Below are 60,948 nucleotides of genomic sequence, written 5' to 3'. Positions count from 1 at the left end.
ACACTGACCCTCCAACAGTGCGACACTCCCTCAGCATTGACCCTACAACAGTGCGACACTCCCTCAGCATTGACCCTACGACAGTGCAGCTCTCCCTCAGTACTGACCCTCCGACAGTGCAACACTCCCTCAGCATTGACCCTACGACAGTGCGGCATTCCCTCAGCACTGACTGTACGACAGCACCCACTCCCTCAGTACTCACTGTCCGAGAGTGCAGCACTCTCTCAGCATCGACCCTACGACAGCACAGTGTAGCATTCCCCCAGAACGGACCATCTGCCAGTGTGGCACACCCACAGTTCTGACCCTCTAACAGTGCAGCACACCCTCTCTGCTGTACTACAGGCTATATATGTATAAAATGTACAATGCACCAAAGCCCTGGTCGAAAAGTTGAAGGTGGAAGCTCCTGTCTGATAGGCAGCCTGAACTGGACCAGTTCCTCCCCTTGCTGCTCATTGGCTGGCTGCTGAGTGATGAGACTGGGAGGTGCTCAGTACTAATAAAGACAACAGGCAGGCAGAGTAACAGTCTCATTTCCTTCTTGCAGAAGCAGAGAAAGCATTTTGTGTGAGAGGTAGGTGCTGCTTGGAAAATAAGGTGTGGTAGGAGTGAAGGCTTGTCTTTGCTCAGAGGGTGTCTAATGGGCTCTCAGTTTTGAATGCTGGGACATTGGTTGGTTGGATGGGGGGGTCTGTAATTTGTGTTGGGGTTTGTTCTTGTGGGAAAAAAAAGGAAGTTCCAGAAGTTGTAGTGAGGTCTGTTTCAAGTTAGTGAGCTATGTCTCTTCCTGTATTGTGTTAGTGCTTTTTTTAAAAATTCCTCTGTCTTGTGTCTATGTCAATGGGCATCTCCCCTTTTTTTTGTCTCTTTCAGTCACCTCCTGCAGATTCTAAACCATGGCCGAAGATGATGTTGCAGCTCTGGTGGTCGACAATGGGTCTGGAATGTGTAAGGCTGGCTTTGCAGGTGATGATGCTCCCAGGGCTGTGTTTCCCTCCATTGTGGGACGCCCCCGTCACCAGGTGAGCTCTCTGTGGATGGTCTTTCAGTGTCCCTATCCTTTATGGCTGGGTTTTTCTTTCCCCTTTGGGTGTGGTTTCTTGTAACTGTAAACTTGTTACAGCTTCCTCTTTTGCTGCACTGTTTGTGGCCTACATTCTCTTTCCTTTGGAGACTGGGGTTTGACTTTAACCCTTGCTAGCTCCTACTCTTGCAGTTTGGGTGTGGCCGTCAATGTGGGGTTGTTCCTGAATGGGGTTGTATCTCACCCCTTTACTGAGTTCCTGTTTCTGGCAAATCCTGATGGCCTTATCTGGTGTCAGTGGGGAAACTGCCAATGGCTGAAAGCTAGACTTCTTTGGGCCTTGAATTGTGGCCAGGACAGGGTTAAGCCAGGCATGGGATGATCTAGCTTATACCTAGGCATTCCTTTCCCAGTCTCTCCTCTTGGTGCAGTGTTTCAGGCAATGTTTGCTCCTCCTTAGGATTCTTCATTCTGTATAGTTTTAATCTCCCTGGTGTGCTTTAACCTTGTCAGCAAATGGTTCGATGTGCCTGAGAAGCAGTGAGAGGAAGTTACTCAGTTCCTTGAACCACTTCTCTGATTCAAATTAGGCTGTGGTTTTTGGTTATCTGAAACCTTGCTTTATATGGGTTGATATGCTTGTGTACTGATGTTGATTGGCCTGTTTGAAATTGTGAAGTGCTTCCTCCGTTACCACTTGTATCTACACTTTATTTGGTTTTGTGTTGAGTTTCTCCTGTTAGAAATTCTTCCTGATATAACCTCTGGCCTGGCTCTGTATAATGTCATTGTCCTCTGCTCTGGCCTTCTCAAGGTTTAACTTGATCTGCTACTGTCCTGCCTACCCGATCAAGCATAGAATCCCTACAGCATGGAAACAACCTTCTGAAGAGTAACCTGAGACCCATTCCCCCTACTCTATTACTCTATTTACCCCTGACTGGTGCACCTAACCTACACTTCCTTCAACACTATGGGCAACTTTAGCATTGCCAATTCACCTAACCTTCACATCTTTAGATTGTGGGAGGAAACCCACGCAGACACTGGGACAATGTACAAACTCCATGCAGGCAGTCACTTGAGGTTGGAATTGAACCTGGGACTCTGCTGTGAGGCAGTAGTGCTAGCAACTGAGCCACAAAGCAGTCTAATCTTTGTCAGCCCAAGAGTACATTCATTACTAGGAATATAAAGGTATACATAAGAATGTTGGGTAGGGGAGATGTATTAATTTGCAGATAAACACTGAGGTATAAAGGTATACCTTTATACCCTAGTGTTTATCTGCAAATTAATACATCTCCCCTACCCAACATTCTTATGTTCTTTTAAATGTATCTCAAACAATGATCAACCCTGTGGTATACCACACAGCCAATTGTGGATCCATCTTGCCAAGTTGCCCTGGTGATCCCAGAGGCATTAACGGCCTTTCAGTTTTCCATGTGGGTCCTTATCAAAACTAGTGGTATTGTACAAACATAACTGCACCATCTGCACCTACACACCTGAACACCACCGGGAAAATTCCAAAATTTGCTGGGTGTGATACCTCTGACAAAGGATTTTGACCATACTTAAACTGAAATATTTGCATTTGAATGCTACAGAGAAGGCCTTTGGGGGAAATTGAATATTTTTGAGAAAACAGATCAAGGGGTTGAATACCTCCTGTTCAATTCTACTGGACAAGGTTAGAGAAACAGACCAGTGGCTGGGATCTTTGAAGTTTCCAGGTGGAGAGTGGGGGATGATTGTGAAGTTCGGCAATAGACTGCCTAATGATTGAGAAGTTTAACAGGAAGAATGAAAGGGCAGTAGGGCAGAGCTCTTCCAGTGGAAGGAGAGTCTATATCAACAAAGCAACAGTAGTCTGTTTTGTGGACATGATTTTGTTTGATCTCCACTTTGGAGCTGGGTTGGGGAAATGTTATGGAGGATTAGTTTCCTTTTACAGTGTGGAAACAGGCCCTCCGGCCCAACTAGTCCACACCAACCCTCCAAAGAGTAACCCACCCAGAACCATTTCCCTCCTAACACTAATGGGCAATTTAGCATGGCCAATTCACCTGCCCTGCCACATCTTTGGACTGTGGGAGGAAACTCACGCAGACATGGAGAATGTGTGCAAACTCCACACAGTCACCCGAGGCTGGAACCAAACCTGGTGCTGTGAGGCAGCAGTGCTTACCACTGAGCTAATGTGCTGTCCTGTCTTGCTAAGGAACCTCCTTTTTTTTTTCTTTTTACTTGCCTGTGAAATGTGGTTGCTTGAAGGAAGTAGTGTTTCAGCTCTTCCCATGTCTGTATTGGATTATTGCAACAACCTTCCCAACCTGTTGAATAGGGTGTTTTTTTTTCATTGCAACATATTTCCTGCATAACTGAATGATTTGAAATTCACACTAATGCTACTTGCAGACTCCTGTTCATTATGTACAGCTCAGATGGTCTTCCCTCAAACCTGGTCAATCATGATACAAATTTTAAAATCAACCTATTAGTCTCCTCCTAGACAGTGGTTTAACCCTGTCCCTTTTTTTTCCCCCCTCTAATTTTAGTAACTTAGAAAGTAGGAGCCAGGAGTGGTCATCTAGCCCTTCAAGCCTGTTCCTGAGATTGTGGCTAGTTCTCAAACTTGTACCCTGTTACAACTTTCTCTCCCATACCCTTTTTTTGGTCCCTTTTTTAGACCTAAGAAATATATCTAATTCTTGGAAATATTCAACGTTTAGCCTCCACTGCTTTCTATGGCAGCGAGTTCCACAGGTTGACTATTCTTTGGGTGAAGACCTTTCTCCCCATTTCTATTGTAAATAGTCATCTGACACCTATAAACTGTGACCCCTGGTTCTGGACTCCCTTGACAACAAGGAAAACTCTTCCTGATGTTTATTCTGTCTAGTACTGTAGAGTTTAAGATGCTGTCCCTCTTGCTCCCACCTCTACTGCAACCATTCTTCTAAACTCAGTCAATATATACAGAACATAGAAATGTACGGCACAGAACAGGCCCTCAGGCCCATGATGTTGTGCTGAGATTTAATCCTAATGTAAAATATAGTAACTTAACCTACACACCCCTCAACTCACTGCTATCCATGTGCATGTCCAGCAGTCGCTTAAATGTCCCCAATGACTCTGCTTCCACCACCACCACTGGCAACACATTCCATGCATTCACAACTCTCTGCGTAAAGAACCTACCTCTGACATCTCCTTTATAGCTTCTTCCTAATATCTTCAAACTATGACTCCTTGTACCAGTCAATCCTGCCCTGGGGAAAAGTCTCTGGCTATTGACTCATTATTTTGTACACCTCGATCAGGTCTCCTCTCTTCCCTCCCTCTCTCCAGAGAAAAGTCTGAGCTTATTCAACCTTTCTTCATAAGGCAAGCCCTCCAGTCCAGGCAGCATCCTGGTAAACCTTCTTTGCACCCTCTCCAAAGCCTCTATCTTTCCAATAATAGGGCAACCAGAACTGGACACAATATTCCAAGTGTGGTCTCACCAGGGACTCGTAGAGCTGCAGCAAAACCTCGCGGCTCTTAAACTCGATTCCCCCCAATTAATGAAAGCCAAAACACCATATGCTTTCTTAACAACCCTATCCACTTGGGTGGCAACTTTTGAGGAATCTATGTACTTGCACACCCAGATCCTTCTGTTCCTCCACACTGCCAAGGATCCTGTCGTTAATCCTATATTCAGCATTTGAGTTTGACCTTCCAAAATGCATCACTTCGCATTTATCTAGGTTGAACTCCATCTGCCATTTCTCAGCCCAGCTCTGCATCCTGTCTGTTGCTTTTTACAAACTGATCTGACCTCCCCTTGTCAGTCTGAAACAAAACTTATCCAAATCACACTGAAGCATTTCTGCTTGTCTCTCCTCACTATCCTATGTGCTTTGTCATCTGCAACCTGGAGGTATTACCTTTAGTTCCCTTATCCAAATCATTAATACATAGTGCTTGGGCCCCATAGAGTCAATGATTCTTGTGGTATTACACTAGGCACTGCCTGCCACTCAGAAAACAGATACTTTTTAATTGATATTTTGTTTTCTGTCTTCCAACCAGTTCTTTGCCAAGGAAAAAGACCCTGTACAGGCCTCCTATCAGTAGGATGAGAGGCAGAAAATAAAGCAGGAGATAAAAAAGGCATGTCAGAAAGACTTAACAATAACTATCCTGGGGGACTTCAATATGTAGTTGGACTGGGGAAGCCCAAGTTAATACTAGGTCCCAACAAAGAGTTTGTGGAATGTCTACAGGATGTGCTTTTGGAATAGCTTGTGGTACAGCCCACTAGGAAATGGCCAATTCTGGATTTAGTGATGCTTAACTCACTAATAAAGTCTGCCTTATGAAGAAACCCACATCCAATGAATGAATAAACTCCTGAGGAGCAGTGACCACAATATGATAGAATTAACCCTGTAGCTTGAGAGGGAGAAGCTGGAAGCAGATGTAACAGGATTACAATGGAGTAAAGGTAAATACAGAAATGTGAGGGACAAATTGATTGATTGGAAGGAACATCTTGTAGGAAAGATGATGGAGCAGCAATGTTAGAAGGTTCTTGGGATAATTTGGGAGGCTCAGCAAAAATTTGTGTCCCAAAGAAGAAACCACCTCCTGGGAGGATGAGGCAATTGTGGCTGAGGGAAGTCAGGGACAACTTAAAAGCAAAAGAGAAAGTATACAACATGGTTAAGATTTCTCTCAAACCAGGGGATTTGGAGCCCTTTTTAAAAAACCAGCAGAGGGCAACTTTGTAAGTGATGGGGGGGGGGGGGGGGGGGGGGGGGTGAGATGAAGTACGGTACATGAGTGAATAAAACAAAAGAATCGAAGTTATTTTGAGACTATATGTAAAGGGAAATAGGAAGAGTGGTTGTAAGACTTCTGGAAAATGTGTGGTGAAGTTGTAATAAGCAAACAAAATAGTGGAGGAACTGAATAGGTACTTTGCATCAGTTTTCATGGTAGAAAACACTGTAGTTTTAGCAGATCTTTGGGTGGTTGGGAACAGTGGGGAGTGTGGTGGCTATTGCTAAGGAGAACATGCTGAGAAGCTGAAAGACCAGACTGGATGGACTCATCCCCCTTTTTGAAGGAGATAACTGAGGAGGTTGTGTGGAGGCATTGATGTTGATCTTCCAGGAAGTATGGAAGTCTAGGAGGATCCCAGCAGACTGGAAAATGGCTAATACACCCCCACTGCTCCCCCAAACAGTTTTAAGGGAGGGAGGCAGAAGACCAGAAACGATAAACTGATTAGTCTGACCTCTATTCTTGGTAAGATGTTCAGGGTCCATTATCAAGAATGAGATTGTGAAGTAATTGGAAGTGCATGGTAAAATAGGGCTGGGTCAGCATGGCCAGCAAATGTATTGGAACTGAGGTAATGAGCAAGTTAGAGGAAAGTTGGTGGACGTGATCTGTTTCTATCTCCAGAAGGCTTTTGACATGGTTCTACAGGAGCTGCTAAATAAGAGTCCATGGTGTCAGAGCCAAGCTACTGGCATGATAATGGATTGGCTGACTTGCAGAAAGCAGAGGTGGGGTAAGGGGTCTTTTCTGGATGGCAGCTGGTGACTAGTTGAGTTCTGCAGGGGTCTGAATTGGGACCACAACTATTCACATTACAGTATAATGATCTGAAAGATGGAACTGAGGGCTTTGTGGCTAAATTTGCAGATACTACATGTGTAGGGACAGTGTTGAGATGGGGAGGTTGCTAGGAGAATGTGTGCCATCTGCCACTTTTCCTATGTAGGAAAGTGAGGTTATGTACTTGACAGGAATAAGAGGTAGAGTCTATTTTCCAAATGGGAAGGGCTTCAGAAATCTGAAGCACAAAGGGATGGAGTCCTAGCTCAAGTTTAAGGATAACTTGCAGCATCATATAGTCCGAAGGAAAATGCAATTCATCTGAAAAGCTAGAATACAAGAGCAGCTCAGTTCTAAGGGTTACTACTGCTGAGGCTATGAGGCTCTGATCAGACTGCATTTGAAATAGTCAGCAGATTGGGGAGGGATGTGCTGGCCTTGGAGGGGTCCAGAGGAGATTCTCTAGAATGAACTTGGGATTAAGGCCTTGACTTATGGGGAGCAGCAAAGACGTAAGGATCTGTACTCATAGAATTTAGATGGATGATTGATCTCCTGAAATTCTCAGAAAATTGAGGACTGCATAGAGTGGGTGTGGAGAACATCTCTCCATTATAGGAGAGATGAGGACCTGGGGGCACAGGCTCCAAATGAGCAACCCTTTAGGACTGAGGAGTTCCTTCTACCCAAGGTGGTGAGTCAGTGAAACTCACTGCTGCAGAAGACTGTGGAGGCTGTCATTGAATGTCTTTTAAGACAGGTGGAGCCTCTCCTTAGTTAGGGGATCAAGGTTTATGGGGAGAAGGCACCAGAATAGAGTTGAGAAACAATCAGCTATGATTGAATATCATCTGCCATTCCGTAGGTCAAATGGCCCAAACCTACCACAACTTAATGATTAGGTTAGATTACCTATAGTGTGGAAACAGGCCCTTCGGTCCAAACAGCCCACACTGACCCTTTGTAGAGTTACCCACCCAGACCCACTTCCCTCTGACTAATCCACCTAACACCTACGGGCAATTTAGCGTGGCCAATTCACCTGACCTGCACATCTTTGGACTGTGGGAGGAAACCCACGCAGACACAGGGAGAATGTGCAAACTCCACACAGTCACCTGAGGCTGGAATCAACCCTAGTGCTGAGGCAGCAGTTCTAACCACTGAACCACCGTGCTGCCCCGGTATCTTAAGGTATCTCCAAATCTGTGCTTATCAGCAGGTTGGGCAGCATCTGCAGAGAAAGTTGTTTCTAATCCAGTATGATACATGGAACTGAAGGGACATGCCATACTCAACATTAAGTATACTATCTCTTTTGTTTTCTTAGACCAGCATCTGTTAGCATTGTGCCTTATTCCAGTTCTCAGTCAATGACTCCCAATCCCATACCCTTAACTTTCCAAGCTAATGTATGACCTTACCGAAAGCCTTCTGAAAGTCCAAGTAAACAACACTGGCTCCCTTTTGTTAACTCTACTCAACATCCTCAAATTCTAGTAGATTTGTCAAGCAGTCATCTCTTTTGCAAATGCTGACTGTCTGGTCCTGTCTTATAGTGACACTACCAGTGTCGGACGATCCCAGTCCATCACAAACCAAGTAGTTCTGCTTTCAAATGAATCAACTCCATCACCACTGTTTGGATAAACATGGAATGGATATTCAAACTCTTCAATGTCAACTACTTACCAGCTTTGATTTGCCTGCTCTTTTGCTGTTGTCACTATCTCTCTATTGCTGAATCCTCATTTTGTGAAATGAAGTAAAGGTTATCACCAAAATATAATTGTAAAAGGCAGCTGTAGAAATAAATTTCTGATCTCAGTCCCAAAATGCATTGCAATCTCTTTTTTTTTAAACCGAGATGTGCAGTTACTAGATGTTAAAATAAAAATTCACTGTCCTTAAAGGTGATAAGCAACTTTTGAGAAATCTCTCTAAACAATGTCCAACCTTATCTGAGAAAATTCAATTGTTGGCACAATATCTGGATGCTGGGTCCCTGATGGCTAGCAGTTCAACCTTATTTGAATTCATTGTGAACTCATCCTCTGTGTTTGTTTCTTGTTCTAGGGGGTGATGGTTGGAATGGGTCAGAAAGACAGTTATGTTGGAGATGAAGCCCAGAGCAAGAGGGGCATTCTGACCCTGAAGTACCCGATTGAACATGGTATTGTGACCAACTGGGATGACATGGAGAAGATCTGGCACCACACCTTCTACAACGAATTGCGAGTGGCCCCAGAGGAGCATCCTGTTCTCCTCACAGAGGCACCCCTCAACCCCAAAGCCAACAGGGAGAAGATGACCCAGATCATGTTTGAGACCTTCAACACACCAGCCATGTACGTTGCCATTCAAGCCGTGCTGTCCTTGTACGCCTCCGGGCGTACGACTGGCATTGTGCTAGATTCTGGTGACGGTGTGTCCCACACCGTGCCCATCTACGAAGGGTACGCCTTGCCTCATGCCATCCTGAGATTGGATTTGGCTGGTCGGGATCTCACTGATTACATGATGAAGATCCTGACCGAACGTGGGTATTCCTTCACGACCACAGCCGAGAGGGAGATTGTGCGTGACATCAAGGAGAAACTTGCTTACGTGGCCCTGGACTTTGAAGCTGAGATGCAGACAGCCGGCACCTCCTCAGCCTTGGAGAAAAGTTACGAGCTGCCTGATGGTCAGGTCATCACCATCGGCAACGAGCGCTTCAGGTGCCCAGAAACCTTGTTCCAGCCCTCCTTCATTGGTATGGAGTCAGCTGGCATCCATGAGACCACTTATAATAGTATAATGAAATGTGATGTAGATATCAGGAAGGATCTGTATGCTAACATTGTCCTGTCTGGTGGAACCACCATGTTCCCAGGTATTGCTGATCGGATGCAGAAGGAAATCACAGCCTTAGCTCCGAGCACAATGAAGATTAAGATCATCTCTCCCCCAGAGAGGAAGTATTCAGTATGGATCGGAGGTTCCATCTTGGCTTCTCTCTCCACCTTCCAGCAAATGTGGATCAGTAAGCAGGAGTATGATGAGTCTGGGCCGTCCATTGTCCATCGCAAGTGCTTCTAACTTGCTTCTAGGGCTCTAGCTGTTGTCCAGAGCTTAGTCACTTTCAATGTGACTTTAAGTCTCTGCTGTTTCACAGGTTGTCAACTCTATATTTGCCCACCATGACACATTGCATACATCCTGCCTTTCCTCGTGCCTTTTTCACATCCTTCCCTCTAAATTCTGTTCAAAGCTAGGAGAACTGCTGTTTAATATTCCAATGGATAATGGAGACCAATCTGAGATATGAAATGGTGTAATAGTTCCAGAGTTTGCTTCAAGGAATACCAATATTTCAGAGGGAGCAGGCAGGATTATGCAAATATCAAGGCTTCAGTGCTACAGTTGATAAATCTGCTTTTGTATTGTGCCTGTATTTTATCTTTGACATTCTGAAATAAAAAATCTTGAATTGATTTCCTGTTCTCTTCCTCCTTTTTTTTTAAGAATTTAAACTCGTTTCTAGGTTTAAGTAACCAGCAGCAGGGATGGGGATGTTGACTTTGCAATGAATAAGGCTATACTGATGAAATATGGACCTCCTGAAGACTACAGCTATGTTGTGATTCTTCATTATAACCATTTGGTCAATCTGCCATGTAAGTTAGCAAGTCAGTTTTATCATAAACAGCAGCATGTGATGGCCTTAGACATGGAGGTAAAGGTCAAATATGCAGGCTCAGACCTCTGGTCTATTTAGTTCTGATCCTTTAGTTTATTGTATTAAGTGTAGATTTCCGTTTACATACAAACAGGCATAAAATTGATAACCAACTGGTTACCTTATTCAAAATGGCTAGGAAAAGCCATTTTTGACCACTCCAATAATAGTCCATGAAAATTTCAAATGCAGAATGGAAGTAATGATTCCAGTGGAAATACTGAAGATTAGAAGTCATAACTGCTAATCTTACCCTTTTCATTTAAGGGCTTTTATGTAAATGAAAGGGATAATTAGCTCAGTTGAAAGTGTGATGCATACTGGGTTGACTAGCTTATTTGGTTTAGGTGATCCTTAACCTATATCATTCCTTCAGAGTCTAGATTAGTGGCGCAGAAAAAGCGCAGCAAGTCAGGCAGCATCTGTGGAGCAGGAAAATCGATGTTTTGGGCAAAAGCCCTTCATCGTGAATGAAGGGCTTTTGCCCAAAATGCTGTGGGGTTTTTCCCTGTTCTGTGGATGCTGCCTGACTTGCTGTGCTTTTCCTGCACCACTCCAATCCAGACTCTGATCTCCAGCATCTGCAGTCCTCACTTTTTTGTCTATATCCTTCCTTCACTCCATAGGAAGGAGGAAGAGGGAGATACCTAACTCATGATGATAAATAGTCTAGGCTAGCTGCAGCAAAGAATAAAAATACAAGAGCACTAGTTATTCACTACAGCTGCCAAGTTTACCCAGACCCTCTGGATTCTCCCTGCCTCGGGGTCATGTAAAAGCATCTTTTGAGAATGGACACACCAGCAAACACCTGGCATCACTAATGAAATCATATGACCTGTTGAAACAGTCCTATGAAATGAATTTAGTTGGTACCTTCAGTGTTTGTTTAGCTTCATTTTTAACAGTACTTCAGCTGTTTCTAATCTGTAACCTTTGAATGGGTTTCACTAATCATGCCATCTGCATGATAGTCTATTATCTAGAAATGCCTTGTCAGCCATACACTTAGGCTAAGAAGAAGTAAATTTTAATAACTCTAGGAGGTTAATGAGGATATAAGGGCACTCTGGAGCACTGAGCTAATGGTCTTGGAACAGGAGTTTAAAATCTCATTCTAGAAGTGGGGTATGTTAGAACAAATTTGGAATAACCATTTACTGAAAAAGGTAAATATCTTTTGAATTGCTCTAGCAAGCTATTCAGTGGTTTTAAAAGATTTGACAAACCACTTGATACTGACTCCATAAAGACACACAGCATAGGCAACCTTGTTGCATTCCCTTAGTTTGTAGCTGGGGATGTCAGGAGAGACAGTGGGACAAGCTACAGCTTGAAACTAACAACAGAAGTGATCAACGAATCTTAGCAACGTCTGTGGAGGGAGAGAGAAACTGAATCATGGCTTCAATTCCTGTGAACATTTTTCACAAGTCTCCCTCTCTCTCTCCCCAGATGCTTTCAGACCACCTGAGTTTCTCCAGATGTTACTTTTTTTGTTTCAGGTTTCCAGCAGCTGCAGTTCATTGTTCTAAGTTTGTGCCTGACAGACAATTTCCCAGGATCCTTCAGTATTGCCTTTGGTTGGTCCTGTCTCAATGTCACCTCTATTCAGTAGTACAATAACACACAGGAGAAACTGATCCTGACAGTTAACTCCAGTCTCCATGATGTCTCTTGGCACAGATTAAATGTGGGTGAGGAAACCTCCCAATGATTACTTCCTGCTCCCTTCATCCTACTGATGAACCTTCCTTGAGCATCACAAAGAGACTGGGGAGGGGAATTCAGTCACTATCACCATATGTCTGTTACACACTATTAACCCCTGACTAATACACCTAACCTACACATTCCTGAACACTATGGACAATTTAGCATAGCCAATTCACCTAACCTCCAGGAAACTGGAGAACCCGGAGGGAACCCTCACAGACATGGGGAGAATGTGCAAGCTCTACATAGACAATTGCCCAAGGCTGGAATCGAACCCAGGACCCTGTGAGGCAGCAGTGCTAACCGCTGAGCCACCATGCCACCCCAGAACTGTTAGACTGGTTGTTCCATCACCTGTACAGACCCAATGTAACAGAGGAAGAAAGAAACCTACTTGGCCTCATCCTCACCAGACTAACTGAGAAAGATGCATTTCTCATGACCGTATTTGTAGGAGTGACCACCATACAGTTGTTGTGGAGACTATTGCAAGATTACAGAGAGGACATCCTTTGATCAATAATTTGCCCTCCACTTCATAAGCTTCAATTTTAGTTAACTGCCTATGATCAGGGTCTTCATCAAATGACTTTTTGAACTCTCAGCGTTCCTATCATTGATGGTCAGCAGGTCAATACAAAAGTGAAGTGAGAAATGCTAAATGAATTATCAGTCTCAGACCCCTACTGAAATCCCCGCCTCCATGTTATCCTGCTGTCATCTTTTTCTCTCATTTCATATGAAGTCACAACGAGAGTTGGTCACCTCTGTATGCATCTCCTCCTGTCATTCCCTATTCAACCCCTCAATATACTAGTCTCTTACCACCTCACCTTTCCACTGGGTCTCAGGCTGTTGTCTTCCCCTTCTTCCTGACAGTTCCATCTCAAACATTCATACACACACACCCTTTTCCTCTTTCTCATCTCAATAGATAGCCAGACCAATCCAATCTCTTCTACTTTCTTTGTCCACACAATTCTCACTGACCCTCTGCTGGTTCATTATTTTAAGTGTTGCTGTTCTCCACACAAAGTAAGAGCAGAAGTAAGCGGCACGGTGGCTCAGTGGTTAGCACTGCTGCCTCACAGTGCCAGGGACCCGGGTTCAATTCCCGCCTCAGGCGACTGTCTGTGTGGAGTTTGCACATTTTCCCCGTGTCTGCGTGGGTTTCCTCTGGGTGCTCCGGTTTCCTCCCACAGTCCAAAGATGTGCAGGTTAGGTGAATTGGCCATGCTAAATTGCCCGTAGTGTTAGGTAAGGGGTAAATGTAGGGGTATGGGTGGGTTGTGCTTTGGCAGGTCGGTGTGGACTTGTTGGGCTGAAGGGCCTGTTTCCACACTGTAAGTAATCTGTAAATCTGTAAGCCATTTGATTCCTCAAGCCTACCCTGCCTTTCAGTAAGATCATTGCCGATCTGTTTGTGTTTGAATTCCACATTCTCATCTACTGCAATAACCCCAATTGCCTTACCTCCACTTTAAAGATATTAAATGATCCAACCTCCATCGTCTTCGGATGCAGAGAGTTCCAAAGTTGCACAATCCACTGAGTGAAAGTATTTCTCATCTTTGTCCGGAAAGAGTGACCCTTAATTTTAAACAGTGTTATGAGTTCTGAACTGACTCACAAGAAGAAAAGTCCTTTCCACTTCCATCTTATCAAAGACCATTCAGGATCTTATACACTTTAATCAAATCATCCCTTGCATTAATAAACTCCAATGAAAATAAGCCCAATCTCATTCGACCTATCCCCAAAAGACAACCTAATAATCCCAGATACTAATCTAGAAAATCTCCATTGAACTGTCTCTTATGCACTTACACTCTTCCTTAAATGCAGAGACCAAAATGGCGCACATCCATCTCAGCACCCACTTCTAATTAGTATCTCGTTGTTCTTCTTGATATTACCCAGCTTTCTGGATGATAATAACAAGATTGTTCCAACAATTGACTTGGATTTCTTCTTCTGAGTTTCAGTGAAAGATCTCTTTGCATAGAACAATGTTCAGTCAATTCAATCCATTTTATGAGGTATCAAGAAATGGCTGAAGGCACTGGATACAGCTATGTTTATGCACATATTAACATTCTAGATGAAAATGTGTTCAAGAGCTAGCTCCATCTCATCTTAGCTTTTCCAGTACAGTTCCAACATTGTAGCTACTCAATAATGTTAAAAAATTGTCCAAATACTTTCCACAAACAGCAGGAAAATCCAGTCCAGTCAATTATCTCCCCATCCTGAAACAGCGAAGGAAGGTGTCATCAACAGGGCTACTAAGCTGCATTTGCTTATCACCAAACTGCCCACTGGTGTTCTCTTTGGGTTGTCAAGGAAATTTGAGTCAGGCAGTTCAGGAGAGATATTATGAAGCACTTCTGCACACAAAGGATTGTAAAGATTTTGAACTCTCTTCCACAAATTATAGTTGATATTAGGTAAGTTGTTCGTTTTAAACCTGAGATAATTCTTTTTTAAGCAAAAGTATTAAGGGATATAGGCCAAAGAAAAGTATATGAAGTTAGGCCACAGATCAACCATGACCTCATTGAATGTTGGAATAGGCTTGAGGGGCTGAATGGTCTACCTCCATTCCCATGCTGTTACCTCCTCAAAACATTCTAGTCAATTTCTCAGAAATGACTTTTACTTCATGAAGTCACTCTGACTGCTTAATCATATAATGCATTTCTAAATGTTCTGTTACTATATCGTTTAACATTAATTCTAACATTTTCCCAATATCAGACATTGGGATTACTGGCCGATAGAGTGACCTCTTTTTTTTGTCTCCTTCCTGTTTTAAGTAAAGTTGTTACATTGGCAGTTGCTCTGGGTAATATGAACTGGACAGATTGGAAGAGATAAAGAGAGAGTGATATAGTTTAGAGTGATCAACAATGGAAGCTAACACTGTATTTTGTGATGATGTGATGGGGAAACAGCACAAAACTGAGAAACAGCAGGGAGCTAAGTATAGATATGTGGGGGGCTACTGATATAAATGTGCTGTGGCAGTGGAGGGAAACCATTGCAGTAGAATCTCTGGTTATGGCTGGACAAATAGAAGCAAAATTAACACTTTCTGAATGGAGGAAGGCAATGGAGGAGAATAGGAACGTGGGAGCGGAGTAGGCCATTTGGTCCCAGAAAGCTGCCCTGTCATTTGAAACCATGGATGATCATCTACCTGAATGGCATTTCCTCACACTGTGTTCAACTATGTAAACTATAGGAACTGGTCAACAAGCAAGGAGGAATAGTTTACTCTGGTCACAGTTATAAAGCATGTCACAAAGCCATGGACTCATTGTGACACAGAAAAGGGCATCTGCCCCAAGGAGTCTATGCTGCCTCTCTATACAGCAATCCAATTCGGCCCAATCGCCAGCTCCATTCCTGTTGTTCTGCATGCTCTCAAGTGCCCATCCCACTTCCTTTTGAAATCATTAATTGGCATCACTGCATCACCCTTGTGGGCATTGGTTTCTAAGTTGTTACCACTCGCTGAGATGAAATGTTCTTCCTCACATACCCCTCAATATCTCCAGACTATAACCGCAAATGTGTGTCCCCTAGTCCATCGATCATCAACTAATGGGAACAGCTTTCCTTTGTCCATCTTATCTCAAACCGCCATAATTTTGTTCATTCTCTCCTTGATCCCCTTTCCTCCAAAGAGAACAACCCCAGTTTCTCCAAATCTTGTAACTAAAATCCCTTATCCCTGAAACAATTATGGTAAATCACTTCTGTACCTTCTCAATGTAAGGCGAAGAACCTTGGCGAAGAATCTTGGTTTTTAGGTAGTCATAATGGGTGGGAGGATTCCATAATATCGCTTCACCTGGCGCCATGTAATTTGAGGAGACCATGGTGGCTTCCATTTGATTTAGTCAGAGAGCTCAGAGGCTCACCACCACATTTCCCTCTGTCTTCATGCCAGTCTTACCAACCACAACTAGACCCTGCCCCCCATCCCCAACCTTCTGGGATTTCTATTACTAGGAATGTCTGTGGATAGATATGACTTTGAATATAAATACAACAATAGCATCAACATCAAACTTGATGTATATTGTGACGTTGACATAGTAAGGTTTTGCAAGATGCATCATCAGAAAAAAAATAACAACAAGGCATTAGGAGAAGTGACTCAAAGTTTGGTCCAAGAGTTAGGTTTCAAGAAGCACCTTAAATATTTATTAGGGAGAGAATTCCAGACCTTGCATCCCAAACTCTGAATCCATGGTTACTAATGGTAAATTGATGAAAATTGTGACTGTTTAAGAGACCAGAATTAAGGAAGTATGGAGATGTCAGTCAGCTATGGGTCTAGAGGAGATTACAGAGAAAGGGAACACAGGGGTTAGAATACATTACATGGATAGGAATGATGTTGTTGTAATTTGATCAAGGGATGTGACCCTCATTGGCTAGACCAGCATTTGTTGCCAGCTCCAATTTGAACAGAGTAGCTTGCTAGGTCATTTCAGAGGGCAGTTAAGATTCAACCACGTTGCTGTGGGTCTGGAGTTACACATGGCCAGACCAGGTAAGGATGGCAGATTTCCTTAAAGGGCATTTATGAACCAGATGGGTTTTCACAAAATTAAATAATGGCTTTGTGGTTCGCATTAGGCTAGCTTTTAATTTCAGTTTTGTTTTAATTGAGTTCAAATTTCAAAATCTGCTAAAGGTGGGATTTAAACCCATATACCCAGATCATTACCCTGGAGTTCTGGTAACTAGCTAAATTACATTGCTACTACACAACAGCCTCCCATAATGAAGAAGGACTGAATGAGCTTGCAGAGTTAGGATGGTTGAGGGGACTGGAGATAGTCAAGAGATAGGGAGGGATGCAAGGATGTGGGGAGATTGTGGAGATAAGAGTACAGTTGTAAGAATTGGAGGAGATAAGAGAGATTGCGTCCATCTTTATATGCTGCTCATATGACAAGCCCTTCATTCCCAAGATCATTCTTGTGAACCTCATCTGGACCCTCTCAAAGCCAGCACATCCTTCCTTAGATACACGGCCCAAGTTTCTCACAATGTTCCGCACAGACCACTTATTTGGAATATTGCAAGCAGTTTTGGGCCCCGTATCAAACAAAGAGTGTTTTAGCCTCGGAGGGGGTCCAGACAAGGTTTACAGGGACAGCATTGCTGCCTCACAGCACCAGGGATCTGAGCAACTGTCTATGTGAAGGTTTTACATTCTCCCCGTGTCAGCGTGGGTTGCCTCCAGTTGGTCCTGTTTCCTCCCACAGTCCAAAGACGTGCAGGTTAGGAGGATTGGCTATGCTAAATTGCCCATCACGTCTCGGCATGTATAGGCTTAGTGGGTTAACCATGGGAAATAGAGTTACAGGGTTAGAGAAGGGGGGTGGGTCTGAATGGGATATTCTTCGGAGGGTTGGTGTGGACTCGATGGGCCAAATGGCCTGCTTCTACACTGTATGGATTCTATGATGTTTCCAAGATTTGTATGAGGATTTTTGGTCTGTACTCAATGTTTAGAACAATGAAATTTACAGAACACTGACAGGCCTGGATAGAGTGGGCATGGAGAAGATGGCTTCACTGACAAGGGAGACTAGTACCTCAAATTCAAAGGATGACCCTTTAGAAACGAGATGAGGAATCTGTGGAACCCATTGCTGCAGAGGCTGTGGCGGCTAAATCATTGTATTTGAGACAGAGATAGATAGGATCTTGGTTAGTAAGGGGATCAAGGGTTATGGGGAGAAGGCAGGAGAATACAGTTGAAGAATGTATCAGCTACGATTAAATAGCAGAACAGACTCTTTGGGTTTAATGGCCTGCTCATGTATGTTATGATCTTAAAGAGATCGGGGTGGAGTTGCATAGATAAAGGAATGATGTAGGAGCTGGAGGAGATTTTAGAGGCATGTAGCACTGTAGGAGTTTGGAGGAGTTTACAAAGATAAGGATGGTTGAAGGAGCTGAATATGGAGTGGGAATTATGTGGAGTTGGAGGAACATGAAGAGTTAAGGAAGGCTGTAGTAACCAAAGTTCTGCACAGCTCCAACATGATCTCCCTGCTCGTATAATCCATTTCTGATAAAGGCAAGTGTCCCGTATGCCTTCTTAATTACCCTATTAACCTGTTGTGCAACACTTACCCCAAGATCCCACAATTCCTCAGAGCTTCCTAATGTCTTGCCATTCATTGAGTACTTCATTGTTTAGTTCCTTCTGTGTCCCTTCTCATTTATCAGAGTTAAATTCCATCTGCCATTAATCTGCCCATCTGATCAATCCATTTATATCCTCCTGTAATTTAACACCTTCCTTCTCACTATCAACAACCCAGCCAATCTTTGTGTCATCCTCAAACTTATTATCCTCTCCACATTGTCATCTATAATCATTTATGAATACCACAAACAATAAGAGATCCAGCACTGATCCCTGTCATACATCACCACACACTATGCAACAGTCACAGAGACAGCCTTCCATCGCCACCCTCTATCTCCTGTCACTCGGCCAATTTTGCATCCAACTTGCCAAGTTACCCTGGATCCCATTAGCTTTTAGTGTTGAGAGTGTGGTGCTGGAAAAGCACAGCCTGTCAGGCAGCATCCGAGGACAGGAGAATTGACATTATGGGCATAAACCCTTCATCAGGAATAAGCCCTTTATTCTTGATGAAGGGTTTATGCCAGAAATGTTGAGTCTCCTGCTCCTCGGATGCTGCCTGACCTGCTGCACTTTTCCAACACCACACTCTTGACTCTGATCCCAGCATCTGCAGTCCTCACTTTCTACTCCCATGAGCTTTTACCTTCTTTATCAATTTCCTATGTGGGGCCTTGTCAAAGGCCTTGCTTAAACCCATATACACCATAGCAACTGCCCTACCCTCATCCAAACACTTGGTCACCTCTTTGAAAACTTCCACCAGATTTGTGAGGCATGGTCTCTCTCTGACAAAGCTGTGCTGACTATTGGTGATCAAACTTTGCCTCTCTAAATGGAGATTAACTTTCTCCTTCTGTGTTTTCTCCAATAGTTCCCCTACCACTGAGGTGAGTCTGACTTATCTATAGTTCTCTGGTCTATCTTTACCACCCTTCTTGTAAAGTGTAACCACTTTAACTGTCCTCCAGTCCTCTGGCACCTCTCCTATGGCCAGAGATGATTTCAAACTTTGTTTAACTTCCTCCCTCATCTCCCACAGCACTCTGGGATACAGCTCATCCAGACTTGGGGATTTATCCCCTTTTAAATCTACCAAAACCTCCATTACCTCTTTGCTTCTTCTATCAATCTGCTCAAAAACTTCACAGTCCATCTTCTTGAATTCTGTACTTACACCCTTCGTGTCCTGATTAAAGACAGATGTGAAATACTCATTTAACTCTCTACCAATACCCTCCAGCCTCAAGTATAGATTGCTTCCTTGGTTCTGATTAGACACTTCTCTTTTCCTGGTTATTCTCTTCCCCTTAATATACTTGTAGAATATTTTGGGAGTCTCCCTAAACTTGTCCGTCAGTGTTATTTCAAGCCTCTCTTTGCTCTCCCATTTGCTTTTTAAGTCCCTCCCGCATTTCCCATACTCCTCCTGGGCCTCAATTGTTCTGCTCCCATTGTACCTATTTCCAGCTCTCTTTTCCTTTCTGTCCAGTCCTCAGTATCCAACCTTCTCTGGGCTGATTGCTTCTGCATTTCACCCAAAAGGGAACATGTTGGGCCAGTACTCCCCCCAGACCTTTTTAATGCCTCCAACTGTTTTGCTGTAGGTTTACCCTCAAATGGCTATTCCCACTTGTTTTGGCCAGATACTGCCTTAATTTAATTAAATCTGCCTTACTCCAATCCAAAACTCTCTTTTGCAGATCCCCTTTCTCCTTCTCCATTACAAATCTAAAGAATACAATATGGGGTTTCTCTATCACTAACATGCTCCCCACTGTCACCTCAAACATCTGTCTGGCTTCATCCCTAGAATTAGCTCCAACACCATACTGTCCCTTGTTGGACCTTCTACATGTTAAGATAAAAAGCTCACCTGAGTACATTACAAGGATTCTGCCCCCTCTAACCTCTTTATACTCTGATTATCCCAATTATCAGGGAAGTTAAAATCCCTAATATTTCCCTATTATTATTTTTATATGCCTTAGTGAAGTGTCTACATACCTGCTCCTCAATTGCCCACTGAGTGTTTGGGGACCTATAGTACATTCCTAACAGTGTGGCTGCTCCCTTCTTATTCCTAAACTCTACCAACAGAACCTTACTTGATGACCCTTCCAATGTATTGTCTGGCCTTATTGCAGTAACTAACTCCCTAACTAATAATGTAACACCACCTCCACCTTTACACTCTCCCCTGTCCAACCTGGAGGTCCTTCATCCCAGAATATTAAGTTGTCAGTCTTGTCCCTCCCTCAACAACGTCTCTCCAATGACAACATTGCAGTCCTACGTGTCAGTCCATACCTTTAACTCATCTTACCTCTAATGCTCCTGGCATTAAAGTAGAGGCCATCCAGACTTGCCTTTGAGGCACCACATGGCTGAACTTGTCTCCTTTTCTAAGTTATGCTGTGTCAATTTAAACTAATGCACTGTGGCTCCTACCCCTGCTAAACTAGTTTAAAATGCTCCGAACAGCACTAGTAAACATTCCCACAAAGATGTTGATTCCATTCTTGTTCAAGTTCAGACCGTCTCATTTGTAGCAGTCCTACATTTTCCAGAAACAGTCCCAGGAATCTTAAACACTCCCTGTTGCACCAACTCTTGACGCATGCATCCATCTGCTTTACTCCCTTATTTCTTTACTGGAAATAATCTTGACATTACAACCTTCAAGGTCCTGTTTCTTACTCTACTGCTTATCTTCCTGAACACTTCATGTCATTGGTACAATGTTTTCCTTATCATCCTTTTTCTTCAGGATGCCCTGCAGCTTCTCAGTGACATCTCCAAACCTGGCACCAGATAGCCCTCCCAAAACAAAACATAAAATTACTTACTTGTCTAATCATTTATGGATCAGTGGATAAATCTGGGGATTGAATGGCCTAATACTTCGACAAAAAAGACAATTTGTCACGTCTTAAATTTTGAGGAGCTGGTATTGGACTGGGGTGTACAAAGTTAAAAATCACACAACATCAGGTTATAGTCCAGCAGGTTTATCTGGAATTACTAGCTTTCAGAGCGCTGCTTCTTCATCAGATCCTGAAGCAGGTCCTGCTCCATAACCTGTCTGCAGTTATTGATTTTACCCTGCTCCATAACCATCTGATGAAGAAGCAGCGCTCTGAAAGCTAGTGCTTCCAGATAAACCTGCTGGACTATAACCTGGTGTTGTGTGATTTTTAACTTCCGTCTTAGAAGCATAGCAGGAGGACCAGGAGTAAGCCATTCAACCCTTGGAGCCTGTTGTGCCATTCAGTATGCTCATGGCTGATTGTTCAACTCAGTACCATGTCTCTATTTGTTCCTCACCACCTTTGATACCTTAAGCTCTAAGTACGACGTCTAATTCAATGCTTTGACCTCAACCACGGTCCATGGCAGTAAATTCCACAGGCTCACCACTGTCTGGATGAAGCATTTCTCCACTTCTTTGTTCTGGCCTGTCCTATATCCTTACACTTTTGATCCCTTCTCTAGATTCCCCGATCATTGGGGACATCCTTCCTGTGTCTACCCGTGTCCAGTCTTGCAGAATTTTATAGATGTCTATGAAACCACCCATTATTCTTTGAAACCCTAGTGAAGATATTCCCAACTGATCCAGTCTCTTGACATCCCAGATATCAGTCTTGCACTTATCAGGACAATTTATAAGAATATAAATTCAAAGAGAAATCCAACATTTATACTGCATGTAAAGAGAGTGCTGATTGGTTGGTAAGTGAATCTATAATGGTAGAGGTATCATGGAGAATGCACCCTGAAATAACTCCACAGATGCCAGTATCCCATTACCAGTCACCCTTTACTTATAGGAGACACTGATCTTGACACTACCTTGACACTGATCCAGCCCCCTCAAAGCCAGCTCTCAGAGTGAACAGTATGTCTGACACTCCTGTTTATATCTGTCAGCCAGGACTCCCTGATTGGACCAGATTACAGCCCCAATCAGGGAACTCAGATTCCATGAGGTTCAACTGGCCGACCTCATTACGATCACTGCAGCCCTCTCCCTCCGAGTCCGAGGACATAGGCCTATTCTTTTCTTTTTGTAGTCCCTCCTGGGGCGGTTTCGCACCAGGTCAGGTACCTCCAACTCTCTCTCTGGTACTGGTGGTGTGTAATGCACAGTAAATTACCTCTTACACCGGAGTATCTCAGAAGAAATTCAGATGTCACACAACATCAGGTTATAGTCCAACGGGTTTATTTGAAATCACAGCTTTCAGAGCGCTGCTTATTTGTCAGATGAAGTGGAGGGAAGAACACAGGCACAGAATTTATAGGCAGAGATATAATTGCAAAAACTTCATTCCCTTCTTCAGGTGGTAAAGGCATTGAGGCAATGATACCTGCCATATCCATCTCGGATTCTGAAATATTTTAAATGCTTGACAGAGAGGGAGAACCTCTCTGGGCGGCACGGTGGCACAGTGGTCAGCATTGCTGCCTCACAGCGCCAGAGACCCGGGTTCAATTCCCGCCTCAGGTGACTGTCTGTAAGGAGTTTGCTCGTTCTCCCCGTGTCTGCGTGGGTTTCCTCCGGGTGCTCCGGTTTCCTCCCACAATCCAAAAATGTGCAGGTCAGGTGAATTGGCCATGCTAAATTGCCCGTAGTGTTAGGTGTAGGGGTAAATGTAGGGGAATGGGTCTGGGTGGGTATGCTTCGGCGGGTCAGTGTGGACTTGTTGGGCCGAAGGGCCTGTTTTCACACTGTAAGTAAACTAAAAAAAAACCCTCGGGTTTCTGAATAGTCTGAAAGGCAGTCAAGGAGCTGGACACATTTTCCTCTCACAATGTTTGTGAGTTTGCAGTTTTCATATAGTCCATATGTTGTCTCTCCCGCTTAGCATAGTCTTGAGTCTGACCTTTGCATTCCCGATGCCATTTTACCCTCACCCCCCCAAGTCCAGGAAGATTAGATTTAACCTGGTGCAGAGTCTTCTTCTCATTAGCAACTCTGCTGGAGCTATGCCTATAGTTCTATATGGGATGGTCCTATAATCAAACAGGAACCAGGACAGTTTGGTATTTAGGAAAACTTTAGGCTGTTTTTCAAGCCTGCTAAAGTTCAGATTCCTTTTCCTGCCAGACCATTGGATGACAGATGGTATGGAGCTGTCCCTATATGCTGAATAACATTAGACTTTAGGAAATACTCCAATTACTTGTTGGTAAACGAAGCCCTATTGTCTGTGACCAATACTTCCAAGATTCCGTGAATTGCAAAAGATGCGCGCAGTTTTTTATTGTCATCCCTATGTTTGACGAGTGAACTCTATGAAGGACCAGTCACTTTGAGTGGGCCTCCATAATGACTAAGAACATGTAGCCTAAAAGATTCTGCATAGTCAATGTGTCACCAAGTTCAGGGTTTAGCTGGCTGTTCCCACAAAAGTGACAGAGTGCTGGCAATTTTTGTCCTTGTTGGCACTCTGGGCACTGCCCCACCAACACAGCTATGTCTGCATCCAATCCTGTCCATCAGACATAATGTCTCGCCAACATCTTCATTTTGGAAACCCCTGGATGACACTTGTGGAGTTTAACCAGTATCTGGCGATGACCTTTGACCGGGATAATCACTCTTGCTCCCCATAATATGCCATCCTCTCCTGTGATTGGGTTTCTCTGGGTCTAAAGAAGTTTCAGTTCTGGTTGTTATGGCCCTTTGATTTCCTGCATCACCAGCAGCTGTTTCAGTTATGCCAGGACTGGATTTTTCTGTGTCCAAATCCTGATATTGGCAGCTTTGACTGGAAATGTGCTCAGAAAATTTAAAACCATTCCAGACCCTTTCAGTTGTGGTATCAGGAGGTGGCTCAATGCAATTGCATTTGCGACTGGTGTTCCAACTTACAACTCTACACCAATTAGAATTGGGGCTCAGCACTGAATTCGGCCTGAAACTATGGGCAGCACTGCCTTTCCTCTTTAAGTAGACCAGCAGGGGTTTGTCGTCTGTTATTATTACAAATGTATGTCCTTAAAGGTATTCCTGACTCCAAATATGACCATTGAATCTTCCTGCTCTATCTGGACTATTTATGCTCTGCATTAGCCAAAGTCCTGAATGCATTCGTAATTGGGTGTTCCTCTCCCTCGGGCCATCTAGGAGCTGGTGGTACCCCAATGCTGTACAAGGAGGCATCACATGTCAATAAAAGATCTTACTTGGGGTCATAATGTTCCAACACCTTACTGGATGATAGCTGTTTCTTCACTTCCCTGAAAGCTATAGCTTGGCTATGTGACCATTTCCAAGGCTGACCCTTCTTTAAGAGTTGGTGCAACAATATCAGGATGAAGGCCAGGTTATGTAGGAACTTTTCATAATAATTTTCATTAGCCCAAGGAAAGACCTAAGCTCCATAAGACCATAAGAGTGGAAGTAAGGCCATTCGGCCTATTGAGTCCACTCCGCCATTCAATCATGGCTGATGAGCATTTCAACTCCACTTACCCGCACTCTACCCATAGCCATTAATTCCTTGCGAGATTCAGAATTTATCAATCTCTGTCTGAAGACATTTAACATCCTGGCCTCTACTGTGGTCCATGGTTTTGCGAGATTCAGAATTCCACAGGCTCACCACTCTCTGGCTGAAGAAATGTCTCCTCACTTCCATTCTAAATTGACCCCTTCTAATTCTAAGGTTGTGCTCACGGGTCCTTGTCTCCTCGTATAACAAACAACTTCCCAGCCTCCACCCTTTCTACGCCATGCATTATCTTGTAAGTTTCTATTAGATCTCCCCTCAACCTTCTAAATTCTAATGAATACAATCCCAGGATCGTCAGCCATTCATCATATGTTAGGCCTACCATTCCAGGGATCATCAGGGATCCAGTATAGATGTGGGAGTCAGGACACCTTTGATTGCCCTCACTTGATCTTCCAATGGGCGTAACTCAGTCTTGTCGACTCTGCAACCAACTGGGTCATTTAATGTGGTAACCTCTTCCTGGAGAAAAGGCCTGAACTGTCCCCATTCACCAGCACCCTCCTACACCTGGCTGAGCTCATCCTAGCAACAGGAGAATCGACGTTTCGGGCATAAGCCCTTCTTCAGGAATCTCCCTGAGCTCATCCTACTCTAAATAACTTCTATTTTAACTCCTCTAATTTTCTTCAGGTCAGAAGGGTACCTGCATGGGAGAAAGTGAGGACTGCAGATGCTGGAGATCAGAGCTGAAAATGTGTTGCTGGAAAAGCACAGCAGGTCAGGCAGCATCCAAGGAGCAGGAGAATCGACGTTTCGGGCATGAGCCCTTCTTCAGGAATTCTTCAGGGCCCCAGTTCTGCCTGTCTCTTTGTGCGGTACATGGAACATTTTCTGTTCCATCCTATTTTGGCTGCCACCCACAACCCACTTTCTCCAGGATATCAATGATATCATCCATGCTGCTCCCTCTCTCACCTGACATTGTAAATGTTTATCAATTTTACTTTCTGTTTCCACCCCACTCTCGGGCCAAATCTGACTCCTCCCTTCCCTTCCTCAACATCTGTGTGCCCCTTTCTGGGGATAGGCTGGCTAGCAATGTTCACTACAAGCCAATCAACTCCCATAGTTACCTGAAGGACACATCCTCACACCCTGCTTCCTGTAACACTCTATTCAATTCTCCCAGTTCCTCTGTCTCTGTCATGTCTGTTCTGATGATGCCAACTTTGACAAGGGGCTTCCAAAATTTCCATCTTGTTCCTAAATTGAGGATTCCTCAGCATGGTACTTGGCAGCACCCTCAACTAGGTCTGATCCATCTTCTGCATTTTACCCTCACCCCCTCTCTTTCCTTCCACAACAGCGATAGAGTCCCCCTTGTCCTCCATCCCACCAGCATCCACATCCACATCCAGAGGATCATTGGTCGCCATTTCCATCACCTCCAGGGGGTGCCACCTCCCCTCCCCTGTCAGCCTTCTGTAAGGCCATTCCCTCCGAGACACCTGGTCCAATCCACCTTCAATCCCAATATTACTCCCACAGCATATTTCCCGGCAACCGTAGAAGGGGTACCACCTGCCTATTTACTTTGTCTCTCCTCAGTATTCAATCAGTAGCCAACAGTCCAAACACATCTTCCAGGTGAAGCAGTGCTTTACCTGCACTTCTCTTAATCTAGACTACTGCATTTGCTACTTCTAATTTGGTCTCCTCTACACTGGGGAAACAAAGCGTAGACTGCGTGACCACTTCACAGAGCACCTACGCTCTGTCTGCAAAAAAGACCCTGAGCTTCCAGTTGCCTGCCACTTTAACAAACCATCATGTTCCCTGGTCAACATCCCTGTCTCGGGCTTGCTGCAGTGAGCAGAAGCTGGAAGAACAGTACCTCATTTTCCACTTGGGAATTGTAGTGATTGGAATCAGGCGGAACTTGTTGACTATGATTGGGGTTGTAACCTAGGCCAATCAGGAAGCCCTGGCCAACCAATATGCCAAATTGCAAACTTCTGGAAAACAGCTTGGCAACAATGCTGCAGAAACTTATCAGTCCTGTTTATCGAGATGGATCTGAAGCCTCAAGAAATAAGGTCACCATTGTAGGTGTGGGCCAGGCTGGGATGGTGTGTGCTGTTAGCATTCTTTTAAGGGAACTAACCAATGAGGTGGCCTTTGTTGATGTTCTGGAAGACAAACTGATGGGTGAAATGATGGATCTTCTTCATGGCAGCCTGTTTCTCAAAACTCCAAAGATTATGGCTGATAAAGATTATATGTTAACCACTAATTCTTGAGTTGTGGTTGTTACTGGAACTTGTCAACAAGAGGGTGAGAGCCGACTGAATCTGGTCCAGAGAAATGTCAACATCTTTAACTTCATCATACCCAGATTGTAAAGTACAACCTCAACTGCACACTCATTGTGGTATCCAATCCAGTTGATATTCTGACGTACATACGGTGGAAGATGAGCAGATTTCCAAAGAACCATGTGATTGGTAGCAGCTGTAATTTGGATTCTACTCGATTCCATTACCTGGTGGTTGAGAAACGTGGGCTCCATCCATCCAGTTGCCATGGTTGTGTGCTCGGTGAACACGGAGATTCTACAGTTTCCGTTTGGAGTGTTGTAAATGTAGCAGGAGTTGGTCTGCAGCAGCTGAGCCCTGATATAGGAACTGCTCAGGACAAGGAGAACTGGAAAGACATCCACAAAATGGTGGCAGATAGTGCTTATGAAGTGATTAAACTGAAAGGATATAGTAATTGGGCCATTGGCCTCAGTGTTGCTGAACTGACTGAATCCATTGGGAAGAATTTGAAACAGATTTGCCTAGTATCCAGCATGGTAAAGGGTATGTATGGCATAGAGGATGAAGTCTTCCTCAGTAGGTACTCAGTGCAGACGATCTAACTGATGTCATAAATCAAACTCTGAAAGATGATGAAGTAGCCCAGCTGAGAAAGAGTGCTGAGACATTGTGGAAAGTTCAGAGGGAACAGAAGGATCTGTAATTTTGAGACTGACTGCAGTGCTCCTTTCACTGAGGCTGCAAAGGAACCAATTGCAGCAAGATACGTGTATCCTGTAAACTCTGATTCCATGATTGTAATGGGTGTATTCTCAAATATTAACTGGCCCAAATTAAATGGTTATCACTTTAAAAAATAAAATAAAACAAGTAAATACAAAACAAAATTAACAGGAGATTTAGAATCTCCTCAGTTTGGGGACTGACTCTGAGCTGGCTGATCACAGCCCAGTGTACTGAGCATAAGTAACTAAAGGGTGACTTGGTGACAGGATACCGGCCTCTATGCAGATATTTCAGTGGCGACAGGGGTAAACAGGATGTACTTCAAGAACATTCGCTTGGAACAGTCATCTGGAGTTGGGGTAAGCATTTCTGGCATTGTGCCTTTATTCAGAAAGCTTGACTCATAGAGTCATAGAGATGTACAACAAGGAAACAGACCCTTCAGTCCAACTGGTTTGATCCTGTTGTCGAAGACTGGGCCCAGTATGTGGAAAGAATGCAATATCTTTTCCAGGCAGATGAAAAGCAACGAATAATCCTTCTTACTGCTTGTGGACCCACATCATTCTTTGGTTACAAGGATCTTAACTTTCCCAGAAGCACCAGACACTAAAATCTTCCTGGAATAATATAACCCCAAACCTCCTCTAATCAAAAGACACTATCGGTTTTATTTGGCTGTTGAGAACCAGGGGAATCCATATTGGGATTTTCAATGAGGTTAAGAAGACTGGCAAAGGCATGTGATTTTCGATTAACTCTGAACAAGATGGGGAGACACTGTTTGGTATGTGGGATTAATAATGTAACCATGCAGAAGTGCCTACTAGCTGAAGCCCAACTGGACTTCAAGCAGGCACTGCAGCTGGCCTTGTCATAAGAAAATGTGACAAGTGGAGCATGGGAGCTGCAGGGCATCCCAATGGAAGTAGTCCCCCTCACCTGTCCAGCTGAGCTTGGGGAACACCACTTGAGTGAAGAGCTTCACGCACGACATATCCTGAGCAGAGGGACCCTAGGCCAACCCACAGCAGAACCTCACAACAAAGCCAGGCTCAGCCAAGTGATTAAAAGGTTCTTCAGGATCTGGGCTGGCAAACCATTGTAGTTGCTGCCAGTATGTGGACTCAAGACAGCAAAGGAGTCGTACACGGTCTGTCTTGAGGAAGACAACTCACAGGCTGGTACCCAGGAGAGTGCACACCTTGGAAAATATGTGGGTTGGAACAATTAAATGGCTTAGCAACATCCAAATTGGAACCGATTAAAATTAATGTTTGGTTAAATGGTCACCCAGTTCCCATGGAGGTTGATACTGGTCCAGCTTTATGTGGTTGCAGAATCTGTCTTTAACAAGATTCATTTGGGACTCCAACCCTTCAGTTTGCACAAAGCCTCAGCCAGACTGAGCACATACACAGGGGAACCGTTGCAAGTAAAGGCTATGACTTTGGTTCTGGTCTCCTATGAGAAGCAGTTGGCACAGTTACCACTGATGGTAGTAAAAAGCTCAAGCCCAAGCCTACTGGAACAATTGGTTGAGAAGGATTCACCATGATTGGCTCAACATTTTTTGAATACAAAATGGCTGCCTCAGTGAAGTCCTAGTGAAATATCCAGGAGCTTTTCAGGAAGGGCTTGGAACTATCAAAGGGGCCAAAGCCACTTTACATGTTGACCAAGTAGCATTTCTGCAGTTTTGCAAGGCCTGCCTGGTACCATTAGCCTTACGGGTAAAAGTAGAGGTGGAACACAGGAGGCTGGAGAGCAAAGAAATCATCAAACCAGTGCAAATTGCAGAATGGGCAGCACCAGTTGTACCGATTGTGAAGCCTGACAGCTCAGTTAGTCTTAGAATCATAGAGATGTACAGCTCAAAGTTTGGGAGATGATTTGTAGCTCGGGTGCTCGTTGTTGTGGTTCTGTTCGCTGAGCTGGGAATTTGTCTTGCAAACGTTTCGTCCCCTGTCTAGGTGACATCCTCAGTGCTTGGGAGCCTCCTGTGAAGCGCTTCTGTGCTGTTTCCTCCGGCATTTATAGTGGCCTGTCTCTGCCGCTTCCGGTTGTCAGTTTGAGCTGTCCGCTGTAGTGGCCGGTATATTGGGTCCAGGTCGATGTGCTTGTTGATAGAGTCTGTGGATGAGTGCCATGCCTCTAGGAATTCCCTGGCTGTTCTCTGTTTGGCTTGCCCTATAATGGTAGTGTTGTCCCAGTCGAATTCATGTTGCTTGTCATCTGTGTGTGTGGCTACTAAAGATAGCTGGTCGTGTCGTTTCGTGGCTAGTTGGTGTTCATGAACCACACACACAGATGACAAGCAACATGAATTCGACTGGGACAACACTACTATTATAGGGCAAGCCAAACAGAGAACAGCCAGGGAATTCCTAGAGGCATGGCACTCATCCACAGACTCTATCAACAAGCACATCGACCTGGACCCAATATACCGGCCACTACAGCGGACAGCTCGAACTGACAACCGGAAGCGGCAGAGACAGGCCACTATAAATGCCGGAGGAAACAGCACAGAAGCGCTTCACAGGAGGCTCCCAAGCACTGAGGATGTCACCTAGACCAGTAACTTCTTCTGCGTGAAAATATTGCCCCTTAGGTCTCTTTTATATCTTTCCCCACTCACCCGAAACCTATGCCCTCTAGTTCTGGACTCCCCCACCCCAGGGAAAAGAAACCCATAAATCCCCAGGACCTTATCAGGTGTACCCTAGAACTCTGTAGGAAGCTAGAGAAGTGATTGCTGGGCCTCTTGCTGAGATATTTGTATTGTCCATAGTCACAGGTGAGGTACCGGAAGACTGGAGGTTGGCTAACATGGTGCCACTGTTTAAGAAAGGTGGTAAGGACAAGCCAGGAAACTATAGACTTGTAAGCCTGACCTCGGTGGTGGGCAAGTTGTTGGAGGGAATCCTGAGGCACAGAATGTACATGTATTTGGAAAGGCAAGGACTGATTAAGGATAGTCTGCATGGCTTTGTGCATGAGAAATCATGTCTCTCAAATTTGATTGAGTTTTTTGAAGAAGTAACAAAGAGGATTGATGAGGGCAGAGTGGTAGATGTGATCTATATGGATTTCAGTCAGGCGTTCGACAAGGTTCCCCATGGGAGTCTGGTTCGCAATGTTAGGTCTCATAGAATACAGGGAGAACTAGCTATTTCAATATAAAACTGGTATGCCACAGGGATCCGTGCTGAGTCCACTACTTTTCAAAATTTGCATAAATGATTTGGATATGAACATAGGAGGTATAGTTAGTACGTTTGCAAATGACGCCAAAATTGGAGGTGTAGTGGACATTGAAGAAGGTTACCTCAGATTACAACAGGATCTTGTTCAGTTGGGCCAATGGGCTGAGGAGTGGCAGCTGGAGTTTAATTTAGATAAATTAAACCCTTGTCCCTTGTTCAAGAAGGGGAGTAGAGACAACCCTGGTAATTATAGACCAATGAGCCTTACTTTGGTTGTGGTAAAGTCAAAGAGTCATAGAGATGTACAGCATGGAAACAGACTCTTCGGTCCAACCTGTCCATGATGACCAGATAACCCAACCCAATCTAGTCCCACCTGCCAGCACCCGGCCCATATCCAAGATATAGGACTTATAATCATCTAGAGGGGAATAAGTTGATTAGAGATAGTCAACATGGTTTTGTGAAGGGTAGGTCTGGCCTCACAAACCTTATTGAGTTCTTTGAGATGGTGACCAAATAGATGGATGAGGGAAATGCAGTTGATGTGGTGTATATGAATTTCAGTACTTGTCTATCAGTCTCTGCTTGGCCACTGGCGTTGTTGCCTATCCCAAAGTCCACCTTAGAGGATGGCCACCCGAATGTCCCAGACCACTGAAGTGTTCTCCGACTGGGAGGGAACACTCCTGTCCATTGATTGTTGTGCGGTGTCCATTCATCCATTGTTGCAGCCTCTGCTTGGTCTCCCAATGTACCAAGCCTCAGGGCATTCTTGGCAGAAGTGGGTTCTGCAAATGCTGGAGATTAGAGTCAAGATTAGAGTGGTGCTGGAAAAGCACAGCAGGTCAGGCAGCATCCAAGGAGCAGGAAAATCGACGTTTTGGGCAAAAACACTCTAATCTTGATTCAGGGCATCCTTGCTTGCAGTGTATGAGATAGACAACATTGGCTGAGTTGCATGAGTACCTGCCAAATATATGGTGAGAGGTGTCCCCGTTTTTAATGGTGGTATCGACATTCTGACATGTCTTGCAGCATCTACCGTGACAAGGTACCATCTACCTCTGACCTTCAGGTGACCATCCTCCAAGGTGGACTTTGGGACAGGCAACAACGAGAAGTGGCCAAGATGAGGCTGATAACCAAGTTCAGTACCCATGGGAATGGCCTCAACCGGGACCTTGGATTCATGTCACACTACAGGTGACCCTATCACACTACACACACACACACACACACACACACACACTCACTCACACACACACACACACACACCCTCTCACAGACATATACCCCTCTAATCTCAAACACACACACCCTCTTACACTACACACGCACACACACACACTCACACTCCCACACACACCCTCTCACAGACATATACCCCTCTAATCTCAAACACACACACCCTCTTACACTACACACACACACACACACACACCCTCTCACAGACTTATATCCCTCTAACCTCTCACATACACACTCTCTCTCTCTCTCTCTTACAGCCACTCATCACACACACACACACACCCCACATGCACACATACGCATATAAGTTTGTGGGGTGAATTTGTACTTGCAGAATTACACTTTACTTTGCTCAAAAACTGCATGAATCCATGTAAGATTCTGTAAATCCGTATTTTAGATGAGAATCAGTCTGAACATTGTGGCACAGACAGCCTTACACAGGGCAGCTTACACCTTCAGTGCATTATCTGGGCTGATGTGACACCAATTGTTAAAGTTCACTTGAGAATGTAACTTTTTAAAAAATGTTTTGCTATTTAAAAGTGAAAGAACTGAAACCAACATGGTCATTCTAAAAGATGAGAGACTTAACAAACAATCCAGGTCTTTTTCAATATTTAACTTCATTTATATCACACTGTGAACATTTGCTTTGTATTCTGTGTCTTACAATCTCATTCTCCATAACCACCTGATGAAGGAGCAGAACTCCTAAAGCTAGTGCTTCCAAATAAACCTGTTGGACTATAACCCGGTGTTGTGTGATTTATAAATAGACAAAGTCTTTTCTCTGGGATGGGGGAGTTCAGAACTAGAGGGCATAGGTTTAGGTTGAGAGGGGAAAGATATAAAAGGGACCTAGGGGGTAACTTTTTCACGCAGACGGTGGGGAGTGTATGAAATGAGCTGCCAGAGGAAGTGGTGGAGGCTGGTACAATTACAACATTTAAAAGGCATTTGGATGGGTATATGAATAGGAAGGGTATAGAGGGATATGGGCCAGGTGCTGGCAAATAGGACTACATTAGGTTGGGATATCTGGTTGGCATGGATAAGTTGGACCGAAGGGTCTGTTTCTGTGCTGTGCAATATAATTGCCTGAAAAAAAAATAATGCATCCTTTCTACATACTAGGCCCAATCTTTGACAGCAGAATCAAACATGTCAAGCTTCACAATTAACAATATGATGCCAGAAATGCTTATCCCAATCCAAAGATGACTGTTGGAAGCAAATTTCTTCAAGAGCGTACTTTCTCTCATTCCCACTGAAATAAGTGCACAGCGGCTGGTCCCTTCACCAAGTCCCTTTTTTATTTACAGGTGGAGAGTCCTTGACACTGACCCAGCTCTCTCAGAGCCAGCTCGCAGAGCAAGTAGGATGTCTTACACTCTTGTTCTGATTTGTCAGCCAGGCCTCCCTAATTGGACCAGGTTAACATTCTGGATCAGGGAGCTCACCTGGCTGACCTCGTTATAATCAGTAACACTCATTAGTGCGAACTTCGGGAGAAATGCTGATTCAGTATATGTGAGCGCAGTCCACTGCGAACCAGACTGACAATTTAAACAACTGGTTGTCAATGTATTTCTTCACACGCTCAGGATTTCAGCACATGTTCACCAATTACAGAATCACACCGAATGTTGGATATGATTATGATTTTTACAAGTGCAGTCTGATTGCATACAGTCAGTGCCTTGCTTACTGCAAACAGCAAAAAAAGACATGCTGTTTGATGGAATCTATCAGTCATTGAGATCTATAGCCTAAATATCTAGCATCGCACTGGAACTGAATTTCAAATACCACATTACTCATTTGTGTGATAGACAGGACGTCTCTTTGGCAGCATCCTGTTCGTGGTGAGCACCGCAAGAACTGCTGCTGCAGAATAGCAGCATGAAACAGCTCACTTCAACTATTGCTGAAAGTTTTGAGATCCATTCTCTTTCCAAGTGAACCAACAGGTGAAGCTAGCTGTTACTATGCAGTAGCAACAAGGGTGGTTCATTTCTCAGATCAATGCCCTGAGAAGTTTGTCAAACTGCCGGGTTCTACATTTAAACAGAGCTTGGCAGTTAACTGTGAATCAGCATTAATGGATGCATTCTCCACGGCAACACCTCAACCAATCAGAATGCAATTGCCAATAACCTGCAATATGAGCATATCACTATTTTGTCTTTACTCAGCAAAGTCTTCTCCTGATGGCCACTCTGCCATAAAGATGTGAATGCTACTCACTGAGCCAGAGCTGGCAATGTTCAACTCTGGCTTCTGGCTGACTGGTAGTGCCAGCAATGTGGAATGACGAGTATTCACATGCTTTGAGTTTGGATATTAACAAAAAGATCATAGTTGTTGTGTATGCAGACACTGACCTGGATGTGGTTTGGAAGCAGTATTGTTGTTTTGACACCAAATAGATCTCTTTGATCTAATGGTTGATCAGAAGACCTGCAGCATTGATGGAGTAGAAATGTGCTCATTACTGCGAATGGTAACTTGCCACTTATCAATGCAAGGCTGGAGAGGTCCCAGGTCTTGTTGCATATGCGCACAGACTACTTCAGAAATCCATGCCAGGGCCTTGATAAAATGAGACTAACAAATGCCGGAGCAATTTGAACACAAAGTCCAGGCAATATCAAATGGAAACAACGAAAGAAAGGAATCACAGGAGCGAAAAAAGATCAAGCTTGATCGAGATTTGGAGATGGACTGGGGTGTACAAAGTTACAGTCCCACAGGTTTAATTGGAAGCAGAGGCTGATAGTCAAGTTTGGTACCCATAGGGAGGGCCTCAACCGGGACCTTGGGTTCATGTCACATTACAGGTGACCCCATCGCACTATATACACCATACAGACACTCCTACACACACACACACACACAGAGGCACTCTTACCTACACACACACACAGACACTCCTATACTCAGACACACACACTCCCTCACTCACACATGCATCCTCTCACAGACTTAGAGCCTCTTACACTCACACACATGCATATACACTCTCTCTCACAGACACTCACAACCCCCACCCTCCACACACACACACAAACCCACATGCACATATATGTTTGTGGGTGAATTTGTACTTGCAGAATTACATTGTACTTTGCTCAAAAGCTGCATGAATCCATGTAAGATTCTGTTAATTCTTTTTTAGATTACAATCGGTCTAAACATTATGGCACAGACAGGGAACACAGGGGGCTAACACCTTCAACACATCTGGGCTGATACCAATTGCTACAGTTAACCTGAGAATGTAAGTTTTAAAAAAACTTTTGTGATTTACATATGAAAATAAGGGAAACTAACATGGTCACTCTAACAGATGAGAGACTTAACAATCAAGGTCTTTTTCAATATATAATTTCAGTTACATCACACTGTAAACTTTTGCTATAAATTCTGTGTCTTACAATCGTGTCCTCCACAACCACCAGATGAAGGAGCGTCGCTCCGAAAGCTAGTGCTTCCAATTAAACCCATTGGACTATAACCTGGTGTTGTGTGATTTTTAAGCTTGATCTAATCCACCATAGTTTGGATTAGTGGTGCTGGAAGAGCACAGCAGTTCAGGCAGCATCCGAGAAGCAGTAAAATCGACGTTTCGGGCAAAAGCCCTTCATCAGGAATAAAAGCAGAGAACCTGAAGCGTGGAGAGAAAAGCTAGAGGAGGGTGGGGGTGGGGAGAAAGTAGCATAGAGTACAATGGGTGAGTGGGGGAGGGGATGAAGGTGATAGGTCAAGGAGGAGAGGGTGGAGTGGATAGGTGGAAAAGGAGATAGGCAGGTAGGACAAGTCCGGGCAAGTCAAGGTGACAGTTACTGAGCTGGAAGTTTAGATCTAGGGTGAGGTGGGGGAAGGGGAAATGAGGAAACTGTTGAAGTCCACATTGATGCCTTGGGGTTGAAGTGTTCCGAGGCGGAAGATGAGGCGTTCTTCCTCCAGGTGTCTGGTGGTGAGGGAGCGGCGGTGAAGGAGGCCCAGGACCTCCATGTCCTCGGCAGAGTGGGAGGGGGAGTTGAAATGTTGGGCCACGGGGCGGTTTGGTTGATTGGTGCGGGTGTCTCGGAGATGTTCCCTAAAGCGCTCTGCTAGGAGGCACCCAGTCTCCCCAATGTAGAGGAGACCGCATCGGGAGCAACGGATACAATAAATGATATTAGTGGATGTGCAGGTAAAACTTTGATGGATGTGGAAGGCTCCTTTAGGGCCTTGGATAGAGGTGAGGGAGGAGGTGTGGGCGCAGGTTTTACAGTTCCTGCGGTGGCAGGAGAAGGTGCCAGGATGGGAGGGTGGGTTGTAGGGGGCGTGAACCTGACCAGGTAGTCGCGGAGGGAACGGTCTTTGAGGAAGGCGGAAAGGGGTGGGGAGGGAAATATATCCCTGGTGGTGGGGTCTGCTTGGAGGTGGCGGAAATGTCGGCGGATGATTTGGTTTATGCGAAGGTTGGTAGGGTGGAAGGTGAGCACCAGGGGGGTTCTGTCCTTGTTATGGTTGGAGGGGTGGAGTCTGAGGGCGGAGGTGCGGGATGTGGACGAGATGCATTGGAGGGCATCTTTAACCACGTGGGAAGGGAAATTGCGGTCTCTAAAAAAGGAGGCCATCTGGTGTGTTCTGTGGTGGAACTGGTCCTCCTGGGAGCAGATACGGCGGAGGCGGAGGAATTGGGAATACGGGATGGCATTTTTGCAAGAGATAGGGTGGGAAGAGGTGTAATCCAGGTAGCTGTGGGAGTCGGTGGGTTTGTAAAAAATGTCAGTGTCAAGTCGGTCATCATTAATGGAGATGGAGAGGTCCAGGAAGGGGAGGGAGGTGACAGAGATGGTCCAGGTAAATTTAAGGTCAGGGTGGAATGTGTTGGTGAAGTTGATGAATTGCTCAACGTCCTTGCGGGAGCATGAGGTGGCACCAATGCAGTCATCAATGTAGCGGAGGAAGAGGTGGGAAGTGTTATTACGGAAGATCAACTGTTCTACATAGCCAACAAAGAGACAGGCATAGCTGGGGCCAACCTAATTCACCATACATTGTTCTGTTAATCACGTGATACAACAATAATGTAACTAATGCATATCAATCTCAATAACCTTCACACAGGCAGGAAGGAGAGATCCTATCCACAGTGAGACACAGCCCAAATGAGTTTATAATTTGGTGAATTTGAAGGCAATCTGGGAATTCAGTGCAAAGGGGAAGAGGAGCTCTCTGCCTTTTTTTTGGCTCACAGTTTGGTAGTTTTTCTTTAACAGGATAAATTGAAGCCCAGGATCAGGTGCCCACCACAAAGAATTGACATGATAGTTGAACCATAAATTCATCAACTACTAATTTGACTACCTTTTATGATACTTTCAGATTAAAAGTAAATAAGGTAAATATTTGCAGGCTGTAAATTACAAGACCAGCAAAAAAATGTTTTCATATCATATTAAGAACAAACTAATTAAAATAGAGTTGTAAGCCAGATGATGTGTTGTCCCTGCATGATATGGAAGATGGGGGTGGACCCTATTATGGTTCAGTAACTACATCTGTAGCAAATGCTGGTTGCTTGAGGAACTCTGGCTCAGGGTTGATGAGCTGGAGTTTGAGCTTCAAACACTGCAACACATCAGGGAAGGGGTTACCTGGGTGCAGTGTTTCAGGAGGCAGTCACACCCCTCAGATTCACTAACTTGAATCCAGTCAGTGGTCGGGGACAGAAGAGGCAGGTGGAAGGATCCAAGAGGTAGTGCTGAAGGAGCCTCAGCCTTTGAGCTTGTCTATTGCTTCCTGTGGGGATGAAAATGGTGGCTGTAGGGAGGATGAGCAAAGTGACCATAGCACCATAGTACAGCGAGCCATTCAAGGAAGAGAGAAAAGACAAATGTAATTGTAATCGGGGATAGCATAGTCAGGGAATAGACACTGTTTTCTGTGACCAAAGACTATCCACAAGATTAAAGAGATAAATGGGTAGCTCCAGATTTGGTTCGGAGAAATGGGTTTAAATTCATGGGAAATTGGCAGCAGTGCTGGGGAAAGAAGGAGCTCTTCCAGTGGGACAGGCTCACCTGAGCCATGCTGGGACTAATCGCATAACCAGGGCTGTGGATAGCACTTTAAACCGAATACTGAGTTTGGGGGGGAGGGGGAGTGTGTTCAGTTGCTTGAAATATTATGGTGAAATTTAAAGGGGGTGTGGGGGTGTGGGATGCTCAGCAAAGGTTATTAAAGTTTCCAGAACAAATAACAAGACATGGACTATGGAAAGGGTCAGGTATCTAACTTCAAGCACAGCCAATAAGGGGACAACTATGAGAAGGGGGATGCAGATTGAAATTGGCAGGTGTGATACTGTGGATATCACAGAGATGTGGCAGCAAGACCCAGAGGGGTGGCAAATGGGTAATGTAACACCCCTGTTTAAGAAGGGAGGGAGCCAGAAGGCAAAAGACTATCAATACAATGCAATGCAATGTTTGCATTAATTTCAAGAGGGTTAGAATACAACAGCTGAGATGAACTGCTGAGGTTGTTACAAGGCTCTGATCAGAGCCTATATTTGGAATAGAATAGAATCCCTACGGTGTGAAAGGAGGCCATTTGGCCCATTGCGTATACACCAACCCTCCAAACAGGCTCTATTCCTGATGAAGGGCTTTTGTCCGAAACGTCGATTTTCCTGCTCCTCGGACGCTGCCTGACCTGCTGTGCTTTTCCAGCACCACTCTAGTCTAGAATCTGGTTTCCAGCATCTGCAGCCCTTGTTTTTAACTAGAATCCTACCCTGACCACATCTCCTACCCTATCTCTGTAGCCCTACGTTTCCCATGGCTAATCCACATAGCCTGCACAGCCCTGGACACTAGGGGCAATTTAGCATGACCAATCCACTCTAATCTGCACACCTTTGGACTGTGGAATGAAACTGGAGCACCCAGAGAAAACCCACATAAGAAACACAAGGAGAATGTGCAAGCTCCCACACTGACAGTCACTCAGACAGTGGAATTGAAGCCAGGTCCCTGACACAGTGAGGCGGCAGGGATAACCACTGAGACACCATGCTGCCTATATTTTGGAATATGGTGAGTTCTGTGCCCCGTATCTAAGGAAGGTCATGCTAACGTTAGAGGGGTCCAGAGGAGGCTCACAAGAATGATCCCGGGGATGAAGGGTTCATCCTATGAGGAGCAATTGAGGACTCTATGTCTGTAGTCAATGGAATTTTGAAGGATTTGGAATACTGTGAACAATTCTGGTCTCCCTCCCATAGGAAGGATGTTGTAAAACTTGAAAGGGTTCAGAAAAGATTTACAAGGATGTTGCCAGGGTTGGAGGGTTTGGGCCATAGGGAGAGGCTGAACAGGCTGGGGCTGTTTTCCCTGGAGTGTCGGAGGCTGAGCGGTGAGGTTTATAAAATCATGAGGGGCATGGATAGGGTAAATAGACAAGGTTTTTTCCCTTTATTGAGGGAGTCCAGAACTGGAGGGCATAGGTTGAGGGTGAACGGGGAAAGATTTAAAAAGGACCTAAGGGGCAAATTTTTCACACAAGGTGAGCTATGGTGGAGGCGAAGGAATTGGGAATACAGGATGGCATTTTTACAGGGGGGGCAGGGTGGGAGGAGGTGTAATCTAGGTAGCTGTGGGAGTTGGTCAGTTTGTAGTAAATGTGTGTTGCCCGAGATAGAAATGGAGAGGTCTAGGAAGGGGAGGGAGGAGTCTGAGACGGTCCAGGTAAATTTGAGGTCGGGGTGGAAGGTGTTAGTAAAGTAGATGAACTGTTCAACCTCCTTGTATTGTATTGTATTGGCGGAACGCAGCTACACTGGCACCACTCCCCACCTTTTCCTCCGCTACATCGATGATTGTATTGGCGTAAGCTCCAACCCCAACCTCACCGTCAAACCGGCAGACAAAGGAGGCGCGGTGGTAGTTTGGCGCACCGATCTTTACACCGCTGAGGCTAAACGCCAGCTCGTGGACACCTCCTCCTACTGCCTCCTTGACCACGGCCCCACCTCCCACCACCAAACCATCATCTCCCAGACCATCCATAACCTCATCATCTCCGGGGATCTCCCATCCACCGCCTCCAACCTCATAATCCCACAACCCCGCACCGCCCGTTTCTACCTCTTGTCCAAAATCCACAAACCCGACTGCCCCGGCCGACCCATTGCCTCAGCCTGCTCCTGCTCCACCGAACTCATCTCTGCATACCTCGACATTGTCCTGTCTCCCTTAGTCCAAGAACTCCCCACCTACGTTCGGGACACCACCCACACCCTCCACCTCCTCTATGATTTTCGCACCCCGGCCCCCTGCGCCTTATCTTCATGATGGACATCCAGTCCCTATACACTTCCATCCCCTATCACGAAGGCATCCAAGCCCTCTGCTTCTTCCTCTCCCACCGACCCAACCAGTACCCTTCCACTGACACCCTCCTCCGACTGACTGAACTGGTCCTCACCCTGAACAACTTCTCCTTCCAATCCTCCCACTTCCTCCAAACCAAAGGAGTAGCCATGGGCACCCGCATGGGCCCCAGCTATGCCTGCCTCTTCGTAGGTTATGTGGAACAGTCCATCTTCCGCAGCTCCACTGGCACCACCCCCCACCTTTTCCTCCGCTACATCGATGATTGTATTGGCGCTACCTCGTGCTCCCACGAGGAGGTTGAACAGTTCATCCACTTTACTAACACCTTCCACCCAGACCTCAAATTTACCTGGACCGTCTCAGACTCCTCCCTCCCCTTCCTAGACCTCTCCATTTCTATCTCGGGCAACCGACTCAACACAGACATTTACTACAAACTGACCGACTCCCACAGCGACCTAGATTACACCTCCTCCCTGCCCTCTGTAAAAACGCCATCCCGTATTCCCAATTCCTTCGTCTCCGCGCATCTACTCCCAGGTGGACCAATTCTAACACCGAACAGCCCAAATGGCCTCCTTCTTCAAAGACCGCAATTTCCCCTCCAACATGGTCGACAATGCTCTCCACTGCATCTCCTCCACTTCCCGCTCCTCTGCCCTTGAACCCCGCCCCTCCAATCGCCACCAGGACAGAACCCCACTGGTCCTCACCTTCCACCCCACCAACCTCCGGATACATCATATCATCCTCCGTCATTTCCGCCACCTCCAAACAGACCCCACCACCAGGAATATATTTCCCTCCCCACCCCTATCAGCGTTCAGGAGAGATCACTCCCTCCGCGACTCCGTCAGGTCCACATCCCCCACCAACCCGACCTCCACTCCCGGCACCTTCCCCTGCAACCGCAAGAAATGCAAAACTTGCTCCCACACCTCCCCCCTCACCTCCCTCCAAGGCCCCAATGGATCCTTCCATATCTGTCGCAAATTTACCTGCATCTCCACACACATCATTTACTGTATCTGCTGCACCCAATGTGGTCTCCTCTACACTGGGGAGACAGGCTGCCTACTTGCGGAACGTTTCAGGGAACACCTCTGGAACACCCGGACCAACCAACCCAACCGCCCCGTGGCTGAACACTTTAACTCCCCCTCCCACTCCACCAAGGACATGCAGGTCCTTGCCTCCTCCATCGCCAGATCCTGACCACACAACGCCTGGAGGAAGAGCGCCTCATCTTCCGCTTAGGAACCCTCCAACCACACGGGATGAATGTAGAATTCTCCAGCTTCCTCATTTCCCCTTCCCCGACCTCATCTCAATCCCAAGCCCCAGATTCAGCACCGCCCTCTTGACCTGCAATTTTCTTCCTGACCTCTCCGCCCCCACCCCCTCTCTGGCCTATCACCCTCACCTCCACCTCGTTCCACATATCGTATTCCCAGCGCCCCTCCCCCAAATTCCCTCCCCCCTATCTTTTATCTCAGCCCGCTTGGCACACCAGCCTCATTCCTGAAGAAGGGCTTATGCCCAAAACGTCGATTCTCCTGCTCCTCAGATGCTGCCTGGCCTGCTGAGTTTTTCCAGCACCACATTTTTGAAATATATCAGCCAGGATCAAATGGCAGAACAAAATAAATGGACCAAATGATCTAACTCTGCTGCTACATATTATGGTCTTAAGGTTAATCTGAGTCACGGCAGACCCAGACTGAAATGATCTCGGCGTACTGAAATGCTGCTGAGAACAGTCCTGGACATCGATGGGAGTCTAGGCACCATCTCCAAATGACTGATCTCTTGCTCTCTCTGTGTGGGGGTGGATGGGAGGCAGGTTTGGACAGGGTTGAGGGGGGTGAGGGTGGGGTGGGGGCAGGAGCTCGCACGCGATGGGCAGCTGCCTAGTCTCCTGAACTGGGAGCGGACTTAGCAAGTGCTCGCTATGTCAATCCTGTTGATGGGGGTGGGGGTGGGGAGGGAGGCAGGAGGCTTCTGCAGTGTTGCAGGCCCCTTGCACACAAGTGTGTGTCTGCTCAGAAACAAGCCCTGAGTCAGAGAGAGGGAGCAAAACAAAATCTTTACTCAGTGAGTAGTAAGGGGATGGAAGGCTTTGCCTGCAACGGTAGTAGATTCGCCAAGTTTAAGTGCATTTAAGTCGTCATTGGACAGGCATATGGACGTACGTGGAATAGTGTAGGTGGGATGGGCTTCAGATTGGTATGACAGGATGGCGCAACATCAAGGGCCGAAGGGCCTGTACTGCCTTGTAATGTTCTATGTTCTTTGAGGTGCTTGAGAGATTTGGGAACCTGAGAACCAAAGTCACCTGCTCACTTGGTGTAACCTCCAATCACAACAAATCATGAATAACACATTACTTTCAAATCATACAAGTGTCAGACAATGCCTTTCTCCAACAAGAGTAAATATCACATCTCTCCTAGGCATTGAGTGGCAAAACCAATACTGAACCCCCCCACTATCAACATCCTGGGGGATCACAAAGACCAGGTACTGGACTGCACCAGCCATATAAATACAACAGTTTAAAAAGCAGGTCAGAGACTAGGAAACCTGTAGCAATTCACTCTCCAAAACCTGTCCGACATTTACAAGACCCAATTCAAGAGGTTGATAACACTCAAGAAGTTGACACCATTCAAGACAATGCAGCCATTGATTGGCACCACATCCACAAGCTTCAACATTTGCTCTTTCTACTATCACCACACAGTTACACCAATATTAAATACATGATTCACTGTAGCGTCTCACATGGCTCTTTCAAACGCACCTTCCATGCCAATGGCCACTACCATCGAGAAGGACAAGACCAGTAGATACATCAGAGTGGACAACTTTAAGGGCATTTAAATGGTCACTGGATAGACATATGGATGAAAATGGAGTAGTGTTGGTAGATGGGCTTCAGATTGGTTTCACAAGTCAACGCAGCATCGAGGGCCAAAGGCCTGTACTGCACTGTAATGTTCTATGTTCTATAGAAACATCACCATCTGCAAGTTCCCCTCCAAGCCAACCACCATCCTGACTTGGAAATATATCTTCATTCCTTAAGAGTCACTAAGTGAAAATTGTGGAACTTCCTCTGTAAGGGCAGCTCAAGAAGGCAGCTCACAACCAGCTATGCAAAAAGAATTAGGGATGGGTAATAATGTTGGTTTTGCCACTTACACTCACATCTTTGACAGGAATTTTAAAAAAAACAAAGACAGGAGGGACTTCACTTAAGGGAAGCCAATGGCCTAGTTGTATTAGCTGGACTATCAATCAGGTGACCCGAGTTCCTGGCGATGGTGGAATTAAGAATCTAATGATGACCATGAAACCATTGCCAATTGTCAGGAAAACACCATTTAAAAAAAAATCACAGGATGTAGACATCGCTGACCAGGCCAGCATTTACTGCCTGCTCCTAATGGCCCAAAGGACAGCTAAGAGTCAACCACGTTGCTGTGGGTCTGGAATCACATGTAGTCCAGACCAGGTAAGGATGGCCATTTCCTTCTCTAAAGGACATTACTGAACCAGATGGGGTTTCCCCAAAAATTGATAATGGAGTCATGGTCATCATTAGACCATAAATTCCAGATTTTTATTGAATTCAAATTCCACTATCTGCTAGGGCAGGATTCAAACCCGATTCCTCAGAATATTACCTTGGTCTCTGGATTAGCAGCCCAACAATAATACCACTTACACCATTGCCTCCCATCTGATTCACTAATGTCCTTCAGGGAAGCAAATCTGCCATCCTTACTTGGTCTGGCCTTCGTGTGATTTCAGATGTATAGCAACTGTTCTGTAAATTGATTGTACCAATCAGTATGAGGTCTCAAAACAGAAATGAAACCAGATAGACCACCTCGTATTGACCTAGGAATGATAATAGCAAAAACAGTCCTGTTGACTCTGCAAAGTTATTAACATCTAGAGGCTAGTGTCAATATTGGGAGAGCAGTCTCACAGACTAGTTAAACAGCCTGATATAGTCACACTCATGGAATCATACCTTGTAATGTCCCAGACACCACTATGCCATCCCTGGTAATGTCCTGTCCCACCAACAAGACAGACTCAGCTGAGGTGGAGGCACAATTGTATACAGTCATGTAGGAGTTGTCCTTGGTGAGCTTAACATTGATTCTAGACCTCAATAAAAGTCTCACTCAGGTCAAACATGGGCAAGGAAACCTCCTGCTGATTATCATATACCATCCTCCCTCAGCTTATGATTCTGTGTTTCCCCCAAGTTGAATACCACTTGGAGAAAGCACTGAAGATAGCAAAGACACAAACGTGTGGTCTGGGTGGGTGGATTTCAATGTCCACCACCAAGACTGGTGTACCACCACTGGAGTTGGTCAGGCCCTAAAGGACAAGCTGCAAGACTGTGGCAGGAAACTTGGCAACCAAGACGAGGGAAAAACACTTGATGTTATCCTCACCAATTTGCCACTGCAGATATATCAGTCCATGACAGTATCGATAAGAGTGACCACCACATAGTCCCTGTGGAGATGACGTCCCGCCATCACATTAATAATACCTTACATCATTTTGTGTGGCACTATTACCGAGCTAAATGGATGGACCTCAAAAAGAGCTAGCAGCTCAAAACTGGACATCCATGAGGCGCTGTACAGCATCAAAAGCAGCAAAATCTGTAACCTCATGGCCCAGCATATCCCCCATTCAACCATTACCATCAAACCAGGGGACAATTCTGCTTCAATGGCCAGTACAGGAGGGCATGCCAGAAGTAGTAGCAGGCATAATTAAAACATGAGATGTCAACCTGATGTCCTTACCAAACAGGGTTACATGCATGTCAAATAGTATAGGCAGCAACTGATAGACAGAGCTAAATGATCCAACAACCAATTGATCAGATCTAAGTTCCATAGTCCAGTTGTGAATGGTTTTGGACAATCAAACAACTCAAGAGCAGACTCCACAATCTATCCCCATGCTCAATGATGGAAAGGACCAACACATCAGTGCTAAAGATAAGGCTAAACCTTTGAAGCAATCTTCAGCCAGAAGTGCCAAGTGGATGATCCATCTCAGCCTCCTCTAGAAGTCCAAAGCATCACAAATACCAGTCTTCAGACAATTTGGTTCACTCCACCTGATATTAAGAAATGGATGGAGGCACCGAATATTGCAAAGGCAATGGGCCCTGACAATATTATGACAATAGAACCACAATAGTACAGAACTAGCCACACCCCTAGTCAAGCTGTTCCAGTACAGCTACAACACTGGCATCTACCTGACAATGTGGAAAATTGTCCAGGTATGTCCTGTGCATAAAACTAGGACAAAACCAATCAAGGTAATTACCGCTCCATCAGTCTGCTCTGTAAAGTGATGGAAGATGCCATCAACAGGGCTATCAAGCAGTAGTTGCTTAGCAATAACCTGATCAGTGACACCCAGCTTGGGTTCAGCCAAGGCCACTCAACTCCTGATCTCATTACAGTCTTTGTTCAAACATGGACAGAAAAGCTGAAATCCCGAGGGGCTCCTTGACATCAAAGCCGCATTTGACCAAGTGTGGCATCAAGAAAGATTATGAATCATTGGGGAAACTCTCTGCTGGTTGGAGTCATACCTGGCACATAGGAAGATGATTGTGTTGGTTGGAGGTCAGTCATCTCAGCTTCAGGACATCTCTGTGAGAGCTCCTCAGGATTATGTCCTAGGTCCAACCATCTTTAAATGCTCCATTAATGAGCTTTCCTCCATCATAAGGTCAGAGGTGAAGATGTTTTGCACCACTTGTGACTCCCCAGATAATGAAACAGTTCATGTCCAATGCAACAAGACCTGGACAATATCCAGAAACATGGCAAGTAACATTCGTGCCATACAAATGCCAGGTAATGATCATCTCCAATAAGAGACAATCTAACCACCACCCCTTGACATTCAATGGTGTTACCATCACTGAATACCCTACTGCTAGTATTCTAGGGGTTACCATTCATCAGAAACTGAACTGAACTAGTCATATAAATGCAGAAAAGAGAGGTTAAAGGTTCAGAATACTGCAATGAGTAACTCTTGACTCCCAAAGCCTGTCAACCATCTACAAGTCAGACGTATGGTGGAATACTTCCCACTTGCCTGAATGAGCGCAGCTTCAACAACACTCAAGAATCCTGACACCATCCAGGGAAAGGCAGCTTGCCTGACTGGCACCACAAACTTGCAGTTACTCTACCACTGACTTTCAGTAGCAGCAGGGTGCAACCATCAACAAAATGCAATGTAGTTATTCACCAAAGATCCTTACATAACACCTTCCAAGCCCCATCTAGAAGGACAAGGGCAGCAGATCCATGGGAACACCATCATCTGCATATTCCCCTCCAAGCCACTCACCATCCTGACCTGGAAGTATTATGCTGTTCCTTCAGCAGTGTTGGGCCAAAATCCTAGAATTTCCTCCCTAAGGGTATTGTGGGTCTACTTACAATACATGGACTGTGGCTGTTCAAGAAGGCAGCTTGCCATCAAACTCTCAAGGGCAACTAGCGACAGGCAATAAATGTTGGCCCATTGTACTCCTAAGTGAACAAAAAATTAATGGAGTAACTGGGAAAGCTGAGATCATTCTGCTTAGATCAGAGAAACCTAATAAAAAATGTAGTAGAATTATTCAAAATCTTGAATTGTAATGAAAGGTAAAAAGAAACTGTTTCCACTGGCTGGAGATCTGCTAACCGAAGGACCCAGATTTAAGGCAACTGCATAAAGAGTAGGATGGGGAGTCTTACGCAGTGAATTCCTCTGAGCTGGAATGGATTCTTCAAAAGGGAAATGAAATCAGATTCAATGGTAACTTTCAAAAGGAACTGGAGAAGTGCTTTAAGATGAAATATGCACAAAGCAGTTCTGAGGAGAGAGCAGTAGATTTGAACTAATCGAATAGTTCTTTCAAACAGCTGGCACAGGCTAGAAGGGCCGAATGGTGTCCTTCTATGCTGTGAGAGTCAATGATGTTATTAACATCAGGAAGTTGTGGAGCTGATGGGGAGGTGTGATTGAAATCAACCAAATGCCAGGAGAAAAAGTTTCAAAATGAGTAAACAGGACCAGGAAAGGGGAAGTGACTGAGCTTTTTTTACTGAGTGTAAAATGGAGAGGGAAGTAAATGGTTGCAAGTCTGATCTTTGGTGTTTAAAGCAAATTGTGAAAATGGATTGAATAAAGCTGCAAATTTGTGGGCTAGCAGGATGAAAATTCACCAGGGAAACTTCCAGGTTGCTATTAAAAACCTAACTGGATCACCAGAATTCTTCAAGGATAAGGATAGAATGAAAATAAACAGAAGGCTAATTCCTGGGTTGACCAGGCTCCATGTGAACAGATGAACATATGAATGTAGGAATCAGGAGCATGTGTAGGCCACTCGGGTCCTTGAACCTCCTTTACCATTCAATAAAACAATGGCTGATTTGAATACTCTGCATTTCCACCAAACCCAATCACCTTTCACGCCCTTTGCTCATCAAGAATCAATCTACTTCTGCCTTAAAATAATTCAACTACTTTGCTTCCACTCTTTCAGGAAAAGAGTTTGAAAAACTCACAAGCCTCTGATAGGAAAAAATTCTCCTCATCCCTATCTCAAATTCCCTTACTTTTAAACAGTGACCCCAGTTGGAGATTCTCTCACAAGAGGAAATACCCTTATCACATCTCCCTTGTCAAGATCCTTCAAGACAATGTGATCATTGCAGCTATTGGCCATCTCCAAACTGCTTCCAATACTTTTACATGCTTCCTAGACCAATATTGTGCACAATACCACAGGTGTGGTCCCACCAATGCCCTTATAAGTGAGAGATAGTCTCCCTCCTTTTGTATTGACTTCTTTTTGTGATAAATGAAAACATTCTATCAACTTTCGTAATTACACGCTGCATCTGCAAACTAAGCTTTGCAGTTCGAGCACTGCAATACCACCTCTGAGTTCTGCACTCTCACACCATTTTGATAATATGCGTCATTTTTATTCTTCCTGACAAAATGGACAATTTCACATCTTCCACATTGTATTCCATTTGCCAGACTTTTACTCACTCACTTAATCTATCTAGATGTTTGTAGCCTTTTCAATATGTCCTGGGGAAGGGGAGGGGGCAAGGGAGCGTCATTTGGCTCAGTTGGCTGGACAGCTAGTTCATAACGTAGAATGATATCAACTGCACAGGTTTAGTTCCTAAATCCACTGATGTTACCATGCAGGTCCCGCCTTTTCAAACCTCATGTCCTCTTCACTTTCCTACCTAACTTTATGGCATCAATAAATTTAGCTATCAAAACATCTGTCCTTTCATCCAAAATGTAGATAAATTCTAAACAGTTGAGACCCCAGTACTGTTCTCTGGGCACACTACTTGTTACTACCAACCAGAAATCGATCTATTTACACCTACTTTCTGTTTGCTAGAAAATCCACTATCCTTGCCAACATGCTTCCCCTTACAAGATGAGTTTTTGTATTCTGCAATTACATTTGATGCAACACTTATCAAGTACCTTTTAAGTACTTTCACTGGTTCCCTTTATCCCACAACACACATTATTTCTGCAAATAAACAAGATTTTTCTTTCACAAAACCTTGTTGGTTTGACCTGATTACCTCGAATTTTTCCAGGTACCTTGCTAATATTAACCTCTAACATCTTCCCTTTGACAGCTGTTAAGCTAACTGGTCTGTACTTTCCTGTTTTCTGTCTCCCATCCTTTTTGAATAAAGGATTTATCATTGCTATTTTCCAATCTAATGGAACCCTCACAGAATCTGGGGAATCTTGAAAAATGAAAACCAAGACTTGAACCATCTCACGAGCCACTTCATTTCTGATCCTCAGATGACATCCATCAGCACCTGGGCACTTGCTAGCCCTCAGCTTCAACAATTTATTCAAAATCACTTCTCTGGTGATTGTGATTTTCCTGAGCCCCTTCCTCCCTTCCACTTTGTGACTTACAACTATTTCTGGGATGTTCCTTGTAACCTCTATAGTGATGACCAATTCAAAATTCACCGGCCTTCTCCTTATTTCCCATCATTAATTCCCCAAAACATTTTCTTTAGGACCAACACCCACGTTCATACCCCTTTGGTTTTGGACACATTGGTTACAAAGATCCAACAGTGTTTCTTCTTCCTCAGGCAGCTGAGGAAATTTTGCATGACGGCGAATACCCTTACCACCCTTTATAGGTGCACCATCGAGAGTATTCTGTCTGGATGTATCACTACCTGGTATGGTAACTGTACCATTCAAGATCAGAGACAGTTACAGAGAGTGGTGAACTTGGCCCGGACAATCACAAAGGCCAACCTCCCATCTATAGAATCCATCTACCAGGCCCGCTGTCAAGGAAAGGCCGCCAGCATTCTCAAAGATCCATCCCATCCTGGCAATGTTTTTCTACAACCTCTACCATCGGGGAGAAGGTACAGAAGCCTGAACACATGCACCAGCCGGTTTCACAACAGTTTCTACCCTACTGTTGTTAGAATACTGAACGGACTCACAAACTCTGAACATTCGCCTGTACCTGTGTTTTTGTTTTTGCCGATGTTTCCCTATTATTTACTATCTATGCTACTTAACTCTGTGATCTGCCTGTATTGCTCGCAAGACAAAGCTTTTCACTGTGTCTTGGTACATGTGGCAAGCAATTCAATTCAATTCAATTTAAATAACTGGTGAAATGTTTACTAACTTTTTTTATTTCTTGCTGCCTTTCTCTTGTGTTCTCATTTTCCTATTGTTATTAATATTTTCGTCATTATTTGCTTTTTAAAATATTCTGTCAAATCTTCTGATTTGTCTCTCACCTACGTGATTCTTTACACAATATGTTTCTTCTTTAAGTTTGGTACCATCCTTAATGTTTTAGTTAACCACAGATGGCAGATCCTTCCCCTGAGTTCTTTCTTTCTCATTGGAATGTACCAAAGAGGAGGCTTTAACAGACCTGTGCAACAAGATAGGACTAATGAATGCCTTTCTATTGAAGATGCTGTTACATATCAGTAGTTGTAGTCATGATAAATTTTACATTCAGTTTGAGAGAGCATATTCTGAAAAGCCCCTCAAATGTTTGCCACTGTATCTCTAGTGACTTAACCTTTAATGTAATTTCCCAGTTCACTTTAGCTCGTTCTGCTTTCATGATGTCATAGTTGCCCTTTTTAAATATTGAAAGCCAGTCTTGGACAAGATTTGGAGACAGCGGTGTTGGACCGGGTAGTACAAAGTTAAAAATCACATAACACCAGGTTTAATTGGAAGCACTAGCTTTCGGAGCACTGCTCCTTCAACAGGTGATTGTGGAGAATAAGTTTGTAAGACAAAATTTATTTCCAGTGTGATGTAACTGAAATTATATATTGAAAAAGACTCAATTGTTTGTTAAGTCTCTCATCTTTTAAAACGACCATGTTGGTATCAGTTCTTTCAAATGTAAATCGCAAAACTTTTTTTAAAAAGTTACAGTCTCAAGTGCACTTTAACAATTGGTGTCATGTCGGCCCAGATAAGGTATTGAAGGTATTAACTCCCTGTGAGGCTGTCTGTGCCACAATGGTCAGACTGATTCTAAACAAGGGATTTTCAGAATCTTACATGGATTCATGCAGTTTTTGAGCAAAGTACAATGTAATTCTGCAAGTACAAATTCACCCCACAATATGTGCGCGTGCATGTCAGTTTGTGAGTGTAAACGGGTTTAAGTCTGTGAGAGGTTGTGTGTGGGAGTGTATATGTGAGTATATGAGAGAGGGTCTGAGTGTATGTGTGTCTCTCTGTGCGTGTTCGTCTGTGTGTATAGTGCAGTGGGGTCACCTGTAATGTGACATGAACCCAAGCTCCTGGTTGAGGCCATCCCATGGGTACTGAACTTGGCTATCAGCCTCTGCTTGGCCACTCTGCATTGTTGCCTATCCCAAAGCCCACCTTGTAGGATGGTCACCCAAAGGTCCGAGGTTGAATGTCCTGGGCCGCATGGACAACACTTCTTTGCCTCAAACTGAATGTAAAACTCAACCTTCCTATGATCACTGATGTGTCACAGCACCTTCATTAGAAAGTCATTAATTAGTCCTATCTCATTGCACAATACAAATCTATTATAGCCTCCACTTTGGTTGGCCCCAGAACGTGTGGTTCTAAGGAATTAACCCAAAATCTTATGAAATCATCATCTCAGCTACCTTTGCTCATCTATGTGTTTTTCTGCTTCCAGCACCTAAAAGATCCTGTTAATTTCCAACTGGATCTGACAAAGTGAGAACTGAGACAATTTTTGCCTCTAATAAGACCTTGGATAACAAGTTCCAAAGCTGAAATTTCTAGTTAAAGCATCTTGTAAAAGCTGATTTTGAGGGTGGGAGAAAACCACAGATAAGCAATAGCAAGGTGAATGCAATTATTCAGAAACAACCCGAGGTGAGAGAGAATTGGATAATATGTCCCACCATTGTCTGACATCCCAAATTCAGCATGAACCTTGCATGAGGGACATAGTTCACACAAAAAAACAACAGAATCTTTAGACGGTAAGGTTGACTGATTATTAGTAAAGACTGGGATCAATCACTGAAGTCTCAATAACATTTTGTTAAACTGATTGAAACCCAAGATGTACTCATATATGCAGCCAAGCCAAGAAAATGAAAACTAAGCCATAAGTTAAATGTGTAGTAGAGCTTATACATTTAGAACATGATGTCAAAGGAAGTTTGGGAGTTACTGCAGCACATCTTGTAGATACTACACCCCCCTGCTGCGGCATATCAATGGTGACACGAATATATGTTGAAGGTGGTGGATGTGGTGTCAATTAAGCAGGAGCTGCTTTGGTCTGGATAGTGTCAAATGTTTTGAGTGTTATTCAAGTTGCATCTATCCATCACACTCCTGACTTGTGCCTTGTGTTTGGTGGATAGGCTTGTGGGAGTCAGAAAGGCGAGTTCTCAGTGCAGTATTCCTAGCCTCTGACCTGCTCTTGGAGCTACAGTATTTTTATATCTGATCCAATTCAGTTTTGGGTCAATGATATCCCAGAATGTTGATTTTGGGAGATTTAGTGATGATAATGCCATTGAATGTCAAGAGATGGTGGTTAGGTTCTGTCTCATAAAAGATGAGCCTGTGTAAAGATTCTACCTTCATATTTTTCTGTTTTTTTGATTGTGAATTGAAATTGCCAAATGATTATCTTAGAAACAAAGAATTGTTGAAGGATTGCTGCACTTTTTAAAAGCATTGTGTGTACTGCTTACACAATTAGGAGTTTATAAAGAGGAGTGGGATTAGAGTTTTAACATGTAAGTTATATGCTGAAGGTTCATAATTGTTTATCTGTAGCTAGAGTATTTATTTGGGATAAATAGTCATTCTTGTTAAGTACAGAAGCCTGGTCTATGCTTTTTGTGAAAGACAGGTAAATTGAGGAATTTTATGGAGTTTTAAAAGTCTTTATCTTTTGTGATGACTCTGAAAATAGTGAGGCTTGATTTCTAGTATGCTCCATCAGTGGGGGGGTGACACCTGGCATTTGTGTGGCAAGAGTGTTACCACTTTCCAGACCAAGCTTGGATAGTATCCAGATCTTTGGACTTAGACAGCTTCAGTATCTGAGGAGTTCAGAAGGTACAATCATCGGTGAACATCCCCACTTCTGACCTTATGAAGCAGGGAAGATGAAGCAACTGAATTCTCTACAGTACCCTAAACAACATTTTCCAAACCCATGGCTGCTAGAAGGAAAGGGACAGCAGATGCAATAGGAAACTATCCCATGCAAGTTCCCCTCCTAAGCACTCACCATTCTGACTTGAAAATCTACTGCTGTTCCTTCTGTGCCAACAGGTAAAAATACATAGAATTTTAGAGTAAAAGAACTTTTAACAGCATGGAGAAAAGCTCTTCAGCTCGTTATGTCTGCACTGGTCATCAAGCTTTGAAACTTAGAAAGTAGGAGCAGGGGTCGACCAATTGGCCCATTGAGCCTGCTGCACCTTTCAATATGATCTTGGCTGATCATCCAACACAATGCTGAATTCCTTGTATCTCTCCATCCCCCATGATAGCTTTAATACCTAAAAAAGTATTCAATTTCTATTAGATTTAAAATAATGATGGAAAAGGATAGACCAAATTTAAAAGTTGAAGTTCTAATTTGGAGAAAGGCCAATTTTGATGGTATTAGGCAAGAATTTTCGAGAGCTGATTGGGGGCAGATATTCGCAGGTAAAGGGACGGCTGGAAAATGGGAAGCCTTCAGAAATGAGATAACGAGAATCCAGGGAAAGTATATTCCTGTCAGGGTGAAAGGAAAGGCTGGTAGGTATAGGGAATGCTGGATGTTGAAAGAAATTGAGTTTGGTTAAGAAAAAGAAGGAAGCATATGTCATATATAGACAGGAGACATCGAATGAATCCTTCGAAGAGTATAAAGGAAGTAGGAGTATACTTAAGAGGGAAATCAGGAGGGCAAAAAGGGGACATGAGATAGCTTTGGCAAATAGAATTAAGGAGAATCTAAACAGTTTCTACAAATATATTAAGGACAAAAGGGTAACGAGGGAGAGAATAGGGCCCCTCAAAGATCAGCAAGGCGGCCTTTGTGTGGAGCCACAGAAAATGGGGGAGATACTAAATGAGTATTTTGCATCAGTATTTACTGTGGAAAAGGATATGGAAGGTATAGACTGTAAGGAAATAGATGGTTATATCTTGAAAAATGTCCATATTACAGAGGAGGGAGTGCTGGATGTCTTGAAACGGTTAAAGGTGAATAAATCCCCAGGAGCTGATCAGGTGTATCCGAGAACTCTGTGGGAAGCTAGAGAAGTGATTGCTGGGCCTCTTGCTGAGATATTTGTATCATTGATAGTCACAGGTGAGGTGCCGGGAGACTGGAGGTTGGCTAATGTGGTGCCACTGTTTAAGAAGGGTGGTAAGGACAAGCCAGGGAACTATAGACCAGTGAGCCTGACCTCGGTGGTGGGCAAGTTGTTGGAGGGAATCCTGAGGGACAGGATGTACGTGTATTTGGAAAGGCAAGGACTGATTAGGGAAGGTCAAAATGGCTTTGTGCGTGGGAAATTGTGTCTCACAACCTTGATTGAATTTTTTGAAGAAGTTAGAAAGAGGATTGATGAGGGCAGAGCAGTAGATGTGATCTATATGGACTTCAATAAGGCGTTCGACAAGGTTCCCCATGGGAGACTGATTAGCAAGGTTAGATCTCACAGAATACAGGGAGAAATAGCCATTTGGATACAGAACTGGCTCAAAGGTAGAAGACAGAGAGTGGTGGTGGAGGGTTGTTTTTCAGACTGGAGGCCTGTGACCAGTGGAGTGCCACAAGGCTCGGTGCTGGGTCCTCTACGTTTTGTTATTTACATAAATGATTTGGATGCGATTGTAAGAGGTACAGTTAGTAAGTTTGCAGATGATATCAAAATTGGAGGTGTAGTGGACAGTGAAGAGGGTTACCTCAGATTACAACAGGATCTTAACCAGATGGGCCAATGGGCTGAGAAGTGGCAGATGGAGTTTAATTCAGATAAATGCGAGGTGCTACATTTTGGGAAAGCAAATCTTAGCAGGACTTATACACTTAATGATAAGGTCCAAGGGAGTGTTGCTGAACAAAGAGACCTTGGAGTGCAGGTTCATAGCTCCTTGAAAGTGGAGTTGCAGGTAGATAGGACAGTGAAGAAGGTGTTTGGTATGCTTTCCTTCATTGGTCAGAGTATTGAGTACAGGAGTTGGAGGTCATGTTGTGGCTGTATAGGACATTGGTTAGGCCACTGTTGGAATTTTGCATGCAATTCTGGTCTCCTTCCTATTGGAAAGATATTGTGAAACTTGAAATGGTTAGAAAAGATTTACAAGGATGTTGCCAGGGTTGGAGGGTCTGAGCTACAGGGAGAGGCTGAACAGGCTGGGGCTGTTTTCCCTGGAGCGCGGAAGCTGAGGGGTGACCTTATAGAGGTTTACAAAATTATGAGGGGCATGGATAGGGTAAATAGACAAAGTCTTTTCCCTGGCATTAGGGAGTCCAGAACTAGAGGGCATAGGTTTAGGGTGAGGGGGGAAAGATATAAAAGAGACCTACGGGGCAACGTTTTCACGCAGAGGGTGGTACGTGTATGGAATGAGCTGCCAGAGGAAGTGGTGGAGACTGGTACAATTGCAACATTTAAGAGGCATTTGGATGGGTATATGAATAGGAAGGGTTTGGAGGGATATGGGCCAGGTGCTGGCAGGTGGGACTAGATTGGGTTGGGATATCTGGTCGGCATGGACAGGTTAGACCAAAGGGTCTGTTTCCATGCTGTACATCTCTATGACTCCAATATACTCAGTGACCAAGAAATAATTCCATAAGTTGACCACCATCTGATTGAAGAAATATTTCCTCATCTGAGTCCTAAGGTATCCTAGGTCTCAGCTCCCCAAGGGAAAGCATCTTCCTTCCATCTTGTCTGTCCAGCTGTATTAATATGTTTCAATTAGAACCCCTACTATTTTTCTGAACTCTTGTGAAAACGGCCTTGTCGAACCAATCTCTCCTCCTACAACAGTGCTGCCATCTCTGTGTCAGCCTAGTGAACCTCTGCAGCGCTCCATCTATGGCAACTATATCCTTTCTTAGGAAGGGAGACCAACTCTGCACAGATTACTTCAGGCGTGACCTCACCAAGGCCCTGCAGTAAGACATTCCTACTTTAGAACACTAATCCTCTTGCAATAAAGACCCATGTACCATTTGCCTTCCGAACTGCTTGCTGCACCTGCTTGTCTACTTGTACAAAGTCACTCAGATCCCTTTGTACATCCACACCTCTCAACGAAACAAATTTTAATAATATTCTTCCTTTCTGTTTTTCAGACTGAAATGTACAACTCCACATTTATCCATGTTTCTGAAAGTATTGAGCAAAGGCATTCTCCTGCATTCTCCTGGGTCAGTACATATCTCTCACCCAACATCACTCAACAGCAGAGAATCCTGGACCAGGATCACTTTGTTGTTTTTCGGAATTTATCTTGTGCATATTGACAGTGACATTTCTTACATTACAACAATGGTTCATTTCAGAGCTATTTAATGCAGGTAAGTTGATTTAGTATTTCATGAGGGGAAAGTCATGATAGAATTTAAATCTTCACTTTTCTTTTCATTCCAAAGGCTTATTGCATTTCAGAGGAACAACGAGATAGCCCATTGCACAACCAGCTCAGTCTGCACTCTGTGCCCTCAAACTCTGTCTCCTTTAAGATGGGGGAGGGGGGGGAGAAGGATGACATGAAGAGGATGCAGTGTGGTGAAAGAGGAACAGCTCCACCAATCAGAGTTTCGCCACAATGTGGTTTCCTCTTGTATTTTGTGCTGTTTGTCGTTGAATATGAGGAAACTTCTGTCAATCCTTTTTGATGGGAAGTCATATGACAGCTTTGTTCCTAAACATATTGAACTAACCACTCTTCCTGTTTTCTTGCCTGAGACCATTCACTGTGTGCACTCTTGCAAGAGGGCTGAGTGTTTCTGGAAGCTCACAGTATATCCCCCATAAGACCCAGCAAACACCCAAATTTGGAACAAAACCTTGCAGGCAGAGAAAGGCAACAAGCTGATCAATACATAAAACATAAAAGGAGTGGGGGGTGGATCGGGGAAAGGCATTGTTCATGAGGGGTTACAATGGCACCAGAACTGAGGTTCAATGGGCAGCACTTACTTCTCAAGCCCTGAAGCTCATGGATTCCAGCCCCAAAACTGAGACTTGAGCATTAAACCGAAGCCCACACTCACATACTGAGGGAGTGCCACACTGTTGGTGGGTCAGTGCTGAGGGAGCACTACAGTCTCTGAGGGAACGCCACACTGTCGGAAGGTCAGTGCTGAGGGAGCACCGCACTGTCAGAGAGTCAGTGCTGCGGGAGCACTGCACTGTCGGAGGGTCAGTGCTGAGGGAGCACTGCAGTCTGTGAGGGTCAGTGCTGAGGGAATGCTACACTGTCAGAGGGTCAGTGCTGAGGGAGTGCTGCACTGTCGGAGGGTCAGTGCTGAGGGAGCACCGCACTATCAGAGGGTCAGTGCTGAGGGAGCACTGCAGTCTGTGAGGGTCAGTGCTGAGGGAGCGCCTCACTGTCAGAGGGTCAGTGCTGAGGGAGCACTGCAGTCTCTGAGGGTCAGTGCTGAGGGAGTGCTGCACTGTCAGAGGGTCAGTGCTGAGAGAGTGCCGCACTGTCAGAGGGTCAGTGCTGAGAGAGTGCCTCACTGACAGAGGGTCAATGCTGAGGGAACGCCTCACTGTCAGAGGGTCAGTGCTGAGGGAGCACTGCAGTCTCTGAGGGTCAGTGCTGAGGGAGTGCCACAATGTCGGAGGGTCAGTGCTGAGGGAGTGCTGCATTGTCTGAGGGTCAGTGCTGAGGGAGTGCTGCACTGTCGGAGGGTCAGTGCTGAGGGAGCACTGCAGTCTCAGGGTCAGTGCTGAGGGAGTGCCACACTGTCGGAGATTCAGTGCTGAGGGAGTGCTGCATTGTCTGAGGGTCAGTGCTGAGGGAGTGCCGCACTGTCGGAGGGTTGGTGCTGAGGGAGCACTATAGTCTCTGAGGGTCAGTGCTGAGGGAGTGCCACACTGTTGGAGGCTCAGTGCCATGGAAGTGCCGCACTGTTGGAGGGCCAGTTTGGAAGACAAGCTGCACTTTTGAAGGGTCAGTGCTCTATGGGACAACCAGTCTGAGGGGGCATTGCTCTGTTGGCTCGTTAGTGCTGAAGGATTTGTAAAAATTCTTTGATGACAGGGATAGCATTCATTATCTATTCCTAGTTTCTATTGAGAAAGTGGTGGTGAGCTGCCTATTTGAACAGCTGCAGCTCTTGAGGTGTGTAACACCCACAATGCTCTTTGAGGGGGAGTTCCAGGATTTTGACCCAGTGCCACTGAAGTAACAACAATAGAATTTCAAGTCAGGATGTTGAGTGGCTTGGAGGGGAACTTGGAGGGGTGGTGTTCCCTACTACATTTGTCCTTTTAGATAGTAGTGGGGATTGTGGATTTGGAAGGTGCTGTCTAAGGTGCCTCAGCAAATGTCAGCAGTGCACCTTGTACATAGTACACGACTGCTACTGAGTGTCAGTGATGGAGGAAGTGAATGTTTGTGAATGTGGTGCCAATCAAATGGGCTGCTGGTCCTGGATGGGTGTCAAGCATCTTGGGTGTTCTTGGAGCTGCACTCAGCTGAGCAAGTGGGGAGCATTCCATCATACACCTAACTTATGCCTTGTAGCTGATAAATAGGCTTTGGGGAGTGAGTTATTTAGTGCAGGATTCCTAGCCTATGTATATGGCTAGTCTAGTTGAATTTCTGGTCAATGGTAACCCCTAATATGTTGATTGTACAGGATTCAGTGATGGTAATGCCAGGGAATGTCAGGGGCAAAGGCTAGATTATCTCTGATAGTCATTGTCTGGCATTTGTGTGGCACGTAAAGCCTAAGCCTGGATACTGTTGCATTTGAACACGACTGCTTCAGTATCTGAGGAGTTGCCAATGGTATTGAACATTGTGAAATCATCAGAAAACATCCCCACTTCTGACCTTCTGGTGGAGGGAAGGACATTGATGAAGCAGCTGAAGATGGTTGCATCTAGGACACTCCCCTAAGGAACTCCTACAGGGATGTTCTGGAGCTGAGATGACTGACCTCCAAGAACCATAACCAGGTATAACTCCAACCAGCAGATAGGTTGCTCCTGATGTCCATTGATTCCAGTTTTGCTATGGGACCTTGATACCAGTATATGGTAAAATGGAGCCTTGATGTCAAGGGTTGTCACTCTTTTGTTTGACCCAAGGTTGTAATGAGGTCAGAAGCTGAGTGGCTCTGGTGGAACCCAAACTGGGCGTCACTGAGCAGGTTATTGCTGAGCAGATGCTGCTTGATAGCACTGTTGATGACATTTTCCAACAGTTTACTGATGGTTGAGAGTAAATTGATGGGGTGGTAATTGACTTGGTTGGATTTGTCCTTTTGTACATGGAGTAATTTTCCATGTTGTCGGGTCATTGAAGAATGAGAGGCGACCTTACTGAAGCATACAAGATTTTTAGGGGATTTGACAGAGAAAATGTGAAAAGGAGGAGTCTAGGACCAGAGGGTGTAATCTCAGAATAAGGGGTTGCACATTTAAGACATGGAGTAGTGAATTTGTAGAATTCTTTAATGGACAGGACTGTCAAGCATGGGTCGTTAAGTATATTCAAGGCTGAGATAAACACATTTTTAATTAGTCAGGGAATCAACATTTCAAGGGAACAGACAGGAAAATGGAGTTGATAATTATCAGATCAGCAATGATGTCATTGAGTGGCACAGCAGACTGGATGGGCTGAACGAGTGCCTTTCATTCGACGTGATGGTCTGATGCCAATGTTGTAGTGATGCCGGAACAGCTTGGTTAGGGGCAAACCAAGTTTTGGAGAACAAGTTTTCAACTTTGTTGCCAGTATGTTGCCAGGGCCTATACTTTGCAGTATCCAGAGTCTCCATCTGTTTCTTAATATAACAAGGAGTGATCACTGTTCTGATGAAGAGACATCAGACTTGAAAGGTTAACTCTGTTTTCTCCCCACGATGCTGCCAGACTGTGGAGTTTTACCATTCAAAACTGGATGTGGCAGGACTGCAGTGCTTAGAACTGATCCATTGGTTGTGGATTGGCACATAAGCAATCCTTCATTGGGTAAGCTCGTTGCTTCTTCTGTCACAGCCTCCTGGCACCCTCCATTAAACCAATGTATCTGCTGTCTTTGTCCTTCTAGGTGGTAGAGGTTGTAGATTTGGAAGATATGTGAGAGACGCCTTAGTGAATTGTTGCATTGCATCTTGCATCTGTTGCCAGTGTGTGTTACTGGTGAAGAAAATAAATGTTGAGAGTGGTGGATTGGATGCCAATTAAGTAGGTTCCTGAATTGTGTCGAGCTTCCTGAATGTTATTGGAGCTGCATTCATCCAGGCAACAGAACATTCTTCCTCTTCTTCGTCCATTTCTTTTCTTCGATTTTTCACTTCTCATTTCTTTTTGTTTCTACTTACCTTCCATCCTCATACGGCATCACTGGCAGTGAGTTGAGCCAGCGTGGACACTATATGAAGGCCAGAGTGGAACTTAAGTGATGCCCAGAGCAGGGACTCGAGGTCACCAAGTTCCAAGGTGAAGAC

The 60,948-nt window shown here is 44.6% G+C and overlaps 1 protein-coding gene and 1 pseudogene across 1 annotated transcript; both read left to right on the top strand.

Moving 5' to 3' along the window:
* The first annotated feature begins 462 nt into the window (after nucleotides 1–462).
* On the top strand, nucleotides 463–10,128 carry LOC140476837 (actin-3-like). Its single transcript, XM_072569652.1, has 3 exons — nucleotides 463–580; nucleotides 880–1,028; nucleotides 8,729–10,128. The coding sequence occupies exons 2-3, from the start codon at nucleotides 903–905 to the stop codon at nucleotides 9,731–9,733; spliced, it is 1,131 nt and encodes a 376-aa protein (XP_072425753.1). The 5' UTR covers nucleotides 463–580; nucleotides 880–902; the 3' UTR covers nucleotides 9,734–10,128.
* A 16,645-nt stretch (nucleotides 10,129–26,773) lies between these two features.
* LOC140476730 (L-lactate dehydrogenase B chain-like) lies at nucleotides 26,774–27,758 on the top strand (annotated as a pseudogene).
* Nucleotides 27,759–60,948: the final 33,190 nt, after the last annotated feature.

Source organism: Chiloscyllium punctatum, chromosome 5 (assembly GCF_047496795.1).
Source record: "Chiloscyllium punctatum isolate Juve2018m chromosome 5, sChiPun1.3, whole genome shotgun sequence".
Classification (NCBI taxonomy): domain Eukaryota; kingdom Metazoa; phylum Chordata; class Chondrichthyes; order Orectolobiformes; family Hemiscylliidae; genus Chiloscyllium; species Chiloscyllium punctatum.
This window is presented reverse-complemented; position numbering and strand designations above follow the sequence as displayed.

Excerpts from the sequence above, each read along its gene's own strand:
- LOC140476837 (XM_072569652.1), top strand. The coding sequence starts at position 903 with ATGGCCGAAGATGATGTTGCAGCTCTGGTGGTCGACAATGGGTCTGGA. Across the intron at positions 1,029-8,728 it reads TGGGACGCCCCCGTCACCAG|GGGGTGATGGTTGGAATGGG; the intron begins GTGAGCTCTCTG and ends TTCTTGTTCTAG.